This window comes from Cyanistes caeruleus, chromosome 3 (assembly GCF_971803275.1).
Source record: "Cyanistes caeruleus chromosome 3, bCyaCae1.hap1.1, whole genome shotgun sequence".
NCBI classification, from domain to species: Eukaryota; Metazoa; Chordata; class Aves; order Passeriformes; family Paridae; genus Cyanistes; species Cyanistes caeruleus.
In genome coordinates this window covers 97,699,416-97,771,504 of record NC_141703.1, presented here as the reverse complement: position 1 = coordinate 97,771,504, position 72,089 = coordinate 97,699,416, and the positions used below count along the sequence as shown (strand labels likewise).

At 38.7% G+C, this 72,089-nt stretch overlaps 1 protein-coding gene across 1 annotated transcript; it reads left to right on the top strand.

Annotated features, from left to right (window-relative positions):
- Nucleotides 1–33,643: 33,643 nt before the first annotated feature.
- On the top strand, nt 33,644–70,659 carry GUCA1C (guanylate cyclase activator 1C). Its single transcript, XM_023946775.2, has 4 exons — nt 33,644–33,847; nt 63,357–63,506; nt 66,353–66,440; nt 69,446–70,659. The coding sequence occupies exons 1-4, from the start codon at nt 33,644–33,646 to the stop codon at nt 69,574–69,576; spliced, it is 573 nt and encodes a 190-aa protein (XP_023802543.2). The 3' UTR covers nt 69,577–70,659.
- The last annotated feature ends 1,430 nt before the right edge of the window (nt 70,660–72,089 follow it).

Here is a 72,089-nt window from a genome sequence, read left to right as displayed (position 1 = left end):
ATTTTCAGAAATGAGAAAATGCTGCAATCCTTATGTCAGGTAGGTAGTTAATTGAAAGAAAGACAACCCTGATGCTTCTGTGGCCTCTGGAAACCAGCCCTTGAAGTCCAGCATAGTGTCACACAGGCCTGTGTTCCAGCAGCTACTTGCTTCACTTAGCCTCTTGTCCAGATATGGAAAACATTTGCTTCCCACATGTACATTCTTCAGCCATAAACTCTTAAAACTACTCAAACATGTTGTTTGTGCACAGGATAACTGGCTGAGATTTTGGTTTGGTTTGTTTGGGGTTTTTTAAAGCACAAAGAGGGTAGCTTCATTCTGGAACATGTTTAATTTGTAAGTGACAAATGGTCTGTGAAAGCCTCCGGGGCAACTCAATGTTAATGAGGCAGCATAAGTGCCCATTGTCACTCAGTGTGCTGAGTCAATGTAGTTGGAATGATATAAAGTGAAACAGAGTTAGAATTTAGCAAGGTAGTACCCCTAAAAAGTCATAAAAATAAAACACCTTGCTTCAGCTCTTCCCAGCACCTCAAGAATACACGGCTCTCTCATTTGATTCTTTCCGCATATGTTTTATTTCCTAATGCCTTCTTTCTTCATTTTTCATCTCTGCCTAAAAATTGTGTCAACATTTTGTAATGGCTGATTTGCTGATTTCATTTTTGCCAGTTTTTTTTGGTCATTTCTGAAGACACACAAGAGACTGTTCAGAGCATCACGGTATACCAGGACTCATTACTTCAAGAAAAGAAGAATGGAGGCAAAATCTAACACTAATGACCATTCTAAACTCTTCTCACAAGTATTGCTTTAGAGAAGTGTGCTCCTTTTAAAGTTGTCTCACTCTTCCTTGCGTACCAGAGGCATGCAAGGCTGGATTCTTCATATCAGCAACACACTGTGAGCAGGACCTTGCCAGTTTAGTTCAGGTTGAATTTTCAACCTTTTTCCTCACAGCTTCCAGCCATCCCATGGAAATGTTTATTTTAAAGATGGTCAGCTTGACCTACTGACTTTCTAATAGGAAACTATTCCTGTGTCTCTGTTTATAATAACACAGTTAAACAAGTGCAGCACAAGCCACTCTGAAGAACTGAGGAGACAGATGTTCCAAGTCAAATGTTTAATAAGAGGTGTCTTCAAGGAAAACCTCCTGTAACAGAGTGTGAATTCTTTCCCCTCAATATGTCTGAAATATAGTATTTTCTTGTTTAGGTTGTCTGTTTTCATGAAGGAGAATACTGTAATAACAGTAAGAGTGAAGAACGTGACATTTAAATTGCCTTTACAGTTAAAAAGACACAGATGGTGCTTGAAAGTTTAAGTTTCTCTATCTTATATATGTTCCTCTGCTTCACTGTAGAGTCAAAAATATATTATTTTCTTTATCCATTAGATACATATATTTTCATACACTGAAGATTGAAGAATTGTTGAAGAAGAACTGAACATTTGACTTTTTTTGCACTTAATGCTCAGCCTTTCTGATTTTCAGCTCAGAAAAGTCCCTGCTGTGACACAGAAAAACTATTGATAAACATTAAATGAACAGGACTCAGCAAAATTTGCCTTAGATCATCAGAACCACACACTGCTCAACCTCAAATTGGCATGCAAAGTACTCATTTTCAGATTCAGAAAGACATGGTGACTTGAATAATAAATTACAAGTCCTAAAATTTAATATCTGTCTGATTTTCCCAAAGCACTTGAATTCAAATGTAATTGATCACCTTCTGCAGGAAAACCAGAGCAGGAAAGTTAGCCTGAGCCGAAGCTGTCGAGCTGCTGCTTCCACAACAGTAGCACAATCCTCTGTGCATTTCTGTGACTTCTGTGACTCTGAGAGTGTGGGAATTCAGTAGAGTGGAAATGAAAGCCAGCAGTGTGAATTGCAATATGAAATTCTGACAGCAGATTTACTGGTTAGTCATTTCTCAAGTATCTTTAAGATGTTGGACTGATAATTAGAAAAATATTGATTTCTCTCACATAGGGAGCAACATTTAGAAAATATTCTGCTCCCTTTATAACCATTTAAGTCACACAAAAAGACTGTGTACGACAACAGACTAAATCAGTTTTGACCATAGGAGCCAAAAGAGCAAAAGCATTTAAACTACTGACAGATATCAATGAGCTTACAAAAATTCTGCCAGGAGAAACAAATCACATGGTTGAGCAGCTTTGTTTTTAAGTTTGGATGGGTGAAGGAAGGAAATTATTATTATTTTGAATAACACATACTAATTATGCAAAATCCTGGCATGGAATGGCCTATGTAAGCAAAATCATACCTACATATCATTACCCTCACATTTTTATTAAGGGCAAAAGAAGAAGCATTTTATGCTCAATACCAAGAATTTATTTTAAGTCCAAATGGAAAATTAAGTGTATAATTAAATAATGCTTATTATCCCACTGAAGTCATCATGGAAAAAAAATAAGTACTTTAAAAGAAAAAGTATAATACTATAGAGCTGTCATATACATGCTTCCTAGTATCTGCTACTTCTGATATTATGCTCAGCCTTCCTGTGCCCCTTGGGCATTGAAGATTTCAGAAATAAGAGGGGATCATGCAGCTCAAATCTTTAGCCATGAATAATATGATCTTTTTGATTCCTCCTGTCTCATCTTGGGAGTCTCTTGAGTAATATTGCTGTGTTTGCTAATGTGTCATGCACCCTGTTTGCTCCTTCCTGAGTAGCTCATGGTGCAGCTGAATTTCCTATCCACAGTCTGTTTCACACAAGCTGCATGTTTGTTCTCCATTCTCTCTGTACCTCTGCATGAGGTGCTGCTCAGCTCTCTGTGCATTTCTTCAGCTGACCATTGGTGAGTTATGGATAGTGCTGGGGCTCCTGTGTGAGACTGACTTATCTCTTACCATCCCATGCACACACTTCTCCTGGGTCCCAACGTTCCAAGGTGCTATCATGCCATGTTTATTACAGAGACTGTCTGGATAAAACTCTTGTACCATGCAAAGATAAGCAAAAATAAAGCAAATTATACATAATTACATGGTCACTAGAAAAATTTCTGTTATAGTTAAACTGGGAAATTGTAGTTAGCTCAAGGGAAGCTTAGACAAAGTAAACCTGAAAAGCTGCTGTCCTGAGACCTTGCAAACTCAATGTTGCTGCTAGCATGGCAATACACTATGTACTGTGCACCAGGGCTACACTGCATCAGCTGTGAAATTATATATGTTGTCTTCGTTAGTAATGTGATTCCTGTTAGGGACATCACTCTTGGAAACATTTTGTAACTACTTCAGCTAGTTTTTTATATGTTATGTCATTTCTATGGCACCATATTTTCTTTCCTTGAAGGATTTATGGTCCCAGTTCCTGACTTCTTAATGAGAAGGCTGACAGCAAGTTTCAGTCATTCCTGCTCCTGGATGGGCCATCATCTCTCACACTTCAAGTCATGGCACTTCATCCACCTTGAGTGTTACCCATTCTGGGATGTGGCAGTAGGCCAGGGAGTATGAAAAGCAGGCTGTGATGGGCTGCTCTGGAGTATGCTTTTGTTTTTAACAACTGTTTGCTTACATTCATCTTCATACATTAAATTAATACAAGCTCCAAGAAATGATTGGTCATGAAGGATGCAGTTAAGCATATTATTCAGAAGAAATGAAAAAATGGGGAACAGGGTTAGATGTTAGGCCCCACATTTACAGTAATTTCGTAACTGCTTTGGTTTGCTCTCTCTGGTTGTCCCCTGATTTGTGTCTTACTTGGAGAGTACAAACATACTCCAGTGTAGAAGGTAGAGGCTCCAAGGACTTGTGCAAAAATCCCCAGGGCTTTGTAGGAAAGTAATCTTTCAATTCATCACTTGAGTCCTTTTGATGCTGTTGTGCCTCCATTAGCTACCTTCAGTGTTGTTACAGTAATAAATCACACCCAGTAAAAGTATGTGTAGAAACTAAATGTTAAGTGACCTTTTGTGTTTATCATTTGCTCTGTTATTGCATAAATATATTGCTATACATGTCCAAATGTAGCTATAGAGAATAAAATACATAGCATCCTTTGACAAGGCACAGCTGACAGCAAATTCCCTCAGATAAGCTCAATCTCATGAACTAATAGTGGGGCGTGGTTTTGTTCCATCTCTGCCAACCTATATCAAATATTGATGGCTCCTGTTGGACCCAGCCTAACAGTGAACTTAAACATTTGAGTCACCCAATTCTTTCTCTCATGTTCATAGTTTCAGTTCCTAGGGCCTCATCCTGGTGAGGGTAAATGGTTATGTGACTGAAAACCAGGCAGTATTGTGGGATCTTATCAAAAAACTGTTCTGTGTGGGAAGTGGAGAAGACACACATCCCATGGAGAGAGCTGGGGACCCTTTTCTTTGGGCAGAGGGTACAAAGTCACGTTGGAGACCTGCATGCATGGTGTAGGTCTAGTCTGAAAATTAAATTAAATATTGCAAACAAAATTTAAAATGAAGCCTTGCTTCTGGTTGTTCTACTAAAAGAAATTAAGTGACAAGGAGAAGCTGTTGTCCCTGTGATGCTCAGCCAGTCTCTTCACACCAGTGCTCTGTTCTGGCTGTATAATTTTAGCACCATCTTTACAAAAAAGTGGCTTTTACCTGCCTTCAGTGCAATTAACAATTAGCCTTTCTTGCAGATCTAGTGAGCAGTGGTATTGTGCATGCAGTGCCCGTGTCTGAGAAGTGTACACTTCCTAGAGCTGACAGCTAAAATTAAAAATGCCTATTTTATCATTTGATGTTAACAGGAATGATGTGGAGTGCATTCAGAGGAGGATCTATTGTATAAAACAAAGCCTTTCTTCCAGTCACTCTGGAGAACAACACTGTGTGAGAACAGTGCTGCGCTTTAAATCATTAAAGATAACTTCTTGCCAGGTAATGTGAGATAATGATAGCACATAATATTCTTCTCTTGCTGCTTCTTTCTCATGTATTGATTGGCTCTATCCTGTAGGTGTGATAGACCAGGGTGCTTACCCTCTATTCCTCTGAGCACTTTGAAGAAACTACTACATTTGTCAAATGACCAAAAAAAATCATCTTAAGAGAGTCAATTGAGAGACATCAAAAGCAACTGGAAAATCATCCCAGGTGAGCTGTTACTTGAATATTATCCAGCTTTCAACTCATTTGTGTTTTGTCTTTGAAAAGTTCTGCTGAACTCAGCCTGGATTGGAGAATTAAGCAGTGGATATTTTTTGTTTGTTTTCTGGGCCCTTTTCCCTCCCTATCTCCTAAGAAGAAAAGATGAAAAATCAGCATGGTTAAAGAGATTGTGGGCCACAGGTACTTGTCCCATGGCAGCTATTGGGCACCATTGCCTAGTTAAAGATTATTTCTTTGAACACATTTTTTGGAAAAAAAAAAAAAATACAAAAAATCTGTAAATCCATCTGTTTTCCACAAAAAATATTCTGACTGTACAAATATTTAAACAATAATACTACATTTAACGTATGAATTTTTTTAAGTTTTCCTTAACTTGGGTTTTCATATGGGCATTAGGAATCTGCAATCAGCTGCTGTAACCTCTCATCCCAATGCAGATGTTAATAACATCTGAAATAATTATACATTATTGCCAAACACCAAGTTTGCTGGGAATGAAACAGATGTTGACAAGTTTGAAGGACGTGAACCTTCTTCTTCCTAAACCTGAAATACAGAAATTGGTGTTTTCTTTAAAGTAGTAATACATTTAGGGAATTTAGGAAGAGGATATATTGGTAGTTTACATCCAAGTTGTTTCCTAAATGCTGTTAAGGAATTGTTTTCCTTAGTCCATGGAAGGAGTGCTCAAAAGTAGTTCAAATGCAAGTGTGTCTTTCAGGATCTTGAGCCTAAGCCCAGAATATAGTTTCCAAGCAGAAATCTTGCATTAAGAACTGTTACATTAGATCAAGGGGCACACATTTGATGTTCACAGTAATTTGCATCACAAAACTGTATAGTTTAGTGCTTCTTCAGATGACAAAGTTCTTGTTCCCAGAAACAAACTTTTAATAGTGTGAACTAGGACATCTGCTTGTTTCTGCCATATTTAGGGAACAGAAAATTACTGTTTGGCCAAATTATCATTTTGCAATGCACAATACCATTCTTTTAATCCTGATTTCTGAATCTATCTTTTCTTTAGAGAAAAAGAGATAATAAGACTTTCCTTAAATATATTTAATGTCTAATTGCTGTCTTAACAGTTGAAATTTTCCTTACCGACTAGATATGCAGTGGTTGCATAGTTCCAAAAATTACTTGGAATGTTCATTTTTAGACTACCTCATTCCATCTTTCTGTCACATTATGCACTTTTTCAAACTATTCCACTATTTTCCAAGAAGATGGCCAACATAGCTGTAATTAATAATCAGAGATGAAGGCACAGCACCTCAGGTAATTTCTGCCCTTTGCTAGGTAGCAATAAACAGACAAGAAATTGCTTCATATTTTGTCTTTATAGCCGCACAGGTGTATGTTAAACTGATTTTGTTAATTCATATGGAATCAGTTCTCCTGCATCCATTGTGCTGTCTGCTCGCAGGCAGAGCAATGCCACACAAACCCTTCTGCCCCGTGCAGCAGCTGGAGCTGCAGTGTTTGTGCCGTGGTGTGGATGCTAACTCTGAAACAGAGAGCACGGTGCCGGTGGAAATTGCAGGCCACATAACTTTCTCAGTCTTGCCTGAGAAAGTGGCCTGGGAAATCATGGGGAGGAATTAAAACAATCCTCAGAGACAGAAAACAGCCTTGCAGGTGCTGTTTGTCTGTTCCTTGTTTTCTTGCAAGAGAAAGTCGAGGGGTGGTGAACCCCACTGACCAATGATGGTGATGTGTTAGTTTGCTAACCAATAAGAGTTTCTTTTCTGTACTTTTCATGTATTGGTCTATAAAAAAGACCTGAGGTAATAAACCGAGGGAAGTTCTCCTGATCAACTCCCAAGAGAATCTGCGTCGTTCTTCTCTCCGTTCCTAGTAGAGCGACACCGTGGCACCAGCTGCTCTTCAGCTGCACAGGGAGCACTTCCCGAGCCTGGGTCTCAGCACCACAGCCTGCTCTGTGACAGAGAGACAGCTATTGGAGCTTCCTGCAGCAAGTGGCACTTCTCCACCCTAAGGTTTCCAGAGTGGTAAGCACTCTCTTTTCTCTATTCCATTGCTGGGACTCCTCTGTGCTTTGTCTCTTTGAACATGTGTGGGAGTTGAAGGTGGATCTTGCACATCATTTCTTAAATGTTTGCTTTCTTTCCAGCTCTTTGGTAAAGTGGGAATTAAAGAGTGCACCATTCTGCCATTCTTCAATGCTTGCAGGTGTTCTGCAGGGTATGGTTTGATGTCTTCTCACACTCATTTTCTTTCCCATCTCCATTCAGTCTATTGGGTATCACTTCAGGCTCTCCTTCTACAGCATGGAGCCTTCTCTCTGCCTCACTGTTAACCACATCTTTGGCTATCCTGATTTCCTAAATTATCTCTTTTTGCCTGTCCTCAGTCTCACAGCCCATGTGGTTTTTATCTCCATAGTGACATCTATCCACCTGTAGCTTCATCAGATTTTCCATTCAAGTCACTTCATTTCAGAGAAGTTAGTTCTGTTCAGGGTTTCACCACTGTGCTCTGGGCAATATCTGTTTGGTTGATTAAAGATTTCTGACCACAGTTTATATAAGGATCAGATGCTTGGACATATCTCAAGTCTTGCAAAAGTTGCCAGCCAGAAACATGTTCACATAAGGATGGTCAGTAGTTGTGTGGATTATCTTTGGATCTGTTTTTAACAGAAAAACTGAAATGACTCCAGCTACAGGAAAGCACATTGACTCCACCTCTCATGATGCTCTTTGCAAGGCTGGTAATACTCTTCATTTTCATCCCTTCACCTCATCTATATATTTGATAATTTTTCTGCTTTTAAGGGATTTTCAAACAAGTTCCTCACTATCAAATATCAGAGTTCCTATTTATATTTCTTCTTTAGAACAAATTACATCTCCCTAGGTAGCTGATACTTTGATCAGAAATTACCAATCAATAAAGTTACAAGTCAAATTCTTTGTATTTCAGAATTTCTCCTTCAGTTTGCAAAATGCACTTGTCTTCTTAGTATTATATCCTTAAAACTTCTTTTGAGAATGTTGCTTCTCACCAAGTTAACTAATTGGATTACTCTTGAGTTCATCTAGTTTTCTTTCTTTCTAGAGTTTTGTTTTGGGTTTTTTTTTTCTTCTGAAGCTTGTCTATTCCAGCATTGGATATCTTTGTTTTTGTTGTACATATCTTCTATATCTTGGGATTTAATTGCCTGGTAGCATAATCTCTATGTTCTGTTTAGGCCAATGTTTTCAGTTTTTACTTAATCCTGCTTCATTTATGCCAAGTTGTTAGCTCTCTCAAAAGAATTATAAAACCAGGATTTAGTAAAGAGTTTAGAGCATATAGAATATAGGAATGGTCCATAAATGAGGCAAATAAAGGTTTAATGAGTCACCATGCACCAGCTATCATAGAAATGCTGAAACTTTACTTTAAAATTTAATTTTATACAATTGTGTTACTGCCATACTGACTATTTTTTTCCTTAGAACATCTCACATTTATCTAAACTATGTAAACTATAGGCTTTTCAGTCTCTAGGTCCTAGTACTGCCTCTCCAGAGAGCAGAAAGGGTGCAGGCACTGGAGCTGCCTCTGCTGAACTGAAAGCTTCCTGCTATTTTCTTTGGACTGCTTTTTTATTCCATATTCTATTGTACCTTCTTTGATTGAAATCCCTTGCCAATTGCTCTTGAAAAATCTAAATATATCTCAATCCTCTGAATTGCCTTTATCTTAGTGGTAATACCTTCAAAGGACCCTTGCAGTTAAGATAAATGTTTTTCTTCCATTGTACAAATGAATAAAGAATAACACTTCAGTTGTGCATGGATCTAAAGGAATTTTGACAAATGTGTGCATTTTATTATGTTGGCTTTATACTACCTCTTTATGCCACGGCCTTTTCAAGTAAAGCACCATTGATTTCACTAGAGTCCCTTTTTTCTAAATTCTCTCTCAAACTACAAAACCTTTTGAGAATTTCCAAGTAAAGAGGGGTTAAGCTCTTTATTGCATGCTTCTTGAAATTAAGTCAGTTATCAAAGAATAGTAAATTAATTCCTAAAATTTCATGATAACACAATGCAGAAAAGTGATACATAATATATAATTTCAAAATGAAATGCAAACTTTTATTCCTAGGAAAGTAAAAGAAAAAAGAAGATAAAATAGACATTATTACACATGGTTTAAGTAGTACAGTTTTTTTCCCAGAAAGGAAATATAAATGCATTTATATTTTTGAGAATTTGTGTTTGTTTTTATGTATAAACATACTTTAGCTCTCTTCTAAAAAAGGAATGGAAATTTCATGTAAAAAATTTCACCTGAAAGTAGCTGAATGCTGTTGCAGCAGTATTACATATGGCTTGCCCTGTTCCTGTTCTCCTTTAAGAATTTTCTTATAACATTTCTGGGAACAGACTAGATGGTGAGAAGGGCCCTTGAGCTGAACCAGAACACAAACTTACCTGTAGTATTCTGGCCTCACACTTAAGAAATTGATCCATCCATCCCACTTTTTTCCATTAAGAAACTCCAAATATAATTTTATTATTATTTTACTATTACAAAGCCAGTATTCTTTGTGCAAAGAATATTATGGAAAAAGATTTCTGCACCTAACATGTTTTGTATGTGTTGAAGATGTATGCAAAATAGCTCTTAGGGAATCCCAAGGTGAGATATAATTTACTGTTGAACTAGTGTGATCTGTGAAAATTTACCATGCAAACTGCTCGTATTAAGACATATTCTGATTTCAGTTTTTGATAAGCAGTTTTATTTAATAAATTTGCATTCTGCTCATCCTCCAGACTTCTGGAGAGTCTAGTTAACACCCAGCCTCAAGACCTTTGAGAAGAAAAAACGAAGAGACATTTAATATTCTCATTTCCTAATTTTCCTAAAAACAGAAAATGCAGAGTTCCGGTGGTAATGCCCAGGAAGTTTTATGCCTGCAGTTTGTGTGTTTGCCCTGCATGGGAGTAGGGAGAGGTGGTTTGATATCACCAAGACATGCCCAGGCTGAATGGTCTCTGAGAAAGGAGGTGTGCTGAAGTGACCTTTTTTTTCCCACCTGCTTGTAAGGGTGGTTACACATTTGGAAAGGGGAGTTGCAGCTTATTTCTGTAGTTGTTTCTTTGTGCTGCTACATCAGGGGGCATGCTGCATCTGGGCATTAACTTAAAATGTCAGCACCTAACCTTTTGAGCAGTCATTCTGTGAGTCTTTACCATTTAATGACAGGCATATATAATTTAGTGCCAAAATTTCATGCACCTTTTTCCTAGAGGGCTTTTCATTAGGACCACAAACAGCTAGCTCTTCATTCTGGAGGCAGCAGAGCCCCAGGAACAAATGTTTCTTTGTTTGGTTTCATGCTTCTGAGAAATACTTATGAAACAGTGCTAGAATAAAAATGAAAATACTCTGTGCACACAGTCAGCTTTTGGCTTTACATTGTGCAAAACAGAAACTCGTCCCCAGAAAAGTCATGCTGTGTCTCACAGGGATAGTCTACCTCATTGGAAACCCATTTAGTATTAGCAGGGAACTAGAAAAGGTCAAACTTTACACTTACTCATGAGTTACCCTGTAAAATCAAATATGGATAATTCTTAAACAGATTAACCATGCAGAAGTGGTTCAGGTCTCAGCATAGGTGGCGTCTTCATTTCTCTGAAGAGTACATGAAAGTTCACAAAAGCTAGCATCAAAATTATTTTTCCTTGAGGGATTAGTTCTGTCATTTCTCTACCCAGAGAACTGCAGGGGGAAAAGTGCAAAACGTGGGCTCTAAAAGGTGCTGTACTCAGGATAAAGACTTTATTTCTCCAAAGAAAACTAGATCAGCTGGATGATGAGCATATTGTCTTTTCTTTTGGAACCATGAGGATCATCCCCATGCCCCTGAGATACAGTATTGCAGTCTCTCATTCTCACCTTTAGCTCTGCAAAGTGTCTCTTTTGTAAACAAGCAGGTTCAAACGTGCTTTCAGAAACTCTGAAGATTGTGCAAATGCTGTCAAAAGTGACCTGACTGGAAGTGGAATATTTATTCTTTCTTTGTGAGCCCTGGCTGGCAGGGAGAGGCGTGCAGGTGGTCTCCCCACCACGGCTGTGTCCTGAGCTGGGCTTGGGCAGCTCTCGAGCTGCTGGGACACCCTGGCAGCGCTCCCCTCCTTCACCAAAGCTCTGTGCAACAACCACCAAGAGATTAAGGCAAGGCAAACCTCCAAAAGGCATTTGTCACAAAGCAGGGGCTGATGTAAGACAGCCCCAAGTACTGAATCTTGCTTGTTTTAGACTCATTGAAGAGTGGGTTTCTTGAAGGAGGAATTGTTCTCAGTATTTTTAAAAGGGTTCTTGCACGAACAAAACAAACTCTGGGCTGAAAATGTGGCTGGAGTGTGTATAGTAAATGCTTTTGTGCTTTCTTTTCCAAGAACATGAAAAACCTCATTTCAAATTCTGAGATACTTTTATTATAATTAAAGAACCACTCATTTTTTCCCTGGTGATCATTTGTGTGCACAGGCCAGAGTGTCCCTGAAACACAAGTTTTTCCTTTTGTCATTTGACAGACAGAGGCACATGGAAGAGGAATCACAGCAAAATAAAATAAAATTTAAAAATCTCTTCTGTTAAATACCACATAGGGAAGACCAAAAGATCAGATCAAACAAAGGGTGGCCTCTGGTGCAGCTGCAGGAACTTCTGTACTCTGTAAGTGGTATTTGATTTTATAGGAAGAACTAATACAATTAATGTTGAGCTGGTTTGGTTATGTTTTAATGCATGAATTATGACATTCCTTAGCACTTCAATGGATATCATCTTCCCTGGAACAATCTCTAAATCTCCCAGAAATAGGTGTGTGATCCTTTTGCTGTTGTCACACACCTATTTTCATGTAACTCTCTATATTTTCACTCACATTTGCTGCACATCAAAACAAAAATGTAAGGGTAGCTCCAGCTGCTTTTATCTGACTGGTCATTCAGGGAACCATTAATATTTTTCCCTCAAGCACACAGATTTTTGTGTCTATTAAAAAAATTTCTCTCCTAGGACCTTTACCCTGCACACTGATCTTAAAATTGCAAACATGGTGATTAAATTTTACTGTATCTCATTTCTCAGTGAAAAGTTTTCTTGTAATTATAGATGCTGGCTATATGTTTCAACATCTTCATTTTGAAACCAGTTGGTAGTTCAGAGAAAAATGTGGATTTTTTTTTTTTACTGCTGTTGACAGAGGCTATGTGAAATACCAAATTCAGGAGCACATATTTGGTATATACTGTATAGTTAGCAAGTGCTCTGGAAAAGGGCATTAATTTGCTGAACCACAAATATTTCCACTCATCTTTTAGCTCACAAATGATGATGAGCAAAGGTAATTTTATTATGGGGGTTGGATCAACTCAGGATTCGAGCTTAGATTTGGCAACAACCTCTTACACTACTGCAGGTCATGATTTTGACAACGGGGGACTAATTGTATTGCTTCTGTGAAGCCTTGATTATATTTATGCTAGAATAGCTCCTAAACCATTTTGGAGACAGCTCATTGTACTTTGTTACTTTTTTTTTATTTAGAACAAAAAATTAACTTTTCTTCAATTAGATTGTTCTCACATTCCCTCAAGTATCAAAAAGATAGAACCATTTTTATTTCAGATGGCTGAAGACTCAACACACACACACACCTTGAAAGATTAAAGGAGAAGAGTGTATGTGTGAACTAAGAAAATGTCTTTGCCTTGGATAGACACCAGGCCTCTCTCACTACAGATTTCATTCCTGAAAGAAAGGGATCAGAATGTTAATGTACATACAACTGGAAAATAATGTGGCGTTACAGCTCCTATAATTCACCTTGCCCAACATTTCTGTGTTGTGCAAGAACAAATAGAATGTCAGAGAGTAGTAAATAAAGCTGTATGTTAATACAAGTCTAAATTATAAGTCATGGCATGAGTAATGCTTTTAGTTAAACTGTCTGGGATAAAAACTTATTGGTGCTGTCAGTCTTCATGCTTTAGGATGCACACTGATCACTCAAAAAAGTTGGGGAAAAATTTATCCCCTCATCCCCTTAAGCCCATTCCTCCTTCTTTCACTGGACCTTTATTGAGTATGAGCATGACTGTTTGCATTCTGGTTTGTCTGCTTTTCCCTGTTGTTGACTCCAGCTAAAAATTGAATTAAATACTGATTTAACATATTAAAATAACTCCTGGTCATATTAGCAGCAAGTAGTAGAGAGGCATTATGTGGCCACGTGTGAACTGGTTAGGCTTTTATTGGTTTTCTGATTTCCTGAAAAAGAGGTGTGTCAGATCTGTCTTAGGAAGATTAACCTTTCATTAACCTAAGTGCTAGGAAGAAGATAAAGGCTTGCCAGCCAATAAGCTGTTAATTGAAAACTTTTTTTTCCTGTAGGAGTCAACCAATGAAATGTAAATCATCCTGTTTCACTCATTTTTTCCTACAGAAACTGCAAGCAGGATGTTGCATAAGAAAATGGTGCTTTAAAGAGACACCTTTCTCCTGAAAGCTTGTCACTTAAATCAGAACTGGGATTTTTAGCACTCATTCATTACCCAGAAATGTGGGTAATGTACTCCAGGCACAGAAGTGCAAGTCACATCTGGAATGTCCTCTAACAATCTCAAGACTTTTTCAAAAGGAAATATATTCTGCAATGTGACACAGAAAAGGAGACATCCAAGATATTGATTTCAGATTGTAAAGGCATTCAACATGTATGTTTTTAAAGTAAAAATACCTCCAGCTTCTCTTGGTTCCTATGTAATTTTGCAGGTACCTCTTCCCAATCTCAAGGCAATCACCTGTTTTGTGAACCACAGATGCTGCTAAAATTGATCTGAAAAACAGTGGTCCAGAAATTATCTGTGTGAGGAATTTCTTTAAAATGCCAGAGCTGTTCTATGGTAACAAATTGTATCAAAATTGAACACAGGGGTGATGCTAAATATCCTGCTGCTTAAAGAAATATCTTTTAAACTGCTGTCTTACAGTGCTGTACTACCACTGTAGGTTGAAAACATTTGTGCAAAAATATGAATTTACCATGGCTCTTGTAAACCATGACAAAAGGCTGTGCTGTGGCAGGAAAAGTAACATGGATAGACTTTCAATGTCTTAAAGTCAGTAATACTCTTAATATGGTGACTGAGCACTCTAATCTCTGGCTTGGGATAACATTTGCCTTAATTACTTGTGGATCATCTGTCTCAAAGTGCTGACTTGTTCTTGAAAACATAAGGTTGGTGATGTGGTGAAAGTCAACCAACAAATCTTGTATATGACTTCAATTTATATTTTCTTACAAGTAGCTACACAAATGCAAACAACTTAGAAAAATATCAAATCCTCGAAATAGCAGGTTTGTCTTTTCCTCTCTCTCTTTACCCTCCTTTCCAAAAAAAAGGAAAAAAAAAGAAAATTAAAGAATTTTTTAAAAAAAACAGAAATAGAAAAGCTATCGATACAGTATATGAGTATATACAGTATATATGAGTTAATAATACTTATTAACTTTCAGAAATGGAAATTTGATAGCCAGAGGCCAATTTCCAAAATTATGAAGAAATGCTACAAAAGTAATTTATTGAAAATACTTAAGAGTTCAACTCTTCAGAATCAAGAGGGAAAAGCATAAGAAGTTAAATCAAAGCATTAGCAGGTTATGGTCATTGATTTGTTGTGGCATTTCACCACAGTACAGAGTGGGATTTTTAGAGCACAAAGAGTATTAAATTAAAAAAATCCTAATGTAATTTTTTAATTGAACGAAAGAAATCTGCACCAATTTCTAGCAACTTTGGTGGAGAAAGAGAAGGACCTTCAAATCAAGGAGAAATAGCAATATGTATGGATAGTAGGTTTGCATTAGGAATTAGCAATTAATTTAAGAACAGAACATTCCTCTGTTGATGGAAACCAAAATTAATCAATTAAGGTAAATATCAGTAAAGTTTTGAGCGCACTGTTTCTCAAAAGAGATACAAAGTTTGGCACTGAGCAAATCTCTAAGGGTGTGTTACATCTATTATCAGACCTTGGAATTCATCCATTTTTGGGGAATGTTGTTCCAGGAAGCTGTTTTAGGTTGCAGTCCTTTTTGTCAAGATGAGCCATTGTTGTGTTACTTTTGTTTCCATTTTGTTCCATGTTTCTCCAGCAATTGAATACCTGTCTGTATGCAAATAAACTCATTTTTAAGAGGTAACATGCATGATAGAATTGCAGTATAAATCAGTATCATCTGGCCCGATTTTCACAGATTGTACCAAATGTTACAAATGAAATTTCCCACCAGCTGTATCTGATAATAGATGTCCTTTTCTCCTGATGTGCAAAGAAAAGTTGAATTTATTCACAGTACTTGGTGCTGTGGACAGCACCAAGGCATCCCAAGGACACTTTTTTGTGTTGCACTAATTTTTTTTTAATTTTTTTTTTTTTGAGCAAGCATTTACCCTAACACAAGTTCTACCCACCCTGCATTATTCAAACCCAATCTGTCTTTAATTCCTGCTTAGATACTATTCTGGTTGTCCTATAAATGGTAAATAACTATAAACTCATCCCAAATGGTTATGCTTTAAACATTAACTTCTCAAAATTACTGCATAATTCTCTCCAGGTATGCCACCCCCACAATGCTTATATTCTGTGATTCCACAGGAGTTTCTTTTAGCCCTCTATCACTGTCTCAAACAAGAGCTTGTTACACCTCTCTTACACTGTGCTTTGCCTTTCCTTGCCTGGTTCTCTGCACAGAGTCTTTCTCTCATTTTTATGTTTTTAAGCTACGCAAACTCTGGCATTTTGGCAGAATAAAGGAAGGTAGTAATTTTTACTATGACTAAACCCAGGCTCTTTGTGAAAACTGGTCTGGGTTTTCTCAAGTTCCTGGATATCTGGCAATTTCACATGCACTGAGATCAGCCATTTAATCTGTCATATGGCATAATGTAGGATAGTTTTGATGGATAGTTTGCAGAACACGTATTTATCCTCATTTCAGAACTAGCTGAAATGTCTGATAATCATTATATTATGCTTTACCTCATTTTTATGTGTTCAGGTAGGAAGTTCATTACTTTTAACACTTCTCATCATGCCTGAGTGGTGACAGTAATAGCTTCAGTATTGCTTTCTATTTCCAGGCACGTGTTGTTAAGAACTGGAGTAAGTTACATCTGTCCTGATCCTTTCCTTCCTTGGAAAGCATGACATTGCTTCCTTTCCTTATCCCTTTAATCATCTGTTGGGCCTTGTTGGCAATAGCTGCATCAACACACTTGAGGAAATGGCATAGCTAAGCCTTGTCAAAACTGGACTGAAAACTCACTGTGGCCACAAGAGAGAAACAAGAGCACTAATTGCTCTTCCTCATGCTGGGCCCTTTTCATGCTCTGACAGCAGCTCCCTGCTCTTCAGGAGCTCATTGTTTTCTTTTCCTTAATTCTGGAGGATTTGAGGTGAGTTTTAGTGTTGGCTTTGGTTTTCTATTGTGTTTGGGTTTGGTTTTTTTGGTGGGGTGGAGGGGGTGGGTTTTCTGAGGTGGTTTTTTTTTCTTTAAGTTAGAAGTTTGCCTGGCTTGTTTTTTGAACTAATAATCCTTGACTTTCCTTGACTTCTACACCAGACATCTAGCTCCATGATTAACCTTTATAGCCAGACTGATTTCATGGTGGCTGATAATCAACTTTCTCTTATGGCAAAGAAATATCAGTACTGTACAAAGACACTCCATGAAACCATCTTTCTGGGGCATCTCTACTGATAAGCAACAGTGCACATGGACAGAAGATAATCAATGCCAATTACACTGTGAAAAAGAATCTGCTATTCTCAGATGGTAACTCCTATCACCTCTATAATAAAGGCCTGCTATTAGCTCTATTACAAATCCCTTGTCTTCTGAAATACATAACAGTTGTCTAAGATAAAGCTTTGTATAATAAACCAAATATACAAGAGCAAGTGTGAAATTACCCACTCACTTTTCAGTAGGCAATTAAACAGGGCAATTGGAGCAGTTTGTGCTATACATAAATGATGGGAAAATGATGGGAAAATGATGGGAAAATGTAGGCCAGTAGTAATCTGTACCCCTGATCAAACAGGGTTTTCAGTTTCTGTCTCAAATAGACAGCCTGCACTCCACTGAGTGCTTTCCTGGCAAAACCAGTCTTGTTTCTGCTTCTTCCTTTTGGACCTTGCATGTCCAAGGGCAGAATGAGCAAAGTGACTGACCTGGCACTGCCCTGGGAGGTTGAAGCTGCTTCTGTCAGATTTTCACAGCAGCTGTGAACACCCTCATTACTTCAACCACTTCTCTTAGAGGTCTCTATATCAGTAGGATGTTATTTAGCAACCATCACACTTGCAAACAGCTTAATCTTTTTCCACCTGACCTAGTAAAATGCTTTGTGTGTATTTATATACATACATACATACACACACACACACACACACACACACATATATATATATATATATGTGTGTTTGTGTGTCTGTTCTATATTGTGGCCAGCAACTGTGTACCCACCAGCCACTCTCTCACACCCTCACCACCTCCATCCCCCAGGAGTTGGAGGAGATAATAGGAAGAGAAAAAATGAGAAAAATTTGTGGTTCAAGATAAAGACAGTGTCATAATCTGTTTTATAATAACGATGAGCTGATGTTTGAAACTACTGGAATGAAATGGGAAATAACTAATAAGGAAATATTTAGAGCTCAGCTCCACCATTTTAAACCCATTAACATCAGTGGACTTTCTTCTGATGAAAATAGAAGCAAAAGTAAAGTAGGATGCAGTTGTACCTGATGAACCAGTAGCATCTGACTCTTGTTAGTTACAGCCTTATTTTTAATCAAAAGTAAGGTAGGTTAACACATAAAAAACCTGAATTTATTGTACATGGCATTTTATAAAATTTGCTTAAAAAGGTGTCTGAAGACTTACTTTAGAATGAGACTTTTCCTAGATGTGAGTGTGATCTTAATCGAGTCTTCTCAATTAATTAGGCATGGGATTTTGCCTTCCATATCCACTGAAAAGATTATTTTATTCTTTTAAAGATTTAAATCACAAGTGCAGTCAATTTTGAAAAACTAACAATAATTTTTCCAGCTACATTTTTCTGTAAATAAATGCCTCTTGATATAAATTATATTTACAGAATTCTTGTTTATTCTTATTCTCCTTCACTTACTGGTAATTTATTTTATAAATATTGGGTTAAGACAATAAATATGACATTGTTGATGAAAACAGCCTCAGCTTTTTTCAGAAAGAAGACTTGAAAAGCAGTGATTAAATACCTATTCTCCAAACTGCCAAAAAACAGGGAAAAAGGAAAAAAAAGAGGGGTTTTCTAAGACCCTGCTATTCACCCAGTGTATTAAAGTCTAGGACTTGTCCAAGGCTTCAGATCCCTTAATCATGCTAGCTTAGTTTCAGTGGTGTATTTTTAGCATGTAGTTAGAATAATATAATTGCTACTTTATGCAGCTGCAAGAAAATGTAGCTGCTCAACTCCAGCTAAACACAACATGTAGTCTTGCAAGGCTTGGAGCAACATCTGCTCTCATAAATTTGCTATAATAAGACTCCCTAGGCCAGAGTGTTGGATGTCTGACCCTACTCTTGTCAGGCTGGTTAAATTCCAAGTAGCATTCAGCCAACTATCTTGTTCTCTTTTGGATGGATGAGTGTAAAGACATGTAGACTGTGACTGTGCAGAGGTAAGATAAATGGAAGAGGCACTTCAGTAACACTAATGCAGGTACTAAAATAATATTATATCAGAATGAGGTCGTATCTGGACAAATAATTTTCCTGCAGTACCTCAATCATTTATCTTTATGTAGTATCTTGAACTGCTGCTGTGTGCAGCACCAATTTCTGCACTTTACAGCATGTATCAAACCTGGGAATTGTTGCTTTGAATTTTTTCATGTGCTTCTCTTAAAGCTCAGTGAAAGGAAGTCTGCCAAATAAAGGTTTTGTTTTAGCATAATTCCCAAATAATGTAATATTTCTGAAGATGGCAACAGGCAGAATATTGGCACGCTACTAGATACTAGATATTTTAGTGTAAAATATCCAACACTTTTTTAAAATCCAAAATACAGAACACTAGGTGTTTCTTAAAAGTTTTAGTCTGTTTATTTTTGTGCAAAAGTGCCTATTCATCTGTTAATTATTTGTTTTTCCACGTTTAGTTCATTTCTAAGGTTTTACTCCACCAAAGACTTCTTATTTGCTCTTTAATAAAATTTACAACTCTAACTCGTCTCCCTGCTAAAAAAGCATCTGTCTCCTGCTGGATGAAAGACTGTGTTGAAGGATGACTTCTGTTCATCCCCGACTGATACTATTGAACTCCAGTGGGCAAAACAAACAATTGAATCAACATTTATCTGGCTTGCACTGTGAGTATTACACTCTACCCTGCACAGCCAGGCTCTCAATGATTCCATGCTTTTCCAAGAAACATATACATATACTCTTGTTCACAAAGCACAAGCAGACATTTAATACCTGAGCTGTTTTCACTCCACTTCCTCCAAACTCTTCCAACCCTTTTTCTTCTGGAGAAGTATTAGTACCACCATGCTTTGGAAAGGCTCAAACCTACTTGAACTTAGCAAGTTTTCTGTCAGCTCTTTGCTATCACTTTGCTGTTATGCCTAATTTTGTTCTGCCTGGCTGTAGTACCTGGGGTAGTCATCCCTTGCTCCCTGCTTTCTGGACCATGTGGGCTTTAGGATTGTGCTGCAGGGCTGGAGAAAACCAGAGTTCCCCAGTCCAGAGCCCAGGGAACAGCGTTCTCAACCCACTGGAGGTTTCACCTGATTCCAGAGCCCAGATTCAAAAATAAGGACAGTGTGGTCTTTCTAATTTCAAGTTTTAGTTTGACACCAACTGTGGTATCTTTAGCAGGTTAACAGCTAAGAAGCCATAAGAGCTGCTGAGGAAGAGGACCTCTAACTTTCTTGAAGCTTTTAAGTTCTTCTCGTGCTCTCTGCTAATTTAATGTATTGAAGAAGTCCATAGCCTCACATGGAAGCTGGTGCAGTGACAGCATTCATGGCATCTTGGGGTCTTCCTTGTGCATTTGTAGGACAACACTGGAACTGCCAGCCTCTCATCCAGGACAAGCTTTCCTATGCAAATATTTTAGAAATTCTGCTGTGCTCACCTTGTGTGCAGATTGTTTTCAATCATTTTTCAGTCTGTTTCAGAGCCTTATGGGCAACTATAAACAAAATTTGAGCACTGTGAAAAGTACTCAGAAGATAATAAACTTCTGTTTCCACCAGTCTAGGACATGTGCCCCACAATTTTATACTAAGCAGAAATTCTCAGGCACTCAGTGATCACTCTGGAATATGATTTTGTAACACTATGCTTGGGTGAGAGTCAGTTTTGAGGGCTCAGCTGTTGTTTCTATAGGGGCAGTGCTGTTCATCCATATGAGCAGTGATTTTAATAAGGAAGGGAACTGAGATATTCCTCCTTTTGCACGCTGAATTCCTATTTTACAACATTATATAACTCTAATCCCTGTTTCAGCACTTCAGCAGGATGAAAGTGGCAGGTATTTGGCTCTTTTCCTGTCACATCAGCACAGTGTAATGGTGGAATTAGCAGGGTGAAGTGAGGATTTTCATCCCTTCCTGCTTCTTATGACCGTCTCTGAAGCCAGTAATAGTCATGCCTCCTGTGGATGTTCAGGACTGGTGTTTAGGAGCCAAAAATGTTCCTTTTTCTGGATAGTGAGTTGAATAAGCTGCAAGCAGTTTGTTCTTGGATGAGGGAGGAAATCTTTGGTTTAGTGCTGAACTCAGTGCTCAGGAAATTTTGTAAGTTGAATATGTAAGTTTTTGGCAGATGTGTTTCCACCAGATTTGGAGGAGGAATGAGGATTTGAGAGCATAGCTTTGAAACATTGCACTGAGAATTTAAAATGGATGAATTGTGGCAACAGTGCTATCTAAATAGTCTTTCTAACTCTCTTTTACTTTTTACTGCATTTTTAATTTGGCTTGTGATTCACTACATGTTTTACACGGGGATAAAATAACAAATTTACTCACTTGGCAGATTTGTCTCACAAAACTATCTTGTCTGTAGTAAAAATCAAAGTGTTAAGTCAGGTTCTAAAGACAGAAGCAGTAATAGTTTTAGATATATTCAGCCCATTTATCAGCAAACCCAGCAGACTCCTGAAAAAAAAAGGAGTGGTATACTAATCAAATGACAGAATCAGAGGTATATTCCACACTCCTGTTAACAGTGACTATTAAAAGAAGCTTTAAGTCAGGTCTAAAAAGCACCTGGTCTCACAATAGGCTTCTGCCCTCCAGGAGTCTTTTACATTGAACCACTGGATAAAGTAGAGTTTAGTAGATTTTTCTTCAAGTAAAGAAAAAAAATATATTCAGGAACTAAGACTAAAATGCTAAAACTTTACCAGGCTTCTTATTTAAGGATTATCAACTTTTGAAATAAAAAAGTGGAGACATGAAGAAGTTTTGAAGGTAATTATTAACAAAATGGTGATATTTCTGTTCCAGTGAATATAGCTGCTGTGGCCAATTAGGATTGTTAATATATGACTTAGTTATTTGCTGAGAGAGAAAACCAGTTTCTTAATTAAAAAAAATGTTGAAGTCACTCAAAAACATTTTATTGATTTTGATAGAGGAAAAACTGCTGTTTTGTTCTGTTAATCTTTTATTCAGTAAATGCAGTTTGTAGATGAGCAAGACCACGCTGCAATTGAACTGTCAGATTTTAGTTCATGTACTAAGCAGTCTTTTCAAACGTGTGTTATAATCATGAAATAGCAGGCTTATCATTATTATGTGCCTGAAACTGAGCAGATGTCCAATAAAATCGCCAGAAGTACCAGCAGTTCCCTAAGGTGACCTTTTCTGCCAATAGGGAGAAATACACTCAATCCAGCCTTTCAATACAGTTCTGTGGGAAAAGACAACAGCCTTAAGGCCAGAAGCACAGGCATCTGAAGTGCTACCAGTGCCAGACTTGTTGCAGGTAACACTAAGCTTGCACGAAGCTGACTTGTCCTTGCTCACTGAGTGCCATGCCATAATAATTCAGTGTGTAAGGCAAGGTCTCACACAAGCTTGCAGTACAGTTTCTAGGTGTGTTTAACCTCTCTTTGTGATTTTGGTTGCACTTCATTTATTGAAGTGACAACCTTGATTGCTTTGCATCCGTCTTAAGACATTCAGTAATTCAAGCAGAGTGATTAGGCAATGTGGATTGAGCAACATGGATATTCTGCCTGAGAGAAGTTCCTCCTTCACCCCTTTTCTCTGCTACTCTCCTTGCCAAACTCACAACCACTGTGCAAGCAGTGCCTTGAGTAAAAACAAGGCTAAAATGTCCATTGGGAGCTGCTGCAGCCTCGCAGCAGAAGGCAGCTCTTCATCACCCCTTCCACAGATGGACACAGTCATGGGAGGGGATCTCATCCCCAAGATGCCAAGTGACTAAGTCAGGTGTCAGATCTGCACACACACTGGCACCAGCATGATTTTACTGCAGCTCTAAGACAAATCTCTTTCTGTGCTGCAGCTTCTTATCTGAAATAAAGAAATTATTTTTTTTTAAAACACAGACTCTTTCCATCATTGGATTAAAATTTAAAAAGCCTCCTTTGCTACTACTGGCACTGTGTGGAAGACACATTGATGGTGTCAGATAGTACAGATGCAGTGTGAAGACACATGGGATAGCAAAAAGAGTTGGCCTGAAGTCCAGTTCTTTCATTTTAATCACAGCAAATTATACACTATGGTGGCCAGATGGTTTGGTTCCACTTTATACAGCTGGTTGAAAAAACCCAGCATTAATTAGCATAAAATTGAGAAGTTTTCAGCTACTTAAAAGTGTACTAAATAAAAACTGCCCATTAAGGACATTTTCTGCTACTTCTTCTAGTGGAATGGCATGCACTGAAGTCATGTAAGCACACTTTGTATGTGTGATTCTAATTTTTCTCCATGAAAGCCCAGACCGAGCTCCAAGTTAAAGCCTCGAGGCATTTGAAGGCATTGGTTTCATTTGTTGCACAGTTTCAGTGCCCTGTATGAGGGGATAGCTGCATTACAAGGTTCTTAGTAAGATGCCCTGACTGAGTGACCAAGACATGGCTTTCCTGGCCTTTGGAAATCTTCATCACTGATGTGTATTTGCTTTTATTGTCATGGAACTTCTCAGAGATCTGCTGCTGCTTTTTTCCAGACATGGGCTATGAAGAGAACAGATTTCCTGCACACCTGGAGGAGATCTTACGTTTATAGTCGGGGAACTGACAGTGTCTGATTGTATTCACTCAGAATGCAGAGTTCCAGTTTCATGGGAAACCACGGTGACCCTGACTGTGGCATTGTCACAATTATTCCAGTGAGTTTTATATGGGAAGTGATTGGTTTCTCCTGTTGTTCCATGCAGACTGGTTCTGCTTTTGTCCCCATCCTCAGCTGCACTGGAACTGTGATGGAAGCAATGTCCAGGGCGCTGGTGGGGGGCTGCAGAGTGGCCTTGGTGAGGAGTGGTGGGGACTGCCCCATGCTGAGCACAGCCATTTCAGCTCATTCCACAGGACTGACCACAAGGTACAGCTGAACCCTGCAGCCACAGCGGCAGTGCCTCAGGAAAAGTCCGTGTGAGAAAGGGCAAAATGCAGCCCAGTCAGTGAGGAGTGAGGGGAGGGTGTGAAAAGCAGCCCTGCAGACACCGAGGTCAGAGGAGGAGAAGATATTCCAGGTGTCCAAGCAGAGTTTCTCCCTGCAGGAGATCATCACACTGGAGCAGGTATCCACACTGCAGCCTGTGGAAAGGACCACACTTTGGCAGGTGAATGTGCCCTGGAGGAGCCACGGTCCATGAACAGCCCATGCTGGAGCAGGTTGATCCCTGAAGGGCTGTAGCCCACGGGAAGAAACCACCCTGCAGAAGAGGAAAAGAATGCAGAGGAAGGAGAAGCAAAGAGGAGCTGTTATGGACTTACCACAGCCCCCGTTCCCTGCACTGCTTGGAAGGAGGGAGTAGAGGAGTCAGGAATGAGAGAGTGAAGTTGAGCATGTCAAAAAGAGGAACTTTGGGGAAGGTTTCTTTCTTTCTTTCTTTCTTTCTTTTTGTCTTTCTTTCTTAGGTTGGTACTCTGTTTTAATGGAGAATAAACTAAATTCATTTTCTCCAAATCAAGTCTTTCCCTCATAAGAGTAATTGGTAAGCAAGCTCCCTCTCTTTAATTTGTCCCTTGAGCTTTTTCATCCTCTGTCCTGCTGAGGAGGTGGAATGAGAGCAGTTGGGTGGGCAGCTGGCATCTGGCCTCAAACAACCCATCACAATCACAACAGAAATTGTTATACTTGAGGAGCCAGGCTGCTACTCAAGCTACTCAGCTTGATTATTTTTACCACTCCAAGTTGCATGTGCTTCGTTGCCATGTTTTGCCTCTATGGACAAATTGCCACCCAATAGTTTCTTGAACTGTGCAGATGTACAATGAACTCAGAAAATAGCACTACAGCACCGCTCAGAGAAACTGCAGCTCACTCTGTTCCCATTAATAAGTTGCTTTCCTGCAGCTTCTGCAAACTGCTAATTTGATTTAGAATTAAAAGCCTACAGATACCTTTAAGGTGAAAAGTACTTTCACCTTTAAGGTGAAAAGTAAAGATCAGATATTTGCATGAAAAGTTTGAATTGCTTCCCCATCAAGGACCCAGGAATTTTTTATGGAGACCTTTCCATATTTTGTCCTATGCTGACTTAAAAAAAATGTTTACTACCTGTGTGTGCTTACTGGGAGCTTATGTTACTGGGAGATGCCAGTAGCTGCTTGTCCAAAGTGCACATTCACATTCTTGGAGGTTTTTCACAGAAAAAAACTTCAGGTTTTTAAACTTTTCCAGGAACTGGTCTGAAGTATTAAACAGCCTTTTACCCTTCTTCTTTTGAGTTTCCTTTCAGATGGAATAATATGAAACTTGTCATAGTATTAGAGGACATATTTATCTATTGTCCTGGCCTTTTACTCCAGTACTGCAGACTTCTTATTTTTAAATACTCCAAGGTCACCTTTAAGGCATAGGAGGACAAATCAATTGTTGTTATTTACCTGCTGATGATAAAGAGTTAATTTGCTCAGATAGGGCTTCTATACCCTCCTGAATTTATTTACTGTTCACTCCTTTCTCTATTAGCTTTTGTTCAGTTGTTTCTTCTTTACAAAAATGTTTGACTCCTTTTATACACACACAATACCTTGTGAATTTAAATACTAATTATTGTTCTTTCTAAATAAGATTCCTCCTATACAATTGAAATTATGCTATGTCCAGGTAAAAGATCTTCTTTAAAGACTACTGAATAGGTGTTACAATGCTTTGTGGTTGCTCTTACCAAGAAAAACAACATGATTTTATTTATATTCTTTAATTTATTAACAAAAATATGTTTAATACTTCAAAGAGGTTTCTTAAATTATGTGAAGTAGACAAACAGGTCAAGCCAAATTCAGAAAACCTGAGCATGGCTTTACCTTTCTGTTATTGTTGCAAAATATTTTGGCAGTCGAAACTAGCAAAAGATTAATGAAGATAGAATGTATTTCACATAATTGTTTTTTTGTGGGGTTTTTGAGGGAGGAGTAAATGCATTAATTCTTTTGCTAACAGCCTGGAAAATCGGTCTCAAACTCATTAATGCATAAGCAAGGATTAATTGCGAGTAATTCTTCAGACTAAGAGGAATTGCTCTGTGTATCTTATGTTTTATACCAATCATATCAACATGCTGATTTTTAAGAATTGTGATAGAAGGAAAACCAGTCTATTGAAGGGTCTTAGTCCAGCTCCTGAGGGGAACCTCCTGTTCCGTGTGTGCCACAAGGAGGTCCCAGAGAGTGAGCAGCGTTCTCGGGGCCTGGAGAGCACCGCTGGAGAGCGCTGACAATAAAGGCAAAGGGATGGGCTCTCCTTTGGTAACCAACAGCTGGATTATTGCAGAACACAGCCTCAAACGAGCTCAGGGATGAGCACACAGCTCAGGCTCAGGGCACAGGGTTAAATGAGGGGCAAAAGGGGCGGATCTGAGGGTCGAGGTCCAACAGGGACAAAGGAAAGTGGTGCAAGGACGTGGCTAAAGCCAAGGGGATAACAGGGGTGGAACAATGCAGCAAAGCAGAGCCAATTGGGGTTAAGGGAAGGAAGAACTTTCTAGGAAGGGTACGTGAATGGTAAATGGTAAATGTCTGAACAAGGGTGACATCAAACCCCACACACTGTGAGAGCACCAGAACCCAAAAGGCACCAACATGTGGCTGCAAAAGCCCCTTGGGAGACTTTTCTTCCTCCATTCTAGAGGGGCATCTCTCCCCTTCTGCCTCTGCCCCTCCAGGGCTGAGGTATGACCACCCTGATGGCAGACTCCCTGGCCTCCACACCTGCCTGGTTTCACAAACAGAATATTAAACTCCCACTTCTTAAGCTAAAGAGCACATTTCTTTTCATTAAATTAAACCTTCAGACAGCTTTGGAACCCCAATCTGCTTTTTTCTCCTTAGTTTCTTTTCAAATTGTGATTACAAGCCTGATTCAAATTTTTCAGAGCTTAGAGTTCAAGCGATTTACTCTTACTAGTGAATGCTGATATTATGACCTGTTCATGATGATGAAAACACTTTGAAAATGCAAAAAAGAGGTCTGCAATAGATCAGCAAAAATGTCTGGAAACAATGGTCTTCGCTTTCTAAACTCTAGCAGATTTCCTTGCCATTATTTTAATTGCATGTGCTGAGTAAGCACGTGCATTCCTCCTCTAAATACACTGGAGTTGTGCCTTCTTACTCATAGAGTGCAGCTTCTCAGTCTAAGTTCTCTAATGTGTATTTTTATCATTTTTTCAGACTAAAACACAAAGCAGTACTCTTTGTCAATACACAATTTAAAAACACTTGAATAAATGTTGTGCCTGCTGGTATTTTTTCATACCTTAAAAGTTTTTCAAGAATTACAGCAGCCAAGAGCTACCTTGAGATTGCTGTGGCAGCGTGAGACAGCTTTAGAGCACAATCAGAGCTGCATAACACAGTGGTGATGAAATTCCTCTTGAGAAATATAAACTATAAAATGTTGAAAGACTTTCATGCATCTTTCTTTTAAATTAAATTCCATGCTGGTTTTATTTTTGTGCATTGCCTCGCAGGACATAATATCAAATGCTGAAAGTAAGATAAATAGATATTATTTTCCTTATTGTTTTCTTTGTCCTATCCCATTATTATACCTTTCTCTCAACTTCTCAGGATACTTCTGACAGAAAAATACAGGAGTAACAAAAGTTACCAGGTTTTTTCAGTCTGAACTCACCAACGTAAGAAACTGGCTTTGGGGCTGACCAAAGGTTCTGGATGTGGTACAAAGTAAGTTACTGGGATCACACAAGTCCATTCTACATCAGTTGCTGCTGACCAGGCACAAGCCATGGATGGACCTTACAGGCCACTCTTTGCATGTCCTCTGTTAGGGATTATTAACCATGATGAGTTACTTATTAGATTGTTAGTTTGTAATTCTCTACATGCTGATGAATGTTTACAGGAGTTCTCAGTAGTTCTCATTGGAAATATATTCTGAAGGGATTTTCAGGTTGCCTATATTCAGGATATAAAATGAAGCAGTCTGTTTAGATTTTAAAGATCTCATGCTGTTTAAAAATGAAGGAGAAAAATTCTATCCATCACCATATCCACAAAGCAGACTATGCTTGCAAACTGCAGCAAAGCTGCCAACTGCAAACATAGATTTTCAAGGAAAATTTAGTACTCTGAGGGGAAAGGTGGCAAAATTACTGAAATCCCTTCACAGGGTGAATTACATTAAATTATATTTAATTTTTAAGTATTTCTTGTTATTTAACAAAAGAAGCAAAATGTGGCTGGTTCTGGGCTTCCAGAGCTAGTAGCCATTAAGCTATAATAGCTCAGCTATGAAGCACAAATGCACACAGCACAAATATCCATCTTTGGATTTTTCATAGGGAGACATCCCCTGCTGCACTGAGCTCAAACACACTCATGTCTCCCACTGAGTCCCTCTGGTCCATGATGCTTTGTGTGCCATGAATTCCTCTGCCTGTTCACATTGCACTAAATCTTCCCACTTAGATAATCCCAGACTCTATGCCAGGGAGGGACTGACAGATTACATGCAATTATTTCTATCAAATTAAATTGTGACTTATTAAATGTCAGAATTCTTTTTGAGGTGGTGTAAGCATGTTATAGATGTTCTTCAAATTTAGTTTATGAAATCATTTACCAAATATTATTTAAATTGTTTCATTAATTCCTTTTGGTGAATTTTATTATATTTACTATCCTTCTGAAGAGGGGATAAGTTTTATTTGTCCTATCTCTTTTTCCTACTTAGGTAGAGGAAAGGGGATGGTTGGTTTCTTTTGTGTTGTTGTTGCTGTTGTTGTTTTTTATATAGAGTAGTGTGTGTTGTGTAAGAGTCCCAGAAAGATTATGGTGTCACCTTAATACTTTATAAAGGGCTTTAGTAGCATTAGAATATTACTTAAGTAACCTTAACAACAATTCAGACCCCACTTACAAAACTAATTTTAAAAGGCATCTGATGAAGTTTGAGAACCACAAGAAATTGTTATTAGTTATAAAAAGAGAAGAGGAAGAATTTAAAAGTTTAATTTCCATCTAGTCATCTCCTCAGTGTAGGCTATCACAACAATTTGTTCTCTTATTAGTTGATAACAGTAGAACCTTGTCCCTTTATGCTTCATGACCTGGTAGCAGACAGATTTCTGCATAAATATTTTTGTCATGTAAGAAACAGATATGGGACCTAAAACAATAACAAGGCACTAATTTACAGGTTAATTATTGTGTATTCAGAGTTGTATATTTTCACAAGCAAGCACACTGAGAAAGTTACAAACAAATTAAATCCTAAAATGTCCTAATAAAGAAGCATTAAAACTGTGTGAAAAAATTATAGGAAGATGCCAATAGAAACTGTAGAGAAAATGTAATTTACCTGAATGCTTCTGTAAGAAATATGCAATTTACAAATAAACCAGGTTTGCCTGCATTGTACCCAGACATCCATCTAACACAGGACCTTCAGAACACCATAATTTTTTCCAAAATGATTGATCTTCAGTCAGTCAGTCTGACCACCAGCTGGATAAAGGTAAGCCAGTTAAATGCTCTCTGGGTCATGTCTGGTATAAAAATAGCCACACTTCACTAGACAGGTCTAAGATGCTCAGGTTCACTCTCCTGTCTCCACTCTGCTGTCTCTGGCAAAATCCAGCAGCACATGCCTAGGGAGCAGGCACCCCTGTCACCCTCTCTGCTTCCAGCAGCTTATGGCTGCTCATTCAAAGAGGTTCAACAGATGGGTTCAATGGGCTTTTCCTCCCCAAAATTATCTGGTTTTTTTAAACTTATATTTACTTTTAGCCTTCATACCACCTTGTGCTAATCAGTTCCATATTATAAATGCACAAACATTCCTCTTTCATCCTCAAATTATTTTACAGGAATGTTTCAAAGAATTCCAGAAAGGCTGCCTTGAGGTTAAAGGAAAATGACTTTTCATTTCAGTGACCTGTGGTTTTTATGTCTACAGATAAGAGCATTGCCTGTCACTGTAGTAAATGTATCAGATAAAACTTTTAAATGGTGTTGTCTTCCTACATCTTTAAGTCCAAATGTTCTATTCCTGTGGCTTGCAGAGACAGGTGGTGCTAATATATAACAATGAGAGACTCAGTGTGAACTTTGCTTTGGGGAAAAGCTGGGCTCAGAGTTTAGTCTCTTGAAGCTTCTCCCTATAACAGATGTGGATTCCTCTGTCCTGATATTGTTGTTCTCACTGGCTGCAGTTTAATTAATTTTCAAATGTTTCATTAAACTTTTCCCTATATTTTATAGCATCATGCATAGAAAGCTTGAAATTTCCTAGATACAGTCTATCACACCCTTAAGGATTTTTATTTAAGTGTCATCTGGTACAGGGCTGGGTGACCTGGGTGGCTCTTTACGATCATATTCAGAGTCAAATAAGCACATGCCTCTTTGACAGAGACACTGCTCAGGCAGTAGCTTTCTGTGTGTATAACTGCTGATGCTGGATTTGAGTCACTGGACCTAAATTTTGTTTATTACTGTTATGGATAAGTTCAGGGGGTTTTTTTCCAGGCCTCACGCTTATGGCAAAATTTAATACATAATTTTTTCATCTGTTCTTGAAGCACCTTGCATTTGCAAAGTCCTGTCAGTCCCTCTAATAGGTGTTGCTTTTCTTTTCCATCTGCCTTTCCTCCTTTTTGTATTACATTGCTTGCAGACCTCCAATGGGAGTTCTCTGCTTCTACTTTCTTCCTCATTCTGCTTCTGGACTTTGTTGGAGGGTAATACCCATGAAAAAATATACTCCCCAGCTAAAATGGATATGGACATGCAATAAGTCTGAGAAAAATGTGCTTTAAATAGAGATGTAACTTTTCCTCAAAGTGAAAGTGAGGCCATTAAATGGCTAAAAAGAACAGTGTTGCCAACATAGTCCTTCTAATCTGTGTGCATTTCATCACTGTAATCCCTCAGTAAAGCTATTCTAGCAGGAGCCTGGCCAAGAACTCCTTGAAAAGCAGCTTCTTCTCCTACTTGCACCTAATTCTAGCTTCCATGTTTCCATTTTAGTCTTGTTTATTGCACTGCTTCTTCAAGTCTTCTCATGTTTTCTCTTAATTCTTTTTAAATAATGACCTTTGCTAATAAGCATGTCATGCTTGTTCACATGCTTATTTTTTCAAATGCTCCACCTTAAAATTTGATGGTTTTTTTCAGATTCATCAAATAAATAATTTAGAATAGCTTGATGATTATCTTGAAGAGTTATTTAAATAAAATGTAGATTTTTCTGACATTTTAACCTTGACTTCCAGAAGGACAATAACAACAGAGTTCAGAGAGTCTTCCATGCCATATGAAAGAAATATGCACATTTCAAGGACTGAGGTAGCTTACTTTTTAATATTCCCATTTGTGCTGTTGCTTTTTTCAGAAGGTTTGAAAATGCAAATGTACAAAACCAATTGCAGGCCACTTTATTTACTAAAAAAAAATTGTCTACGGCTTCTGAAACCTGTGGTTCAAACCTTTGAATTTTTTTCCTTTGAGCACTGCTGTTATTTCAGGAGGGCAGGAAGGGTGGGGGGAGAGGAATTCTGAAGAACATTTTAGTTTTTTTAAACTTCCTCTTTTCATTGAACAAGAAATCTGGTAGATATACACTTGGAAATTCTGTTGTTGGCATTTTCAATTCCAAACTATTGAAAATTTAAATTTCATGAAAAACAATATAAGACTGAAGATTGCCATTTTAAGCTACCTTTCTTTTGCTTGCTGTTCTTTGTTATTAAAAATATGGCATTCTTTGCCTGCTAGGATATTTTGAATAGACATATTTTCAAATAGCACTTCACATGTTTCAGATTTGGTTTTATTCATTATTTCATGAAGAAAATCCCTGCTGTTTCTCAGTATTGAAGGTCTTGATCTTGTAACTAACAGGATGTTAGTGGGCAGCTATTTTTGCTCTGAGGAAATTGTTCAAAGTGATGCAAGAAATGGGTAGAGATCAGGGAAAAATCACCTTTTAATGATAACTACAGTATATATCTCTGTTGAAGTCCTCCAGGCATCCATGTGAACTTTTTTGCCCCTTCTCTCCCACTTCAGCAGCATTGCCCTACCTGGCTGCAGACCCTGGTTTATGCAATGCAGGTGCAAGTATGTGCTGAAAGTCTGTTCCAGCAGCAGCCCAGCTTGTTGCATTTTCACACTGAAGGCTTGTACCCGTTTCTGAAAAATATCTTGCAATTCTGATCTTACATGATTAGCAGGTCACAGCTCTTTATTTGCCCAAAAATACTGGAGGACCACGTGAACTTGCATGCTGTGGCCCTAAGCCTTATGTACTGGGGCAGCTTGCCCAGCTGGCCCTGCCACCAGTGCACACCCCTTGGAGGCACCACCACAGTGCCCATCACTTCTGGCAGCTGAAAACCAGGGCTCATGACATGTCCAACAGTAGCATGCAGTTCCTTTGCCGTCTTGAGACCGAATTTGCCTTTGACTGCTGGCTGGACACTGCTTTTGCAGCTGAGCAAGCAGGAGCCCTGGCCCAGAAGAAAATTCATCCCATGCAGCTGCACAGCACTGGAGGGCAAAGGGACTGCACCCTGCTCTGCAGAGCAAAGCTGCTGGAGCTGTGCTCACCTCCCTCTGTTGAGACATCACTGCAGTGCCACTGCTGGGACCCACCTTTGCAGTAGCCTTAGGTGTAACAGCTGTATTTTTACATTCTGCCAGTTTGGTCTCTAACTACTGTGTGCCATAGTGTCTGCTGGAGGGCTTAAATGCTGTGAAACTGTGCACTGCTGTGTACAATACAGCACAGACAGGACACTACAACCTGAAACACAGAAGCAGGACTCTTGCACCCCCCCATACTGCTGGCCACCCTTTTCCACCCTCACTTTATCTGTTCTCTTGTAGAACACAGTATTGTGTCACCAGGCAATGCAAAAATGTAAGCAGTGTTTTCTAAAGCTAAATATATTTATTGGTATTCAGTCTTATTGCAAGCTTTTGCCTGGATGTGTTTTTACACTTGCTCCCAAGTGCAACTGGAAACACCTCTGCTGGCCTAAGGGAAGGGATAGGATAGGATGGAAAGAGCAATGGCAGTGGGGAAGCAATTTTCAGGACAACATTGGCTTACAGGAGACTCAGATGCTTGTACAACTGCTGTCTAAACACAAGTTTTTTGTGGTTAGTGTATGGCCACTTTCAGTTTTTTCAGGTTATCCAAGTCAAACTGTGTTGCAGTTTTGACCTGTAAGGTAAGATTCGGATTATCATATATACAGAAATAACAAAAATGAAAAGTCACTTACTCCAAGGCAGCTGCACAAAATGTGTCCAAGTATTAAAATGGTTCTAAGTTTTAGCTAAAACTTTATAAATTATTAATATTAAGGTTTAGAAACTACCCTCAAAGTTTCTGCACGTTGCTTTTTCAATATTCACCCAGTTTAAGTACCTTTAGCACCACAGATGCAAGTGCAAGATGAGAACCAGTATAATCAGTTCATCTGAGGCTCTACAGACTGACTGTGCACAAAGACTGTAATTAGCCATGTAAAGCCATGAGGGACTAAAACTGGGTGCCAGTAATCTTGCTAGGGTGCTATATTTACTGAGTCTATCTTGGTAGTGATCTGTAAGAGGTTTAAAGTTGCTCTCAAAGGCAGAGTTGGTGTTTGAATGATCATTGTTGGGAAGCAAGAATCAACATTTGGATGAATAAATACTGAAAAAGGTTACCTGGTATGATTGATGCAATGGGTGCTGCTGGATCAGCAGATGACATTAATGCTATGGAAATTCACCACTGGTACACAAAGTTTATGAAGGAGTGCCCATCTGGACAGCTTTGCCTGCATGAATTTAAACATGTCCTGGATCTACACGGACTTACTCCTGAAGCTAACAACTACGTTGAGCAAGTATTTCACACATTTGACATGAATAAGGTAAGAATTCATTCTTGACTTCCCGGCTTTCTTATGGCTGTATCATTTGGTGCACGTGTCTCAGAGAGCTGCAGGCTCCCTACTCAGAGGTAATGGAAGTGATTCAATAGCAAACTCCGAGCAGATAAACAAGAGTGGCTAGCAAACAGTGTTGAATGCTCTGTTCCCAGTACGTTTTGCCAATTTGAAAGTTTCATACAGCCTCTCTAATACATGCTGATGGCTTCTCATCTTTGGAAACCAGACTTTTATTATTATTTTCAGTGTACACTAATAATTGAATTTTTTATTTATATAGCTGCTTGAAAAATCTTTGTAAGGCAGTGAGTGTTCAGCGGGATCTATAGGTATTAATACTTTCAGATTATGCAACATAGGAACAATAAGATTCCTTCTGTCACGGGACTCACTCTGAACACCTTCTGTGGCCTAATTCGGTAGAAGTCAATCCCCCTTTTCCACATCTGTTTGGTTTTGATCCATCATCCCAATTTTATTGCTTAACATCCTTGCTCCTCCTAAAGACACATCCAGAGGCTGTTGGATGCATTGCTTATGTTGTCTTTTGTTATTATCTTGTGTTATCCCAATGCAGTGTTCATACAGGCTCCTTCAGCCACGAGACTCATCCAAATTTATTTTCCACTTAAGCCAAGGTAACACTTTCTACAAAATGTGACAAAAGGAGTGAGGAGTCATCTGTAATTCCTAAAAAAGTCACAGAAATTAGGCCTAGGCTGAATTGTCAATAGTACGAACTCAGATATCACCTAATAGAACAGATGGGCCCATCTTGGAATTAAAAAAATGTTTTAAAAAAACAACAAAGCATTAGTGCTCTCTACCTGCATTATTTATCTCAATGAGTTCAGAGATGTAATGAAAAATTTGTTATTGCATTGCACAAATTAACAGCAGGTTAAAACTGGTCCAAATAGCCATAACTGCTCCCGACATTTTCCTTTTCTAGAAACTGCCTTTCTGTTCTTTATTATGGCATTAATTATACTTGTTTCAGAAAAGACTGTGAGTACAAGATACCTTGTGTGCTTTTACATGCAACAGTACCTCTATTACCATGTTTTCTTGTGTTTCCATACACATCTCCACTCCCAATTCAGCTTTCTTTTTCTGGAATTATGTAATTCTTTCTTCCATAACCCTCAAGGACGCTTCCTATAAAATCAGGCTCCTTGCATGCTCTTTTCTTCCCACTGCTAATTACCAGGTGGTTAAACATACTGAAATTTGATTAAGTAGTATCACCTAACTCAATAAATTTATTAATTACAGATGATGAACAAACTTCCAGTCTACAAACATGAAACCTGATTGGCAGAAATTGTTAATTTCCAGTGTTCTTTTCAATTAAAAATTTGCATTAAGTTCCCCAGAAAAGCATTATGTTCCCCAGAAAAGCTTTATGAATACAAACCTTCCTGGACAGTGCACCCAGACAGTGTCTGAGCTCACCTAAGAGCTTTTCCAGTTTAGCACTAATGTGTACTGCAAAAAGCTCTTGACACTGCTCAGTGCTCTTGAAAAGTGTAGGGTGTTGGGGTTTTTGGCTTCTTATTTTATAGGAGAATGTATTTTGGTTTGTTGGTATTTTAATCGCCTTTCTCCCACTACAAGTAGCTTATCACCCATGGAGTAGTTTGCTCAAGTTACCTGAGGAATATTAAGATGTGTGCCTTAAACTTGTCAGGTTATATACTTATCAGTTTGAGTCTTACTGCTAATCAATCTCTCATCCCCTTCTCTGATATCCCCTGAACTTTTTAATCAATTGGTATATTTCCACCAAGTTTCAAAGAGTAGGCATTTCAGTTAATCAGTTCCTAATATTTTCATAAAGTTTGGCAGCTAGGTAGCAGGGACACACCCAGAATGAATGCCCCATTCATGCAGATATAAGGTTTTATTCACTGCTTAAGGCAACAGTTGGCTGAGAAAATTATCAGGAACTTCTTTCCTTTTGCCTAGACAAAATACAGGATAGAACTGGGGTACCAGCATTTGGTGTTTTAGGGGACAAAAGACAGTTTGTATGGGTCTAGGCTTTTGTTTTGCAGTTCCCAGAAGGGCTTGTTTAATTAATGTTCCATGTTAGACAGGAAAAGATGCTTCAGTTTTTTATCAGTTTTGAAGTCTTCCCCCCATTTTGATGAAATTTAACAATGATTTCACCTTTAGGACTTCATAAAATCCACTACTTACGCTACGCTTAAAACCTCATTATTTAATAATGTGCTCCCACTAAATATCTGATATCCATTTCCTGTTCTGCAAGATGCTGTAACAATCTTCCACTAGCTCCTACTAATCTGAGGCATAGATTTTGTTGTGCACTTTCTTAATTGAGCTGTTGCTCAGCTGCAGCAATAGGACCAGACAAAGTTATTTAGAAGGCAGAACAGGAATGGCACATTTACAATTGTCAATTACGTAAGATTGTATAGTCTATATCCATTTGGAGGTGGAAATAAGATGAAGAATGGGGTTTCCGTTCCCAGAAAAGCAGCTGGCAAGTTTTAATCCCTGCCCAATCTATTTGTATAATTTAGTAGTTGGAAAGGCTTAAACACTTACAGAAATGCACCAAGTGAACCAGAATATTTTATCTGAATGTTTTATTTTTTCCCTTTAAATACTAATAAAAAAATCCATTTTTGATTAAATGGCAACAGTATAGCTACATTATACAGATACAACACATAGCATCTAGATAAGCTGTAGATCAGTTTTATTCTTCTCCTGCCTTGAATAAAGTCTTGTGCAAGCCTCATTGAAAACCCTGTGGCAAACAGGAACCAGGACCTTTCCAACAACGTGCCAGGATTTGATAAGTTTCCTCTTTGGCATTTACACTGCATCTGTTTAGTTAAACATGATGTGTATATTTCTCTGTTGTATTTTATCTTTCCTGTGAAGTCATTCAGGCTGGCTGAGGGGACTGATTTCCTTAACAAGCAGAAGGAACTGTGGCCATAGCAGCTTGCCAAGAGAAATGCATTTGGGAGTTTTATGACTTGGCATGGCTTTCTCAATAACAGTATCCTCATAGTATTCTTGGTCATTCCAACTGCATCAACACTTCTAACAAGAGCATGGATCAGGCAGAGTACAATGGAAAAGCATTTGTCTTCTGGTCTTAATGCAGAAAGCCAGCTCAAGACTCCTCTCCACGCTTAGCGAGACAAAGGATCTTACTTCAAGATGACTCAGCTCTTTCCAAGTTAGATGAACAAGTCTCTCTGCCCTGCCCTATACATCAAGGGAAAAACAACTTACCTGAGTCAGTGGAAACTAATTCTTTCTTGACAGAAGACATTTTTTAAAATCAGTTTATGAAAAAAATCCTACACATAAATCAAGGTTCTGAAGTGGCATAACATGTACAGATGCAAAAAGCCATAATGCCATTTCATTTTGACGTTGAAAACTGCAGCATTAGTTTTCTTTTGCTTTCTTCACCCTGTCCCCTCCAAACACACTCTGCCACAAATTCTGCATGTTAATTTCTTCTGAAAGAGGAACATATTTTCTCTGCTGCCATGGTGGTAAAAATCACTGCCAGATCTGTGACATTAATGGTTGGAGAAAAGAATTTGAGATGAAATTTCTTGCAGCATGCATGTGTATAGATTTTAGGAAGTGAGATTCCAAGAAAACAACAAACTTAGGTGCCTGTAAGCTTCTCCCTGAACCAGAAATTGCTGAACATGACTCTGTCAGTTTCTATGATAACAAAAGTTCTATGCTTTAAATTTTCAAATTTTTATCACTTTATTATCTGAAAACCATCCCTGAGCCTGTGAACAGAACATGTGTGTTAAGTGGATTATTCAAATAAAACAATATGACTACTTTTTAGTGTCTCCCCATGCTCTTGCTGTTTCAAAATTATATAAATAAAGACATGTTGCTAAACCTTAGGATTATATTAGGAAAATTACTTATACCATGCTTGGTTTGGATAGCATGTTAAATCAAAGTGTGTGTTTTTAATTGGAGGGTCATGAAGAGTCTGTTTTCAGTAAGAAGTCCCCTTCCCAAATTTTACTAGCTCTGATTTCTACCCTTTCTTCAGGTGCTGTTTTGTGAATTTCACCCATGTTTGTATTCAAATAACCTGATATTGTCTGTGAGAGACTTCTGTGAGATCTGAACGATTTTTCCCCAATGCTAATGATGCTGTGTGATCTATTTGAAATTTAGCAAGAGTACCAAGGCCACAAAGACGACACAAGCTCTTATGCAACATGAGCATAAATGTCATGTTTTGTCTTCAAGAGAGTCCCTGCAGAAGCACCTGAGAACATGTCAAGGTCACTCCAGACAAAGAAGGACCCATCTATTGACAAGCTCTTCAAAAATCTCCTAAACGAGTTGGTTTCCTTGTAGGTGGGGCTGGATGAGAGCCTTAAAACCCTCAGGTTTTCCCCTTTCACTGCTGGTAGGTTGTGTGAATATTTTTGTCTTCTCTCTCCTTTTTAAAAATTACTTCCCCCACCATTCTAAAGTAAATGAACTTTCTGTTCAGAGCTGCATTTCAGACAGTTGTAATGAATCTTTTCTGGTTTTCTTCTTTATCATTGCCATTTCTATTCTTATTTGGAAATCTTGTAAAAGAGTTATACAGATGTTTTACTTCTCTATTCACCTCTTATAAAAAAAAAAACAACTTTTAAAACTAGGTAGTGGAAGGAAGGCAGGCTCCAGCTTTTGCATAGATTAGAAAAAAGATTTTGTCATTTCAAGAAGATAAATGGAAAGATTTGATAAATGGAGTGGAAAAGGTGCAGTCCAAAAAAACAGGAATAGACAGGAATAAGTAGATAACAGCTTTTGAGGAGAGGGAAGAAACAACCGAAAAGCAAAAGAAAAAAGCAAAATTTACAAAATTTTCATATTTAGCACAAGTATAAAGAGATGGGAATAAGTGTTCAAGGAGTGGAAGGAGGAAATAGCACCTCATCCTTTCTTTGTACGTTAATTGAAACCCTTGTGGAACTGAAATGCCAGCTATGGAGACAAAGTGTTGAGGAGCGTTAAAATCTTAACAATAGGAGAGATTAATGCTCCACCAGAACCAGAGCTGATAGTTGGATGGAAACCACACGCAGGAATAAATGGGATTGTTTTCCCACTGCAGCGAGAGGGAGAGGGGGCTGGCAGTGGCAGCCGCAAGATCCAACCCCTGGAGGTGTCTCCACAAAGCCTCTCCAGTGTCCCAGAAAAGCACTGGAGCAGGGATTACTGGACAGAAATAACACCACTCTCTTTAGCAAGAACACGAGCCCCTGCCTTGCGAGCCCAGGCCACTAGGAGATGCCAGTGGCTCAGTGTCTGCTCACCTTGGGAAAGACTTCAGGCACCAGGATGGAAAACGTCTCCAATAAAAAACAACGGCACCTAATTAGGGAAGACAGCCTCCTCTTTTAATTAAATGTTTGCTGATGACTCTATTGGCTTGGCTTTCCTTTTTCCAAAGTGCTTAACTCTGGGGATTCTATTGCTAGTAGGAAAAAAAAAATAAAAAAATTCAAATTTCTTCCAAATAGCTGTGCTGTGTGGGCAGATAAAAACAGGAAGCCAGGATTTAGAGTTGTTTAAGGATCTATATGTAGCATTATTAAGTGGAAAAATCCAATTTGTCTAAGCTGAAATCCTTCATGAAAACAGCTTGTGGCATCAAAACGTTGTTGGGGTGAACGTTAATTTGGATCTATTACCATTAACATGAAGATTTCTGGAGACCCTCCCCCACATTCAGTTCATCAGCATGGAAAAATTTGGTGATTTTTTTTCTTCTTAGTTCTCCCAGTTGGAGCCAGGACATTTCATTGGTGTCTCAGATTTTCCCTGGATGAGGGGACTCTTTCCCTTCATTTCTAATAAATGAAACATTGAAAAGCAGTGGTAGCAGGCATTGTTAGTCCCACTTGCAGTGCCCTGATGCACCAGACAAGGTGCAGCCCAAGCTCTTGCCCACTCTGAGTTTAGAAAAATCAGTGAATTCACAATAGCTACTAAAAGAAAGTATTCCTGGCTTATCCTCCTGACAAAGGAGGATGCACCTCTTTGGCAGCTAGAAACTGTGATGAATATAACAGCTTCAGCAGTGGGTCTGCGCTGTAAGTCATGAACTCCAAATGGAAAATGTAAAATTGTATCTCAGAGCACTTCCCATAGTCATTAAAACTAAAGGAATGGCACTACAAATGGTTCTGTGGGAAGGGTAAGACTTGTTATTTCGTTATGCATGGTGTGCTGGTTATTTATAGATACGGGCCCTCTATAGCATGCGTGGCTAACAACACCCACAAAATTACATCTGTAATTGGTTTAATGACAAAAAAAACTCTCCTAGACTGGGCTCTGCACAACTAAGATAAGCACAGTTGATCTTCTCATCACCAAGATGCGTATCACTGAGCTATATTCATAATTTCCATGTCAGGAATAATGAAGCAGTACTACAAAAAGAAATTGGATATAATAGGCTCTTATAGATGTATTGTTTTAATGATCACTGGTTTCTTTTTCAGTTTTAAAGTTATACAAAACTCAAGAAGTTAATTATTTGTACAACTATAGCAGCAGACACACAAGGAATGTGGCTATGAACTAGCAAAGTTAGTTCAGTGCTTGATCAGTGTTTTCAATGAGAGGCTAATTTAGCAATTGTGTGTCCCACAGTGGTGCCAGGGTTTAAACACCACAGAAAGGAGCAATGACCTCTCTTTTCCCCATCCCCACGCTTGAGTTAGCAAGAATGTTTGAGTCCTCTTACCTCAGATTAGGGGGTTGTGTCCCACTAGAAATTCTCACTAGTCTCACTGGGGCAAAATCTTTCTGATTTATAAAGGAGAGAAGTACAACCCTCAAAAGCAAGCTACGTTCTGATGAAGATAAAAGAAGGGAAGGTCAACTTGGTCTTCTTCCTTGTACAATGCATAGAAGATATGTAGAATTGAGAAGTTAAACACCCATTCAAATAGCTAGAAAACTGTAGAGTGGTCCATAGGGAGAAGGTGATGATGGTTGGGACCTCATAGTTTGCATCTTAAAAATCAAAATAAGCAAGCAACAAAAAAGCAAAAACTTTTAACACTGAAAACCTCCATAGGTAAATTTTCTGGCTACGATAGGCCATTTCACCTCTTCTGGGAGGACAGTCTTCTCTTTCCAAAATTTTGTGCCTTGTCCAGATGTCTCTCATTTGGGCTGTCTTGGTAGTCACTCTGAAAACGTCACCCAGATCTGCTTGAGCTGGGAGGTGGGTTGCATCTGCCCTAAGAGATGGACATAAATGGCCTCTGAAGCTGGCCACAGATGATGAGTGGCATATGCCTCTGGGGAGTTGGAAGGTACTAGAGGGAGATGGCAGGACAGGGGGAAGGGAACCATGCTTTAAAGTCAGGGACACAGGAATGCCTGCAATGGTGCTTCCTCTGGTCCTGCCCGCACAGCTCCCCTCTTCCACTGAAATGAGCAGTGGCAGATCTCCATATGCACACAGCACTGGTAGGATCCAGCATCTGATAGTGCTGGAAAGAAAGGGATGGAGAAAGAGAGAAATGGAGCAAAGTATAGAAGCGTGAACTGAGTCACAGAGGCAAGAGGTGTGGCTTTTGTCAGAGAAAATGCCACACAGAAATTGCCAAGGATGGAAACAGAAAGTGAAGCTGGATTGAGCTGGAGCAGATGCAAAAAGTTAATTGGCAAAGATGACATGAATTTAGACAAAAATCTGTAGATAAGCTTTTTTTATTCAAATACATGTAAAACTTGGCATTTTCCACTGCAATAGCAATTCTCTTTTTTGTATGACACTTCAAAGAGGTAGCATTCAGCTACCCTTGCCTACTGCCAAGGTACCACTGTTTTAACAATACCCAAGAGAAAGTCATCTTTATTATTTTACTTTTCTGCTTTTTTATATTTCAAGTGATTTTATATTTCCTAATCGCTCTGCTGGGAAGTTTTGTTTTATTGTGATGTGTATTTTTTTTTAAAGGCTCAACCTCTATTTTCAACCTCTATCAAAAAACTACCTTTTTTCACTTGTAAAGAAATCTAAATTACATGATCCCTTCTAAAACTAAGCTTTTATACCATTTTAAGAGCAGAACTGAGGAATCTGATCTTTTTTTCTCATGGTTCCCTACAGAGACAGTTTTGCTTTACATGCAATGTGCATTTTCTCTCTGCCCATTTTGTTGCATTGATTGTCCTTGAACCAGCAATCTTTATTATGGGACTATCATTTTCAGTGTAAGTGCATAGTCCCACTGTTGCCTGTTTGTATGGTACAATATTTTGATTCCCAGAATATTGTACAGATTCCAGAAAGTTTCTTGGCATCTCAATAGATACTGTAATTTTATCTTCACCTTTTAGAATCAGCTTCATTTGGTACAGATAGCTCATTAGGAATTGTTTCACTGGGTTTTCCATACACCAACTAGTCTCTACACCCATCCTTTCAGCATTCTTTTATTTATATTTATATACATAATACATATTTATATATGTATTTGCTATATTGATTTATTCCATTCAGCTCCATGTTATCAATTTTTCTATTTTTATTTATAAATAGAAATGCTCCAATGCCTTTGGTTTTTGGAACATGTGATTTCTATAGAATTTCTACTATCTCAGCACATGCTTTGTCTGCAGCTCATTAAGAGCCATCAGACTATGCAGCGGGTTATAAATTTAGTCTTTTTGTGCCCCATAAAACTCACCTTTCTTTTTATGTCAGGTGTTACATCAACTAAATTACACCATTCTAGCCCCCTGCTAGTGGTGAGGGATGCTGTGAGACTGAACTATAAATCAGATAATTTTTTACCCAGGCATTTTTGCTGTCTTTACAGGTGTTTTAGTTATTCTTATTAAACCAAAGGGATTCAGAAAACAGGTATTAATTTAAAAGCATACCAACTTTCACTTAACATTCTCTTATAAGTCTTTCTCCAGAATGTACAAAATATGACAAGAAATCAGACCTCTAAGGCTCTTTTAAAGGCATTGCAGCAGTCTCTCGTGTGCCTCAGTCAGTGTGGGCACACTTCCCCAAGACTTGCTATTTGGAAGCAACAAGCAGAAGTAATGTATGGTTTTTTGAGGGGGAGAAAAGAGGAGGGAGGGGAGAGGGAGCATTAAATGTGAGCAATGCCCAGGTCCCCTGTGCCTAGAGTGAAATCCAGTGTCTGCACAATGTCTTGTGAAGAGATGAGAGGGGACTCTTACTGCCCAAGAGAGAGAAGAGGAAGGATGACTAGCACTGGGTGACTTATTGAAGGACAGCACTTAACCTAACCATATCATGTCAAATTTTCAGCCTTCTTAAGTCTTGTTCCTGATACTCTGTTGCCTTGGTTTCAACTCGGATAGAGTTCATGTTCCTCCTAGTACCTGGTACCATGCTGTGTTATGGATTTAGTAGGAGCAATATTGACAACACATGGATGTTTTGGTTGTTGCTGTGTAGTGTTTATCCTAAGTCAAGGACTTTTCAAGTGTCTCATGCTCTGCCACCGAGGAGGTGCACAAGAAGCTGGGAGGGAGCACAGCCAGGACAGCTGACACAAACTGGCCAAAGGGATACTCCATACCACAGAACGTCATGCTCAATATATAAACTAAGGGGAGCTGGCTGGGAAGGGCCAGTTGTTGCTCAGGGACGGGTTGGGCATCACTCAGAGGATGGTGAGTAATTGTATTGTATAACGCTGTTTTTTCTTGGATTTTATTCCTCTCCTGAATTATTATTATTATTAGTTACTATACTTATTTTATTTCAATTTGTAAACAATTTTTATCTAAACTCACTAGTTCTGCCAGTTCTTTCCTATTCTCCTCCCCATCCCAGCAGGGGCAGTGTGGGAGAGTGAGAGACAGCTATCTACACTGTACTCTCAGTTGCCACTTGGGGTTAAACCACAATACCTGTCTTTGTGGTTTGACACCAGCACTGGTCATTTCTTTAGGAGCAGGGCATGATGGCTGAACAAAAAAGTTCAGAATTGTCATCAGACTGTGCATCCCCAAGAGGTTTGTCTGCTTTCCTTGTATCTCTCTTGTCCTTGCATCACCTTCATTCATCCCCAGTGTTCTAGCCAGCCAGCACACACCTGCAGATGAAATGCCGGTGTGTTCCCATTCTCTGTCACTGGGATCACACAGCAGGTCTAGGGCTGGGACATGGTCTCTGGAGGAAAGGCATCACACCAACTATCCACTCTGCTCTGTGTTCTTTGCCTGCTGAACCAGTTTTGGCTAAACTGATGGCAGTGTCTGTATCTTTCTGTTTGATCTTCAGAGGTTCATCGGCACCTGAGAAGTGTTCAAGCTTTCTTACTCGTATGCCATATTTTGAAGTATATGATAATAATCTTGTTGATGTCCTTATGCAGAGAGCTAAAGCACAGGCCATAGGGAGTATGGGAGTCCTTCTCAAAAACTGACCTGATCTTAAAATGTTGATTGCTCTCTGGCTGAAGTCAGGCTGGAGGACGGTTGTCATTTTTCATGGGCACTCACCACCTCACAGGACTGTGCTCTTTAACTCCACTGTGTGATTATAAATTAAAAGGATGAGTGGCAGTGCCTCATTTCTGCGTTACTAACATGCTGTATGTTAGTACTGGTATTTATAGCTCCTCATTTCTTTTTCCTATAGTACTGCTCCTGAGCTGCTCATCTCCTTGTATAAAAGCTAATCAGTACAGAAGTATTACCGATACCTAACCCCTTCCCCGAGCTTATGGAGGAAGAAGGAATTCAGCTCCTGAAAGCTGTAAAATAAAAAGCAGGACTACAGTACTGACCAAGAGCAAACCTGTTTTTAATTTACTTACCAAACTAAGTTGGTTCCTGTTAAGGAAGGTACTATAAAATGTTCCCCTTCCACTTAAGGATGGTGACCAAAACTGTGGGTCATATCTGGAAATCCATGCTGAGAAGGAAAAAATAAAAAATAAATACAAGATCCCACAAAACATATTTATGATAAAAAGTACATCAAGGAGGAGTCCAAAGGGCTCAATTTTTAGAAAGGCTTAATCCACTTACAGCAAAGAAGATGTAATAACAGGCATTGCTGTTTGCACGCTCAGCTTTTCCATCCTTATTTGCAGCAAAAATTACATCTATTCCTTACAACTATTCCAGAATTAGACCCTTGTGTGTTGCTAATGGTTTGCATATAATTCTAAATCAATCACTTTCACAATATCCTCTTTATTTTTTTAATAACAGGTGTGTTTGTAGTCAATGGAAGAGTGATGAACTATAATTTGACCATGGTGCTCTTTGGTTCTACTTTAGCCACAATTTGAAATCCCATCTATTTTAGACCTGGGCATTAAAGGTAATCTCATGAGTAGAGATATGCACTACACAAAAATAGAAACCTTCGCTGTAAGATGTTTAACGTAGTCATTTAAAAGCCATATTAACCCGAGGTGTCGTCATGAGCAAGTCTTTGGACCTGGGAGATAGAAATGTGAACAGACAAAAAGGGTTGCTTGCTGTGTAGCAACATGGGCTCCCAAGAATCATTACCAGATCCCCCTGCACAGATGCACCATTATTACAGCAAATTTATGAGAGAATGTCCATCTGGGCTACTTAGCCTGCATGAATTCAAGAAACTTCTGGATCTTCAAGGGCTGGATCCACAGGGAGACCTATACATTAAACGAGTGTTTGATATCTTTGATCTGAACCAGGTAAACCTTATTTTCTTTAATCTCATACTATTGTTTTGTTTGTGAGTTGTACCCTGCAGGCTCTTCCTTGTGCTATCCTCCCAAAACTGCTCTTGTGGACAGGTTTGCCTTTAAGGTGCACTAGAGGTGATGAAGTGAGACTGTACTTTGAGGGTTTGGATTAGGACTTTTGTTAGTACTTTCTGAGGACACTTCAGAAAATGTCAGGGAACAATTCTTGAAGAGATGTAATTTCCAGTTCTCTGGTTATTCTTCTGTTTATTGCTTATGCGGTGCTTGTATATGAAAACGTTGGTGTGCTCAAAGTTAGCAAGTTCTAACAACAGTGTTAGACGAAGGGGAAATATGTTCTGCGCTTAACTGAAGATAAAGTGCATTGTATATAAATGGATTTAAATGGATTTTCTCAGAGTACTATACTGAACATGTGGCAGAGGGGAAAACAGCTCTGATGAGGAGTTCACACTCAGTGTACAAGTCACAAGACCAAATGTTACTGAATAAAGAGGTCAAGCAGTTTCTCCAGGCTATACTTCTAATTCATCCTCCGTTCTGCTGCAATAACTGCTTGTGATTGCAATCAGCTGTCTGTGATGTAACTGGCTCCCAGACAGACAAGATATATTTCCCTTAGTAGTACAGACAAGGCTGAAGACAGAGTCATCTGGTACTTCTGTGTAGCACCCTTTTCTAGGTCTGTCTTGAGCACTGCCTCATGTTTGTAAGGTCCTGGAGCTGGCCACCTTAAGCCCTCCAGTCATTGCAATGCTGAGTGGACTGGGGCATATGCTCTGCAGTACTGTGAAACCTTCAGGTTTGTTGAGACCTTCAGGTTATGGATTGATGTAAAAGTGAGGAGAGTGGAATCAAAGCAGGCTGCAGAAAGAGCATTTTCTCACCCTTTGCTGTGGCAGTGACCAAAGACAATTAAAACAGGAGTCATCTGCTAATTGTTGCTACTCTATCTGGTGTTACAGAGTTGTGCCACTCTGCTCTGAGGGCTATCTTCGCTCGTACGTGAGGTGGTTAAGATGACAGACATGAAAACAGCTGCTTTTATAAGTAGAGGACAGATGCTTGGGGGGACTTAATATGCATTTTTAATGTAGATGGGAGGTATGTGTGGTGTCAAAAGCAGAGGGGCATGAAGAGCTGCACCAGGACTGTCAGCTGGAGAACAGACTGCCTTTTCAGAACAGCTTTCAGGATCACTGTCCTGAAATATCTCAGCTGCCTCTTCTGTGTGACTGAACTCCCTCTTTTACCGGGAACTTCCTTGCTGCACGCTTCTGGACTTTTGTCATCTTCCTCAGATGAGCTGAGATCAATACAGGCTAGAGAATGAGGTAATGACCAGGGTAATGACCAGGAATTCAGCCTTGCAGGAAAACTCGTTCATCACTCATCCTGTTGCTGACCATCACAAGTTTCAGGAGCACATCCTTGAGGGACTGCAGGGTATGGCTGTACAGTCAACACAGGAGAAAGTATTTCTACTGTCTTTTCCCTTATCTGTATTTTGTAATCTTGGGGTCACAGATACCATACCAGTGAAGAGTGTCCTGTTTGATCAAACTAAATTCACCAGAGAATGTCATGTGTGTCCAAATGGTGTCTTCCAGTCCCTACAGATATCCTTTTTTTCATGTGTTTCATAACCAGTTTTACTAAAAATTTCAGCTTTCCATCTAATGTGGCATTGAACCATGGTTACAGCAAGGACACCCCAACCTGCAGATTTGCAAGCTTTTTAGTTTCCAAGCTAAAATAAAAATGAGGAAATAAACCCCCAGAAAAACAGAGTAGAGCAATAGGTATTAAACAATAGAGCAGCTGGGAATCAAGCTAGAGTGCAGAAAAGCTCAGAAGTCTGTGCTGATCAATAGCTTGTAAGCATTTGTAAAGGTATGTTAGACATTGAGAGGATCAACCTTGCTAGGGAAGGATGTCAGGCAAACGAAACTAAAACTGGAATATTTAAGACCAAAGATATTTCTATTCAGGAAATAATGGAAAGGAGCAATTTAAGATGCAAAATTTATATCATGTGCCCATAGCAACTTTTTATAGAGCTTTACAGTTTTGCTGTATTTTAATCTCTATTCAGTATAATGATTGTATTCCTTTTCTTTTTCTAGCATTGTTAAAAGCACTCTGTTTTCATAAATTTAACATTTTTTTCATTTACTACCAAGATGAATGGCCACTATGTTTAAGGAATACTCTTAGAAACAAGAAGCATCTATCAAATGCTTTTCAAGTACAGGGCTGTGATGTTTTTTATGGGATTAAGATGAGAATAAAGTGGCAACAGCCAGCTTCTTAGGTTGGGAAGAAAGGAATGTTGTATATTTTTGATGAGGTAAAATAAGAGGATCTCTTTATTCCATATACGTGCTTTTTTCCCTATGACCTTTCTATAGATTTTTTCCTGCCCCAGGATTTTTGGGAAAAATGTAGGATTTTATCCTGAAAAGTTTTTAGTTAAGATGCGTGAAGAATGGTCAGTGGATGGCTGACTAGCGCTATCACACTGTGGGCTCTCAAATGCCAGCCATTATTGTAGAAATATGGGGTCTGCAACATTATGTAGAACATTTAGGCACTGTGCTGTAATAAACACATGAGAATCTTTCATCTCCAAGGCACAGAAGTTAGTGGATGTAAGTGCCTAATGCACAAATTCAGAAGTAATTTGGTCATTTTTGCTTTCATTCAGTTCCTTCAGTACTTAAACAGCTTCTGAGGCATGAAGATCAAAATTTTGTTTCCTTTTCCACCACATTCTTTTCTGGTTTTTGTTTTCTAATAAAGGGACCACTATCTCAGTGATTAGTGGAGTATACTAAACTTCTTGAGAGAAATTATTTCCTTTATCTAAAAGTGCCTTCATATATAAGTGCTGTTATAATTAGATGGCTGGCAAACTTGAACCATCTCCCATGTTTCTCCCAGTGACTTTTTATAGATATATGACCTGATTTTTTTTCCTGCTCTAACCATGGTTTAATAGTGGACTTTTACAGTTAAAAATTGTTATGACTTCTGTTACTGAAGCTTATAAAAACCATGTAGTTTAGGGACTAGATTACAGTTGATCTAAATCTAGAGAAACCCATTACAGAAAACTTGAGCCATTTAATATGGTCTTCTCAGCATAAAATATATTTTTCACATGGTGGCTTCCATTTTCTCAAAATAGGAATCTGCTCAGAAAGCTCTGCTAAAGAGTTAGTCCTGTGATTAATCTACAATTCCAATTATAGCAGCCTAATGCCTCGAGTTAATCTGAGGACATCCATGTTTGGAGGTATAGAACATAGAACAAGATGGTAAAACCCTCTTGAAAGGTGCATAGATTTTCTCCTCTGTATATCATGTGTGACCAGTTTAAAACCTCTAGCATCTAAGGCGTGGGATAGGTTCAGAGGCTGCCAGTGGGACTGTGGGATGTAATTAAAGTTATGAATTTCACCTTCTCATCAGCTTTGCTGCTTCCAGCTGAAGCCAGTTACAGACACTCTTCTCCCTCTTAGGATTTCCAGTAAAAACCCTAAATTTCCAGTAAACTGAAAATAGTTTAGAAGGAATAATAGCAGCATGGTAACATTTTTTTGACAATTTGTGATAGATTGAAAGCCCAGTCAAAACTCATTTCACTCAAGTCATCAATACAAATACCAACAGGAATTCAGTTACCAGTCAAACTTTATCATTCCCTGCCTTTCTCTAGGGTGGAGATAAAAAAGTACCTCACCTCCCCACTCATAAAAATTAATGGCCAATGGACAAATGACACAGAAAGGGAAATGTTCACAGAGCAATTTAATGCCAAGTGTAGATTGTGGTCTCCTCTGCTCTCAACATCAGGCAGATCATTTCATGCCAAACAGGCAATGGTGCTGTGGCTGTTTGGCTTCTTGGGTGCAGTTATCTCGTGTTGATGTGTGTACAAGTACAGCTGTGAGGTATAAATACAGCTGTGAGATACAGGTGCCTCTGTGAGGTGTAGGCACACCTGTGATGTACAGGTACATCTGTGATGTACAGGTAAAGCTATGAGGTACAGGTGCAGCTGTGAGGTACAAGTACAGCTGTGCAGTATAGGCATACCTGTGATGTACAGATACAGCTGTGAGGTACAGGTGCACCTGTCAGCACTGTACAGGTATTTGTGACTCTGGCTCAGCAGAGTGCACCTGTTCAATGCACAAAGGCCATTTCCAGGCAGGGCCTGTTTCTGTGCGAGGTTAGTGGCAAAGGCTGTGTCTGAAAACTTTTCCTCTCAGGAACACACTAAATAAGCACGAACCCTTCCTAGGGTGTCTCTTGTGCAGACCACCAGTGGTTTCATAACTAAATTGCCCTATACACCAAGAACACAGATGTCTGCTTAATTTTTTAAGTTTCTTAAAAACAGGGACTGTCATGTGAAGGTTTTCCTTGCCCTTTGTGGGATGCTTTGCTAATAATTAAGCATACAAACAAGCAAACAAATAAGTATGCTAGTGAAGTTTGAAAGCTGTTCTTCATCATTCTTAACACCATTGAAAAATAAAGGTTCTGAACATTCAGAACTGTAATTGCAAATTTCCTTGAGATTATCACAAGGAGTGCAGAAGGTAGCATTGCAGCAAATGTTTTATTGATGACTCATACATTAATACTTGTAAGCATTATTTATATAATGACATTGGCAGGATAATAAGTGGTAGGTTTATCTTTTGCCACAGCTTTCCAATGAAAACTTTTTAAAATAATGTGTTTATTAAAATACAAGTGGAGCCAAATTAATTTTTTTAAGGATTCCTTTTCTTAGATTTAAAGAGTTCCTTCTTAGGGAAAAATTATTTCTGTCTTCTTCACCCTTAAGCTATTTGTAATACAAAAAGGATAAATCTGCAAGCACATACTAACACATTTAATTCTTCCTACTTGTTTTCCTTCCCCTGCATCTCAGTCCACACATAACTGGCAGTCCTAGTTCATGCACCCTAATTAGGAATTTTAGAGACAAAACAGTAACGTTCTCCTACAATATCTCAGTAATTGCCAGGCATAGTGCTGTATATTTGGTTTTCAGTAAGAATATGTATCATATTTCAGTGCTATTATATTCATCAAAATGAGGTTTCATCGATATTAAAGGAGAAAACATATCTAGAAAAATAATGTCTGGTGTATCCATAATACATTGGAAGTGTTATTTGCTCTTAGGTAGAAATAAGGAAAAATTCTACAGTCAGCACTGCTACTATTTATCACTTATTCTGAAATATCTTCTTTCTTTAAATCAGAAGCCCAGATCACTGTCATTCATTTCCCATTAGCTTGCAGATAGGTTATGCCACCACTAAAAATAAAAATTGAACACTGTGATTTATTAATTGATTGACTGATTGATTGATTGATTGATTGAGTTCTTATGGCCACTGAAGGACAAAATTTGCATAGCCATTTAACACGTGAAGCAATGGACTGAAAATGGGATGCTGCTGTTGTAGTTCTCTTACTTCTTTTGGCATTAATTGAAACTAGCTACAGGAATAAGTGTCTGTTGCTTTGTAAGAAAATCGGATTTTAAAAGGTAGGGTTACTGTGAAGAGTGAAGAAGATTAATAGGTATGTGGCACCGAAGGAAAATTATGCAAGTTCAAGGATTTTCTGTTAAAATTTATAAAGCATTGGACAGACCACGTCAGAGAACATTATTTTCTGCTACTTCTTATGCAAAGATAAATTTGGTAGAGGCACAAAAATGGACACTCCACAGCAGTTTTATAAATCTTTAGATAAGGAGCCACCAACTGATGTCAATCTTTAATCATTTTTCTACTTTGTGTTTTTCATTTAAAATGTAAAGTAGTTCTCTTGATAGAGTTCATCTGACATGATTATGCAGATTATGATGATAAAATAAAGATTTTAAAATGAATCCGTTTAAAATGTAAAGAAGAAAGTTAAAAAGGATGCTTGATGTAGAACACACAATAAATGCAAAAATGTTATTTCAATAGAACTTTGTTGTGTGTAGGGATGACTACATAGTAGCAATGTAAACTGAATCTCAAGTTAAATCTTCTTTATTTTCCTTTTCTCTTCCTGAGGAATAACTGTTTCCCTTCACTCCCCGTACTTTGAACAAAGCTTAAAAAGTGTTGGGAGGCAGACCACCTTTCCTTTTTTCTCATCCTAGCTCCTTCCCCACTGTCCTGCTGTGTCTTTATAATTCAAATTTTCATGTAGACTTTTCAGCATCTGTTTTTTTGTACTGGATATAAATAGATGTTATCTTCTTTTGGTTATAGGGACATGAATGTATAGCCAAGTGCACCATCTTTGGTATTGTAGTAGAAGGAAATGAGAATCATTTGGCCATGAAATCCTCTGGTAAAGCAGTTGCACATCATATACCATGAAAAGCATACAAATGTCCACAGAAAGATGTCATATTTTTCAGAGGTCTTTTGCTGCTTATTGTCATTTAGTCTTCATTTGATTTTCAGTTGTTTTTTTTTCATTCCACTTTTTCCACTTAAAGACATGTGAGAGAGAGAGGAATGCTATTTTCACCTCTATGAAGCATCTAGAGATTCTGGTGAAGCTATTGTTTTGTTAAAGACTGCAGGGCCCAGCTGAGCAATTGTTACCTAGCACGATGTGTTAGCTGCCTTCCACATGATCACAGAAGCTATGAAGAGCTCTTAAAGGATGAAAAATATGGGTCCTAGGGAGAAATGCTTTGAAACTACCTGGAACCTAAATCTTAAGCATTTCCACTTCTTGTGGGATGTCAATGACTTCATTGTCAGGCTGCCTAAGGAACCACTTAGCCCCTTTGCTACATCCTTACATATTTGCAGACATTACCAAAGCTGACACAATAAAACTTGGTATAATAGTTAATAGAAAGTAAGGAGGATAATCAGAGAAATATTTTCCCAAACTTTCCTGAACTACTTTCACTTTTGTGTCGTAAGTCTCTGAATGATTGAGCAAACACAAGTTCGGCAACACACCTAACTTTAGGGATACCTTCAGCTTGAAATGGACACTTTTCTTACCCTACTGTAAACCAGCCAGCTTAGCCAAGGCAACAAGGTTGCAGCAGCAACATCTGCTTTACACTATGGGGACAAGAACCATATAAACTGATATTGTATGGAGGCAGGTTGTTTTACGTTATTCTTTTCCATGGTTCTTGTATTGGCCCAGCACTTCCCCTTTACCCAGAGAAGTCTGACTCTTGCTTTTTTTCTGATTTTGAAGGCTTTGTCACTCTCATAAATGTCCCCACAACAAGAAAAGCCTAGAAAGCTTATTTTTGTTTTAGGATAGCCATTGCTATCACATTGTAGTCAGCAATAAAAGCCTGTATGTCAAAAAATTAATCAGCTTCTAAACCAAGGGCTTGAAAAAAATAAGGCTCTAGATATGTCTTAGAAAGAATTCTTCTGTCAGAATTTACAAAAATCTACATCTCTTACTTCCTGATATACTTGGACTTTTTGAAGGTGACGTGAAAATCCTGTTCCCATTAGTTTCAGACACAATCCAACAAAATCAACAAAACCAACAAAGCCAGATCATTTGCTTCTCCTTAATTTGGAGTAATGTTGCATAAAATTATCTCAAATGTAAAGTAACTAGCCTGATTACTGTAAATGAGGAGGTTAAATTATGCTTTGCTGTGTTCAAGGCAGTATAGTTACCTAATTTTTCTCAGTATGTTTAAATGCCTTTGAAAGGTACAGTGCCCTGATAAAAAATTCCATGTTCTATGTATATTTCACCTGTTTGCAAATACTACCTCTTTTATTTACAGACTATAATAAAGAATGCATTTTTTCTCCTTCTAAACTGCCTCCCAAATTTTTTAGATTCAATTTTATGTATTGTTCCAAAAAATAAAAAAATAAAAAATGATTCTGTAATATTATAAGTACTTCACACAGTTATTTGTGCAATTTCATAGTCTTGTTTTCTAGTGTGTCTTGTTTTGTCACAGGACCCACTGCTGTGATAATAAAAACTTATGGTATAATAATGTGTCATTAACAGCTAAAAGCATACATTATCATTAAAATCATCACTTGCTTAATGCAAGTAAAGTTGAATTCTTGACTGTAGGATTTAATGCTGTGAGTTTTGAGTTATGATCTATAAGTTTTAGACCAGAGGTAATTCCCAAGTAACGGCATAGCACCATCAAGCATGCAAAGCCAGTACTTTACATGGGATATTAAGGAAATGCTTGTCTCAGATCTCTATTACAGCACTGCAGAATCCAGTGGCCTTCCTTGTTTTTGTTTTTGGTGAGGTTTTTTGCATTTCCAAAAGGGTAATCTGAATTTACAAAAAATGTTTCTCTTTAAAATCTAAATCTTAAAATATTTGAGTAGATAAGTGTTACAGATTGAATTTTCCTTGCATCTCACAGCATTGATACATTGCTAGTCTGGATTAGTTTCGGGTTTCTTTGAAAAGTTAATTTAAGTGCAAACAAATTAGCTTGCATTCTGCAGCTTTCACTGAGTTTAAAAAGCATTTGGAGCATACCATTATCAGGTAACACTGTAATTTTGTCACATTCTATGAATAGGCAATGGGGATTAACTTTGGACAATGAATCATAATTATTTTGAAGTATTATTTGTTAAAATTTGATGAAGATAACAGGGAAAGTAATTTTGATATGAAACAGTTCAGGAAGGTGCTTCTTAAAGAAACTTTAATATTTCTTTTAAGGTATAACTGTCTTTTTTTCTATTTATTTATATATTAATTAAGAATATACCAGTTATTTTAGTAATAGTCTACCATAATAATACAAGTAGTTTAGGCGATGACAGTACATGCATGTATCTTTTAGGAGCTCTTTCATACACCCCTCGAGATTCACAGAGCATTATATAGAAGCGCCCAAATCTGCCAAATAGAACATCTTTGCCTCTAGAAAATATGTATGCCTTCAATGTACTTTTGTTGGGGGTTAGGATTTTTCCTTTTGTTTCTTTTTCATGGAATTTTGTCCCATCTGTTGGTAAGAGACACTAATGACTGGTACCTAAGAGAGACAAAAGAAATGGCCAAGGTGGGGGAATTCATGGAAGGGACAGACAGTAGAGTAATGACCCTGAGAGGGCCAGGTGCACAGGGCAGATGTTGTGGAACATGGCAAAGCCAGGGCCATCCCTATCACCCTGAAAATTAAACCTTCTGATCTTGTTTTCATAGTTTCTAGCCACTTTCCCAGTAAAGTAACTATAAACATAGACGTGTATACATTCTTTCTAAGAAACGTCTTTTAATGGACATTTTGCACGACCAGTGTGATTGGGAAGGTGGTAACTTAACTTAATTATCCAATCCCTGGTCATTGTCAAGAATCTGTAAATACTGGAGTAGGAAAAATAAAATCATCCTTTTTCCTATCATACATTGAACCATGCCAGAGTGAATCATTCTGTGTCCTACGGCGACCCATCCCAATATACCACCATCACTGCAATGATTAATGCCATGGACAACCGAGAGACGGTGGGTTCTGTCACCAACAGGATCAGAAATTATGAGAGTGTGAGCAACATCCCAATGCAGGCTCATGTGTCTGCTTTGGTTTAGGACCTCGAGGAGTTTAGAGAGGAGATTATGGAGGTGAGGGTGCAGGTAAGGTCTGGCACCAGTGCGAGTCACAGACCCCAACATCAGAGCCTGATGCCCCCCATCTAGGGAGAGGGGGTACTCTCCATGAGATGAGCTGTGGTTCTTCCTGCGTGACCATGGGGAACACATGGGAAAGTGGGATGGGAAACCCACTTCTGCCCTGGCAGCATGGGTGAATCTACTCAGGGAGGGAAACACTAACCAGAAAAGTTCCAGTAAAGTGAAGGTAGCCTCAACCTCCCATGACCAAATTGCCAGATATTACAGAAGGGAGGATGATCTGCCAGATCCCTTGCAGGAACCTCTAGCATGTATGCCCAGGGAGGAGAGGATGACCAGTGCCAGAGGGGCCCTGCCTCTAGCCAGGAAGAGGCACGAGAAAACCGGGTCTTTTGGACAGTGTGGATCCAATGGCCTGGCACATCAGAGCCACAAAAATACGAAGCATTAGTTGATACTGGTGCACAGTGTACCCTAATGCCATCAGGACATGTGGGGGCAGAACCTGTTTCCATTGCTGGGGGGATCGCAGCAATTGACTCTGTTGGAAGCCGAGGTGAGCCTGACTGGAGATGGATGGCAGAAACATCCCACTGTGACTGGCCCAGAGGCCCCGTGTATTCTGGGCATGGACTTCCTTTGGAATGGCTATTACAGAGACCCAAAGGGACTCAGGTGGGCTTTTGGAATAGCTGCTGTGGAGGCAGAGGACATTAAGCAATTGAACACCTTGCCTGGACTATCAGAGAACCCATCTGCAGTAGGACTCCTGAAAGTGGAAAAACAGCAAGTACCAATTGCCACCTCGATGGTGCACCGCCGGCAGTATAGGACAAATCGAGATGCTGTGATCCCCATCCACAAGATGATCCGAGAACTAGAGAGCCAAGGGGTGGTCAGCAAAACCCACTCACCCTTCAACAGCCCCATTTGGCCTGTGTGCCAGTCTGACAGAGAATGGAGACTGACTGTGGACTATTGTGCATTGAGTGAAGTGACTCCACCTCTGAGCGCTGCCGTGCTGGACATGCTGGAGCTCCAGTATGAGCTGGAGTCCAAGGCAGCAAAGTGGTACACCACTACTGACATTGCCAATGCACTTTTCTCCATTCCCCTGGCAGCAGAATGCAGGCCTCAGTTTGCCTTCACATGGAGGGGAGTGCAGTACACCTGGAACCGACTGCCCCAGGGGTGGAAGCACAGCCCTACCATCTGCCATGGACTGATCCAGGCTGCCCTGGAAAAGGGTGAGGCTCCAGAACATCTGCAGTACATTGATGACATCATTGTGTGGGGGAACAAGGCAGTTGAAGTATTTGAGAAAGGAGAAAAGATCATCCAGATTCTGCTGGAATCCAGCTTCACCATCAAGAACAAAGTCAAAAGACCTGGAGGTAAAGACAGACGGCATCAGGTTCCCACTGAGTTCATCAATAAAATCACTACCATGACTCCACCAACCAGCAAGAAGCTTTCCTAGGAGTCATAGGTTTTTGGAGGATGCACATTCCTGAGTACAGCCAGATTGTGAGCTCTCTTTACCTGGTTACCCGCAGGAAGAACAATTTCCAGTGGAGCCCACTTTCCAGCAACAAGCCTGTGCCCAAATCAAGCAGGAGATCGCTCATGCAGTAGCCCTTGGCCCAGTCAGGACAGGACCAGAGGTGAGGAATGTGCTCTACTCTGCAGCCAGGAGCCATGGTCTGCCCTGAAGCCTTTGGCAAGAAGGTGCCTGGTAAAACCCAGTGTCACTGGGATGCTGGAGCCAAAGTCTGAAGCCAACACTACTGTGATAGTAATGCTGAAATAATTTGTCATTACCAACTAAAAGCCTACATTATCATTAAAATCATCACTTGCTTAATGCAAGTACAGTTGAATTCTTGACTGTAGGATCTAATGTTATGAATTTTGAGTTATGATCTTAAAGTTTTAGCCCACGTAAGGAAGATGTGACCGCACTCATGCCACAGCGCCCCCTGCCGGCGCGGAGGAATCAGAGCACCTGCCCAGCCCGGAGCCACCAGCGCCCCTGCTGGCTGTGCCCAGAACTGCACCCAAGGGAAGGGCTTGACAGCCCAGAGAAGGCTGCGGTTGGGATTCCTGTTCTGTTTGTTGTTGCTGCTGATGTTGTTTGTTTGCCCTGTTATGCACACTAGTAAAGAACTGTTATTCCTTTTCCCATATCTCCACCTGAAAGCCCCTTAATTTCAAAGTTATAATAATTCAGAGGGAAGGGGCTCATATCTTTTCCTGCCTTCCTTGGCAAATATCTTTCTTTCAAACCAAGACAACTTTTCCTGGAGGTTTGTCCTGTTATGCTTTTGAATCTGTCAAACAAGAAAAATCTGCTAGGATTATCAGCAACAAATTTGCTGGGAAATGTGTTAAGTTGTCATGGCTGTGTTTTTTAGTGTTTTTCCTCTCTTGCCTACTGCTTTAAGTTGGGAAAGATGTGTCTAAAAGCACATGCAAAGGCTGAAAATAAGGAGTGCTGAAACCCCAACATCCAGGAGAGGATGGCAGAGAGCAGAAGGCTAGGTCTTTTCAGTACAGCCTTCCTCACCAAAAGCCCCAGCCTGGTGACTTCCCTGTCTTCTCTAGTAATCTTGAAAGAAAATTGTCAATGATGGCAGGGAGTAAGGGGGTAGTTGTTAATTTTAAGGAAGCAAAATTGTCATCTTGATATTTTGGATTTCACCAGGTTTTACCAGGGTAGCCTGCAAGTCTGAGAGCCAGGACACGTAGCTGGCTCTGCATTTCCAAGTCCTCCAACACAAAAGGTCCTGGTAATTTCTGACTCCCCAAACCTTGCAGGTCCTCTTCATCTGGGCAAAGCAGAACCTTGTGTAACAGTCTGGTCAATACAGCCTCATCCCTTTATGTAACAGTGAGAATGCAACGATTACAAAACCACTTAACCATCTGCAGCTCCTAATTCCCTGCTTAGGTCCTCATCCTTATTTAATAATCTTTGCTTGCTGAGGTCTCCCCCGCCCCATGACAGATGCCAGCTCTGTTTACTTATGAAACCTGTGAGTCTGGCCATAGCCTGTGGGGTATCTGGAGCTCTGTCCAAGCCCAGACTCCAATATAAGATCCTAGGGAAGTATCAAAGTAAGAGTTACAAGTAGCTCTTTATTTCTTCAATAATTGCATATGCAACCTTCGAGGAACTGATGAAAATACTCAGAAGCAAAAACAAGCCAAGGATGATTAGACTTGATGATCTTTGAGGCCTTTTCCACTCTACATGATTCTATCATTCTCTGAGTCCATGAAATGGGGGAAGAAGAAACGGAGTGAAATGAATCCTCCTTTAGGTATCTGAGGACAGAGAAAGCAGTACTATATTTGAAATTGGACCCAGAGAGAAGGAAAGAAAGAAGCACATAGGATTAGCTATAAATTTCACAGTTATTCTGAGCTGTTGGACCCATGCCTCCTCCCTCTGCCTTAAGAGGTTTAAGGACTATTCTGAAAGACAGGCAGTTGGGAAAGAAGGTGGCTTAATGACCTAAGCCCTAGGTTTGAAATACCTGGACCATCTATGTTTGAACACTTATTAATCCTGATAAACAATTTGATCTGTTCTTCTGAAGTTAGATTGAGTTTAGAAATTTTTCATGAGCAAGTTTTGGAAACAATGCACTGCTTATTGTGTATAGAGTCTTGGTAGAGCCCACAGTGGTCCACTTAAGATGATGAGTTTATTCACCACAGGGTTTTCAGGGACAGAAATTGTCCCTTTCCACATGTGTAGACACAGCATGTGGTGTGAGGTGGCTGACTATCCCTGTAGGGGATCCCTGTCACTTCCAGGAAATCACTCCCAGGGAAGAGCTAGGCAGCCAAAACACCAAGTTCAAACCACTCTGGCACAACCTTGGATAACCATGCTGTTTCAGATGAGCTGTGTATTCATAGCTGACAAGTCAATTATTTTTAATCTCTATAGTTTGAAGTCCTAAGAGTTTTTTAAGGATCTGTGAAGATTAGCAGCGCTGTTCTGGGAGCCAAAGGATAATGCCCTCCTACAGCTCCAGGGCTGGGGTATTAATGGCCATTGTATAATGTGGCAGTCCCTCACTGCCCAGCTTTGCCCCAGGGGACACACATCTCTGTCCTCACCAAATAATGGTGAGCAGCCTCCAGTAAAGGTACATGGACTGACAGCCTGAAGCAAAAACCTCTCATAAAAGGACAAAATTAAATTTATTAAATTTCTTTCTCCTCAGGAGATCCAGTAGCTAATGAAAAACTGAAATGGGCTCTGGACCCTAGGCAGTCACAGATGGGAGTGCCCTGAGGACCAATTTCATACCATCAGCAAGTTCTCCTTCCATTTTTGGAACCTCCTTTTGTCTCTGTTGTGTGAATCAATCTGTTGCAAGTGGCTTAAAAAAAATCACTCATCAGCAAAAGCAAAAGCACAGTATCAAAGGGCACAAACACGTGAATGACCCTAATGTGTCCTTAAACTTCTTGTTCATCCAGTCAAACTGTTAAAAGAATAAAAATGGGTCTACATTTTTATGAAGCTTACTATGTATAGAAACACAGAAGACTTTGGGACATGTAAAATAAGTTCTGAACCCATTTTTTTGGTATGTCTCCAGCCCACTCCTCAGAACCACATTAGGAGAGCTCTGTCCCTCTGTTTTACAGCATACCCAGAAGGGTACCCTGTGAACTGACTCCTTGTGCCTCTGTTCATTTGGGCAGGGGAGGGTGCAGGACTTCACCATCCCACACGTGCCCATGGCAATCTGCTGCAGACAAGGAAGGCAGAGCCAGCACCATACAGACATGGAAAAGAAACCTTCACGTCCTCAAATTTGTCTTGTATCCTAAGAAGATTTCCATAGCATTAATTCCATTTAATAAAAATATTACAAATATTTGACGATTACAGAGTTAAACACCAAAAGTAAATAATTTATAGCTTCCACCACTCGTAATCAGCTCTGATTATTCTGTTGTTGGGCATTATTTAAAAATTTATGTTTTTATTCTTACAGTAGCCTTTTGCTTATGAATTAATGACTTCCTAAGAGGCAACAGATACATTGCTGTGCATGCTGCAGAGAGGTGTTCTACAGAACCCAGAGACACAAAACACCTACCTAGGTACTTGTATTGAGAATGATTATAGAGCAGCAGATGGGTAAATCAGCACTGCAGTATTCTTTTAATAACATCATAACACATTTATTGTATTCTTTGTTGTACTCACAGAACCACAGGATGATCTTTCTAGGTTACTGTTATGATGTTTTTCACTGTTTAATGTTGTGTTTTGAGATGCTACTGTAAAAAGTGCCATATTTATCTCAGAAAGTTCTGTATATGTGCAACAAGATCACTGTAGCCTTCTGCATCCCATAAATGTTTTCTTTTTTACCTTCAATGGGGTTTTTTTGGTGTAGAAAGAAAAACATTTCTCATCAATGTTTTTATGAAATGCTTCTGGCTCGACATCATGTAGACAAACATGTCTACCTTCTCAGTAGATTCTGTTCCTGAGAAACAGAGACCAGCTGCTGGCTACCATGTCACCAGTCATTTTGGCACAACTGCAGGAAGTGGCAAGAGCTTTCCTGACAAGTACAATTTCTCCCAGGTTTTTTTCAGAGGTGGAAGACTTTTGACCCTGGAGTTCAATCTCTTCCTGTTTGGGATGGACCATATAATCCCCCAGATCAGAATTACATAGCCCAACACATTACACTGGTTATTACATTGTCCAAACTTCTGATGTTTTGTCAGACCAACAACAGTGACACCAAGATGCAGAAAGAAAGCAAACAAAATAATATTTTCCAAAATCTCAAGTGAAATGTAAGGGAGAAAGAAGAAAATTAATCTGTTCATGGACATCCAGCAATCCTAAAATTAATCTGTAGTTGGAATAAGCAGTATGAAATGCAGTAAAAAAGCAGCAATGTGAAATGCATTTAACCACATTCTTAATAGATATATCAGATCAGATTGGAAATGCAATCAGCAAAATACATTTTGACTTCCAGTAAAATACTTTATGAGATCCTTCTTGAAATAATACTTGCAGAATGGAAATTTAAGCCCATGTGCCAAAAGGAAGATTAAGTTTGTAGTGCGTGATATGTCATTTTTGGTTAAGCATCTGCTTTTAATACTGGGCCTAATTTTGTTTGAAAATTATATGTAGTTACTGTCAAATTTAATCTAATCTTAAACAGTGGTTGAATGGTGTCTTTGCTGCATTTGGTTGTGATTGCTACTAGAGTAAAACAAGAAATCACCAGAGAACCTGCAGAGGGCCTGTGGAGCAATGGTCAGTCTGCATGACTTATGCACACACCATTTCTGCATGAAGGCTGAATCCAATGTGTTTGAATACATTTGATTTATCTCTTAGGTGCCACTCTGCTGATCAGCCTTGCACAGAAATCAAAAGCACTACAAGGGATTCCCAGGAGCTCTGACCCAGATCAGCATCATGAGGGCACAATTGTGAGGAATCTAAAAGGAGAATGAAAAAAAAAAAAAAAAAAAAAAAAAAGAGGATGGACTCTTATCTCTTATTTAAAGAAATATATCCAGTCTTTGATAACCCACATTCACTTCTACAATCTGTTGTGATTGAATCTAGGCAGGTAGATGTGTGGGGATGGTTTTTGACATTTTAGTTTGTTTTCAATGGAAGGCTGGTCAGCAGAGTTCTCAATTTCAGTATCTTCTAGCCCTTATAAATTCCTGTTTGTCATCTTTCTTTGCACGCTCACATGTTTGGTTCTTTATCACAAAAATATACTGATAGTGCCAGGAGGTCTTCAAAAGACACCTAAGGTGTGTCACTTAGGGACACAGGACTTGGCAGTTCTGGGTTAACTGCTGGACCTGATGACCTGTCTTTCCAACCTAAATGCTTTTAGGATCCTGATTCTGATTTTGGCAACGAGTCACACTGCATCCTTACAGGTCTTCTTTTCCTGTAGCACAATACTGAGGACCGATTAATGCCTGCTGTAAACCTCAACTAGCAAGATCTCTGTTGATATATGACTGAGTAACTTGCTAAAGCTACTGGATACTCATGCAACCTTCTCTTTTCAGTCAAAGGCCATCTGAAACTGACAAGTCTTTCCAAAGTCTTCTGAGCAATTGGATTCTGACCAATTGGATTCTGATCACAAGACTAAATTTACCAGCTGTTAATTCTTTTTGTATGCACATAAGAAACAGTTGGAGCAAGTATGCTCCAAATTCAGCAACTGTTTCTTCCATCCTAACCACATTTTTTACTGAAACAGAAGAATCTGACTATGGAGGCCTGCCCTTGACAGGCTTCTATCAGTAGCTCGAGCAAAGCACTAAGAAAATAATGAATCAAATCAACCTGAAATGCTCCCTTCCTGTGAATATGCCTAATCCTCAATATTTAGAGACTGGTTTATACCTTGAAGGCTTTATATCCCATGCAAAATGTTCATCACAGAGACTTGATTTTTATTTGGGTAAACCACAGTATTTAGGGTTCATGCCAGAGTGTTGGTTACAATTTTAAAATACTTATTACATGATCTCTCAGATGAATAACACCTGGAACAGCTCTGTGGCACTGGAAATCATACACAGTTCTGCAGTCTAGATGTAAACAACTCTACTGTAGATATCTCATTAGTACCATACCATATATCCCAAACTCCTCTGTTTCACGTGGCAGTCTCTTAAAGAAACTTCCTTAAAAAAACTTTTCTCTTAAAAAACTTTTCTTAAACTTTCTTAAAGAAACAAATTTTTTTTCTTTACCTCTTAAAAACTGTCAGTAAAAATTTCTCAGAACAGATTTGCCCCTCACCTCCACATCTCCCAGAATTTCAAGAGAGAGCAAAACTGTCCTTCCTAACGCCTCTTCCTATAGCTCTTCCAGTTGAGTGCATCCTTTTATCCTTTTTTAATACCATAGAAGATTTCTATGTTAAGGTGCTTCATAAATCAATGTGCATTGTGGGGAATTTGATGACCTGTTTTGTGCAACTGCCAGAAAGAACAGAAAACAAATGTTGTTAAATAAGTGTGTTTTTTCTTTCCCTCTCTCTCTCTCTTAGGATGGATTTATAGACTTCTTGGAGTTCATAGCTGCCATAAATTTGGTTATACGAGGGAAAATTGACCAAAAATTGAAATGGTATTTCAAGCTATACGATGCTGATGGAAACGGATGCATTGACAAAAAGGAACTATTAAGCATATTCAGGGTAAGAAAGTTATGATCAATAGCAAGAACATTTGATACAGTGCATTGCCCCTGAAACAGTGGTTCGTCATGTGCTGTAAATGGATTGTCAGTACTTCATCTAATGTTCTATGGTTGTAAAACCAGAATTAACAGTGGCTAGTAGTGACACTCCTGACATTAGTTTTCTCCTTATTGAACACATCTAAGTAGTGTTTTACTTTAAACCATAGTTCTGTACATAAAATAGTGAAGTACTGTAGAAACAGTGGAAACATTACTGTGATAAACTATACTATAAGGCAGGGTAGAACTGTAGCAGCATCACGAACAAAACAGATGGTTACAAATATATGTGCCAGTCTATCATGGAAAACAGGCTTCTCAAACTGAACTTGCAGCAAGAAAAATATAGCTGTCATCAAAATATTACAATATTTTAATTTTTGAAAGGCTTTTAGATTTGTTTGCTACAAATGCCATTACCCCTGTTTTAAAACTAAATCATAGAAATATAATTTTACTATTAAATCATGTAGTGATATTTGGATAAAAATACTTTCAAAATTTTGCAGAAAATGGGTCCATTTCAAACCCATAAAACCAAAGAAGTGCAATTCTTTCTTTAAAATTATCTTCATGATTTTCGACTTGCTCTAATGAAATAACTTTGTGCTCTTCATTAGCTGCTTTCATCCAAAAGGAATGTTAGTGTTCCTTACAATTATATATGACTCAATACTGCTCCCTAAATGTACAGGACTCACTACAGATCAAAGTTTTGCTGCAGGAAGCATTAAACCTAAATAGAGTTTTAATATCATAACAAGGAACGTACTTTTCCTGGATTCTGCATTACTGCTGGTGCCAAACCAGTCACTGTTAGGGACTTTAAACAGCTGCTGCCAAAACTGAAAGGAACTGCAGCCAGATGGAGCTACTGGGTCAAACAAATAAAGCTGATCACATAAAGAGCAGCTTTCTAAAAGTAGAAGGAGAGGCTGAATCTTCCAGATTTATCCTTTGAGACTAATGAAATCTTTCTTTCACAAATATTCTCCATTAATTTTCACCCAGAGCCAATGAATCAACAGTCTGGGGCTTTATCCAAAATGAGAGTTAATATTAAAATCCTTTCAATGTAAAGAATATTTATTTTTTAACTTACGTGGTTTTAAAACCAGTTTAGACCTCTGTGTGTTTTCATCTATTTTGGAGTATAAGGACTTTAAGTTAAACCTGCCTAAGTCATTGACCTAGACTAGATTAAAAATGGTGGGCCCTAAAAGAAAAAAAGAACAAACATGCTCGCAGCCATTAAGGAGTGCCCAGCTTAAAATAAGCATCAGTAAACAAGAGCTTGTGCAAAAAGATATGTCATATCTGAGACATTAATTTAGAAACACAGAAGTGCTATTAAACTGAAATCTGTCTCTACAGCTATGCAGACTATGGACCAGCACATCACTACCAACCATCAAAATTCCTTCCAGATAACCATGCACCCTTTCAATACCCAGTATTTTACTATTTAAGGGCCTTCTGTGCTAGTCAGGGACTCAAATACTTCAGGAACCACTGCTTTACACTTGGCACTGCAATAAATTTAACTGTGGAAGGGAAACAACTTTATGGTGGAGACTGCAGGAGGGTCAGACATATAAAACACCAAAAGTACGAACTAGTAAAAGAAACAGGTTTATGTAACAATTTTTTGTAAAATTATTGCTGCTTTTTGAAACAGACAGGAATTTGGGGCATTTGGAGGGGGCATTCAAGAATTCAAGAATTCCATATCAATGCTAAATAAGTTTAACTTAGATTGTTTTAAAATATGAGGATATTATATTATATTAATTATATTATATTATATTATATTATATTATATTATATTATATTAATTATATTATATTATATTATATTATATTATATTATATTATATTATATTATATTTATTATATTATATTATATTATATTATATTATATTATATTATATTATATTATATTATATCATATCATATCATATTATATCATATTATATCATATTATATTATATTATATTATATTATATTATATTATATTATATATATACTAATAGGAACGAGACAACAAAAGAAACAAGTGACACATACAGTGATTTATCTTACACAACACAGCTCACCTCAAGATAATTTAAGTGCAGAAAAACCAAATATATACTGTGCCAAATATATAATGTATATGCTTGTTTATATATACACATATTTTCCCAGTCAATGGGACACAATTTTGCAAAAACATACATTTACACTTTACTCCAAATATTGAGTACTTCTACCAAAAAATAAATAAATAAATAAATAAATAAATAAAAAAGTAGAGGGTATTGATTTTCTTAACTTCTCTGGAGGACAGGTAAACTGTAAGCTTCCAGGACTGATGGTCTAACTTTATTTATGATTACTAAATTAAACATGTCTTAATAGAAAAATGACTTAGGCTTTCTCTGCATGTGCTTTCAGCTGGGAAAAACAATACTGCATTTAAAACACACAGACCAAAGGGCACTCTCTGAAGGCACAGAACTCTCTAGGGCCAGATAAAAATGCTGATGTGGAATCTAAAGTGTATTACAGAGCAGAGGTGCCACGTGGTTCTTCAGACCTGCAGAGATATGCAAATTAGTCTGTAATCTCCAGGCTGTGTTATGTTAATTAAATTTCCAGTCCTCATTACTGAAGTTTTACTTGAAATAGCTATTTATTTAGTGATTTTTGAAAGGGTTTGTGAACTAAAGAGTTGCACTTCAAGTGCTGCTTCTGCCAATGTACTGTTTTCACAACTTGATGTGAAAAACTCTGAAAGAACTTTCTGTGTTTCTGCCCTCAGGCTATCCAGGCCATTAATGGCTATACCAACATGAGTGCTGAAGAGTTCACAAACATGATATTTCAGAAGATAGATGTAAACAATGACGGTAAGAATCTAGGTTTTGTTGGCATTGGAAGGGCCTCCCTCTGCAAGAAGGGATTTGAACATGCAGCTGCGGGATGGCTGGTTTAGATAACAGAAAGGCCAAATCTGTTCTTCTTTGCCCTTTTTTTTCTTCAGCTTTACAGGGAAGTGTAAGCCAACTGAAAAAGAAATTACATGCAGTAAGGGCTAAAACAGAGGTCCTGCACTGTTCATCCAAAATGCCAGTTCTCAGGTTGCACAGCAAAATGAAAGTGTGATTTGTGGTGGGGGAGTAACATATTTGTGTTGGTATCATCTATTTAAAATCCTTTTAAAAACACCAAATAGGATGCACGGTTGCACATGCTCTAGCAGGTTCTAAAGACTGGTGACATCCTGGATGTTCCTTGAAGGCTGACTGTCAACACGAGCTAAGATGCCTGCTCCTGTTTTTTCCTCAAGATACTAGATTAAGCCAATTGGTCTTGCATTTGGAAACTATCATTTCATTTCACTGCTTCAGAGTTGTTTCCAATTGAAAATTTGTTACAGATGAACGTCCCCCCTCATACTTCTAATCATGAAGACACTCCTTCCGCTGGCAACTATGTTTTACAGTTGCTGTGACCACTGATAAATTAGGAGCATTAGGAAAGAAAAGAAGAGCAAAATCAGGTCACAGACAGGAATTTTGGGCAGTTTGGCAGATGGAGGGGCATTTTTATGGTATTATTGAGTGTATTGAGGTTATTTTTAAAAAAGTTGTTTGCAATATATAATCAGAGTATAAGGAGATATCTTGTGATGCATGTGGAGGATGCATTAGTGGAGGATTTTTTTGACCCACCCCCTTGGCCCACTCTTTGGGTGAAGACAAATTATGAAAGGAATCAAAATAACACAGTCAAAATCTAACCCAAATTCTGTGGTTATTCACTGCTTTGACCATATGCATGCTGGCAAGTAAAAATTTTATCTGAGCTAGACCATCATTTGTGTCATACATTTTAGCAAGGAAAATCCAGAACATGACATATGCAGGATTATCTTCATAGTGGTTTTGTTTCAAAATGTTTCCCATAGTTTCTTAGTTTTTAAATTGATGGAAAGCAATAGGACTAGCTTGACTTTAGGAATGGGCCAAGTTTTATCAAGTTAAGCTTCAACTATGCTACCTCCCTGCAGCTTATTAAAGAAAAGTGCAAATACACAAATAAATTGCGAAGGCCTTCCTTACATTAATATACCATAAATAATTCCATGGGTTGTAAAGAACAATTCTTAAATTTCCTGCTGGTTTTGCAATTTATTTTCATTATCTCACAGAAATCTGAGGCCCATCACAGCAGCAGTGAGTCTGGGCCTGCCAGTGCAATCTCATCTGGCAGCTGCAGTGTGGTCTGTATGCCTGCTATTGGTACCTCAAAATGCACAGCTTGGGACCAAGAGGAGGGAATCCAAGACCAGTTGACCTGAATAAGCAGGAAAATGGTGCAGCATGTCCATGTGATGAGTCCAGGAACCTCATCCAGCCACAGACCTGAGTCAAAGGCAATACAGAGGGAAGGAGAAGGGAACTCAGAGGAGTGCCAGGGATTGAAGGAGAGTCCAAAGGAAATGAGTGCAGGAGTGACAAAGCATGATGATGCATGCAAGTGTAGAGATGGCTTGTTCTGATTCTGCTTGTCGAATGATTATATATGCTGTTATTGAAAAAAGAAGTACAAACTTCCTCAGGGTTCTGCATGCCAGCTCCTGGAGAGGATCTTAGTACTTTCATTAAAGCCTAAAGCCCAGGATTTCTGTCAAATGATGGCTTTCCACTTTATATGAACCTGTCACCAGTGTAGCAAGGACATATGTGACCAAACAGAAAGCAAACTTTACTGACTATGGCTAGAAAGTGGTTTTCACATTTTTCAAATGCCGTTCATTTTCCTTTTTCATGTCAGATGAAGTTTCAAAGGCTGCCATGGACAAAAACCAAGACACAAAAAAAACAAACAAAAAAAAAAAACAAAAAAAAAACCTACAGGGAGTACTTAAACCTGAAAACAGCCAAAAGTCAGCATGCTAAGCATTCACCAGACATACACATGACTTGAACTGCTGCTCCCCTGCACCCCGGGGTCTTGACTTATCCAGCTATTTTCCTCTTTGCTGGCCCTTGTCATTTCTTATGTTATTATGAAATCATTCATTGTTGTGAATTTAACAAGAAAATTTAAACAATTCTCAGAGGAAACAATCTGGCTCTTTTTATTAAACCAATATTTATTTTTCCTCACAAGGTAAAACAGTATCACTGCAATAACCCCTAGAAAGAGAACTGCGTACACTTCTGTGTACTATGCAAACAGACACGTGCTTTAAAACTGCCCTTTGCTGACAGGCAAAAGAGCAGGAAAAGAGGAAGAACATTAAACAATATTCCTAGTCTTCAATAAAAGACATTTTATTGTCTTGAAACTTCCAAGTTATTAGCTGATTTTGACATGAGCCCAAAAACCCACATTCTAAATGGCCATTTCAGTTCCTTGGAAGAATTTATCTATCAAAGTACTTAGCTAATTTTTTTTTTTTTTTTTTTTTTCTATATCTGATCATGGCTCTAAATAATCCTAGTAGTCAACACAGGGACTATACCCACTAATCCTTAGCAAATCACACCCTAATCTCTTCTAAAACCAGCTCTAAGATAAATTCCAGTTAGCTCAGTGAGAAGTGGACAGTACATCTAAATTCAGCCCTGATACAGGCTTCATTAGAGCCCCTTTACACACACTCATGAGCAGCTTTAATTCTCTCAGACTTCAGTGAAAGCTGTGTTTGACATAATTTAACAGAAAAACGAGTCTGAGTTCTAGGATCTGACTGATGCAAAGTGAGAAAACATTAGGAAATACCTACCTGCATTTGCCTATCAGCAGCTTTCCTAAGGGATTTAATCTGGCATGAATAGTGTTTTGTTCACAAGAGGGATTGCTGGGTTTCTCAGTTTCTAAAGTGCATCTGACTTCCTTTTAGGGGAACTGACTTTAGAAGAGTTTATCAATGGTGTGGAAAAAGACGAGGACCTAATGGAATTGATTACGAAAAGTTTTGACCTTTCCAACGTACTCAAAGTCATACAGAACGGCAGGAGAAACAGTGTCTGAAGGATCCAGTCATGGAGGTGGTGTCTGTTTCATCATTTCAAGGAAGATAATGTTTGATATATTCAGAGAGCTTAATGTTGTCAAAGCCTGCCTGGGCAATACTGAGCCGCCTTCTCCAGGAGTAACAATTTTCACTCTTCATGTATCTCCTTTTATTTTCTTTATTCCTTCCCTTGCTAAAGACTGTGGCAGCCACAGAAAAAAGAAAAAAACCCAACAACTTTTGCCTGCATATAATAGAAAAGGTATTTGATGCAGTCAAAGTAACTTATTTGATCTCTATGAACATGTTGTGATCAAACCCTGGCTAGCTCACTCCACTCTAGTGGGATGAGGAAGAGAACCGGAAGAGTGAAACGTGTGGGCTGAGATAAAGACAGTTTAATATGGAAAGAAAATGTGTGGAATTAAAGCAAAGCAAGGAATCCATTCACTATTTCCTACAGGCAGGCAGATGTTCAGCCATCTCCATGGAAAACGTGGATCCATCGAGCATAAGGGTGACTTGAGAAGACAAATGCCATCACTTTGAACATCCCCTCCCTTCCTTCTTCTCACCCAGCTTTATATGCACAGCGTGATTCCACATGGTGTGGACCATCCCTGTGGTCACCTGGGGTCAGCTGTCCTGGTTCTGTCCCCTCACAACTCCTTGTGCACCCCCAGCCCACCCGCTGGCGAGGTGGGGTGAGAGGCAGAAAAGGACTTGTCGCTGCGCAAGTGCTTCTCAGCAGTAATGAAAACATCTTTGTGTTATCGATATTGTTTTGGTCACAGATCCAAAACACAGTCTCATACCAGCTACCATGAAGAAAATTACCACTATCCAAACTGAAAACAGCACGTTCTCTTCTGTTCAGATCAATAAAATAATGGAAATAACGCGAACTGCAACTTTTCTAGAAGACACAAAGTTAATAATATTTTTTCTTTTAATAATGTGTTCTTTAACCTACTATCTAAAGTGCGGACACAAACTTTTAGGTAGGACTCTGTTCTATCTGGATGAATTAAGAATAAAGCCCGCTTTGTATTAACCTAACATTTGCTCTAATCAGTACTCAAAACTGGATTAAGTTCTCTGGGAAACATTTCAGTTATCTTAATATTCCCAAGATGTTTATCCTCCTTAACAAGCTCTCTACTACTCTTGATTTTATTACATATATTAATTAAAATAATATGATATTTTGATATTTTTTCCAGGGCTCAGCCACTGTTCTTTCAAATTAACCTTTTATAAAAGTGTTGGAATTAAATTCTGTTGTCTTTGTAAATCAAAGTTAGAAGTTTAAAGAATAGCAAAACCCCAATCATTTTGTAATCACTCCCAGAGATTTGTGTCCTTTGGCTTGTGTGTCCTCCTTTGAAAAAAAAGAATGTTTTCACTGGGCTCTTTGCCATGGCTGCATGAGACAAAAGGTAAGGGGTATAAGGTAATTCACATTTCTGCAAAACAGACAGCCTTTCCCTGACTAATTTAGGTATTTTTGCCCTGCCCAAATACCTGGGTAAAAGCTTTTAGCAACTAAGTCTTTCTGAGATCTCTACCTCCTGTCGAACTGGCTTGCAATCGTCTCTGAAGGTGGTAGTCAGGATAGCAAAGAAGGAATTTGCAGAGGGCATGATCACATATTCTTCATTTTTTAGAAAAGCAGGCTCAAAGCAAAACCTCACTTTGTAAATAACAAGACTAACTCCACGAGCTGAAATAGAAAGGCGTGAAATGTGTGCAAAGGGAAAACTATAGGTCTTTCTGGTTCTATCAGGATTGATTCTCTCTCAAGTCTGTAACAAGTTTTATCAAATTACTATGTTACATCATAAGAATAAGTTCTCCTTGCCTGACAATGCCCTGCAGGCATCACAGTAATTACTCTTAGAAACACCAGAATTAAGCAAAATAATTCATGCAAGGAATGGTGCAGATTAAACAAAACAGTTATTAAGACTTCAATACAAAAGAGTTTTTCTTCCAAATTCACTTCAAATCCGTGTCCATTTGCACATGAAATATACTTCATCATCTACAATTATTATCCCAGGTTCTGGTTGATCAGTGGAATATAGAAAGAATATGCAATATGGATCACTTGACATTATAAACAGTTCTGACATTATAGTTCTGACATTTGAATCTTTTATATCCTTAATAAAAAAAAAATTAAAATAAAATTATGTATGAGATTGCTGGTGCTTTGAATTTTAAGTTCTTGTATTTATTCATCTTTTACACATAAATATGTTACTGTCAGTTTTCTCACACTCAGACTTGAGAAAGTCTGTTCTTTGTCTGCTGCTTTTGTATTTAAAGCCTATGAGGATGGTGTCCTTCAGATCTGGCTTTACAATATTTAAAATAAAATGGTCCAATCTAAGCAGCTTAGGTGTATGGAAACAGCTGTATTTGTGATTTTTGCTTTTAAACTAATGAAGTGATAGACTTGGAAAAATAACTATTATTTATATACACTGTCACTTTTTAATAAGTGGATTTTAAAAGGACTATTTCC

Coding starts and splice junctions, on each gene's coding strand:
- GUCA1C (XM_023946775.2), top strand. CDS start 33,644: ATGATTGATGCAATGGGTGCTGCTGGATCAGCAGATGACATTAATGCT. Junction 63,507..66,352: donor AACTATTAAGCATATTCAGG/GTAAGAAAGTTA, acceptor TTCTGCCCTCAG/GCTATCCAGGCCATTAATGG. Junction 66,441..69,445: donor GATAGATGTAAACAATGACG/GTAAGAATCTAG, acceptor ACTTCCTTTTAG/GGGAACTGACTTTAGAAGAG.